General features: G+C 48.0%; 1 protein-coding gene across 2 annotated transcripts; it reads right to left on the bottom strand.

Moving 5' to 3' along the window:
• Positions 1-28,263: 28,263 nt before the first annotated feature.
• HS3ST1 (heparan sulfate-glucosamine 3-sulfotransferase 1) lies at positions 28,264-57,730 on the bottom strand. 2 transcript variants are annotated; one of them, XM_086705442.1, is made up of 2 exons: positions 57,182-57,730; positions 28,264-30,146 (listed from the first exon to the last, which is right to left on the bottom strand). In XM_086705442.1, exon 2 carries the CDS (start codon positions 30,047-30,049, stop codon positions 29,081-29,083), a length of 969 nt encoding a protein of 322 aa, XP_086561568.1. In that variant the 5' UTR covers positions 30,050-30,146; positions 57,182-57,730; the 3' UTR covers positions 28,264-29,080. The 2 variants fall into 2 exon arrangements, with proteins under 2 accessions (XP_086561568.1, XP_086561567.1); XM_086705441.1 differs by having other exon boundaries at positions 57,295-57,730.
• Positions 57,731-71,612: the final 13,882 nt, after the last annotated feature.

The raw sequence follows: 71,612 nt of genomic DNA, 5'->3' as shown, positions 1-71,612 counted from the left end.
TCAAAATAAATAATAAATAAACATTTAAAAAATCCCCTTTTATAAGGACACCAGTCCCATTGGATTAGGGCTGCCTAATGACCTCACCTTAACCTGATTACCTCTGTAAGGACCCTGTCTCCAAATAAGGTCACATCCTGAGGTCTTGGGCATTAAGACTTCAACACATGAATTTTAGGAGTCACGCTTCATCCCATAACAGCTTTGGTTTTAGCTTGAAACACTGTTGAAGCACTCCTTCTCCCAAGCTGCTCAAATTGGCCAATAAAAGAGACAGCTTCAGGGGCGCCTGGGTGGCGCAGTCGGTTGAGCGTCCGACTTCAGCCAGGTCACGATCTTGCGGTCCGTGAGTTCGAGCCCCGCGTCAGGCTCTGGGCTGATGGCTCAGAGCCTGGAGCCTGTTTCCGATTCTGTGTCTCCCTCTCTCTCTGCCTTTCCCCCGTTCATGCTCTGTCTCTCTCTGTCCCAAAAATAAATAAATGTTGAAAAAAAAAATTAAAAAAAAAAAAAGAGACAGCTTCAGTTTCCTCATTTATGAGTGGATGACGGGGGTGAACATGGGGTAGATATCAAGCTCTGAATTCCTATGACCCACAATCACCTTGACATTCCTCACATGCTTGCACTGTTTCTCTTCAAGAAGATGAATCCGATTGATTCTAGCTTGTGTTAAGGAAGAGGACCCCAGGGCTCCCCTTAACTTGAACCTAGAGAGGTTCCAGTGTAAGGAAGCCATGTTCAAATCAGCGCCCTGAGATGGGGGTAGCAACATCGCCAAGAACACCATCCCAAAACTACAGGTTTGGGCAGCAAGTCGTTGAACTTTGGCAAACACCTGCAGGACGGATTTGTCCTAAGAGTCTATCTAACATCCATCAGTTAGGGCTGTTCCTGGTTAAGACTGGGGCTTGGCAGGGTCTGAGGTAGAGGGAGCCCAGGCTTCGAGTCAGACAGCCCTTGGCCAAGTCCCTGCTCTGAGAGGACTCACGGCATGTGACCTTGTTTAGGCCAATCAAGATGGTTAATGATTTCTACCCCCACCAGGATTACTCTGAAAATGAAATACGTTCATTGATATTTAGTAAATGTCAAAAACAAACAAAAAAAAGCAAACCAAAAACATGCTGTGTCTTTTCCTGACTGTGAAGACATAAGGGTCTTGACTTAAGACCGAGTTTATCAGTAGACCAATGGAAAAGGAGAGGGGAAAAAAAATGCGAGCTGTACCTTCTTCCCTCCACATTCGACGTTCCTGTATGAATAGCCTTCAATGAGGAAAGATCAGTATAATAAGCCATTCCATTATGAATTCATTTTTAAAGTAGGGAAAGCCAATTAATTTGTTAATGGATGAGTGTACTCATTGGTTAATGAATTTTATAACTTGGTTAAATTCTGTACCTGTGCAATGAGGTCTTATTTTAAGCATGTTCACTTAGTACAGAATTTCATTTGGCAAATTGTGCTTTATGAACATTTACTTAGCAGAGTTTCACTTTTCCTCATTTTAATGTATTTAGTGCCCCTATGTGAACTGTGATGTTCTATGGAAAGCAGTAACGGCAGAGGTGATGATGCCTGCTCTGTGCCTCCAGCCTCCGAAAGACAAGTGAGAGCTCTGTTTCTCAGAACAGTAGCCAGGAAAAAGCAAAAACAAAACTGAAAACAAACACAGTGCTAGGGGCTGAATTAGTTACCTGATGATGCTGTCCGGAAAGCAAGAGTGATCCCTAGCATGTAGACACAAGGCAGGGATTCTTAAAAGACCAGACCCAATATACTGTTGGTTCAAAACTTACCAATACGTACTCAGTTTTGCATTTATTTTCTTTTTTTCACTTTATTTTTCTTTTTAATTCTTTTTAATGTTTGTTTTTGAGAAAGAGAGAGATAGAGTGCAAGAGGTGGAGGGCCAGACACAGAATCCGAAGCAGGCTCCAGGATCTGAGCTGTCAGCGCAGAGCCCAACGCGGGGCTTGAACTCACTAACTGTGAGATCATGACCTGAGCTGGAGTCAGACGCTGAACCGACTGAGCCACCCAGGCGCCCCTACACTTATTTTCATTAAAAAAAAAAAAAATAGTATTGAGTACCAATGCTGCCTGGAATTCTTATTGAACACTTCACATAAATTAGCTCATGTACTCTTTACCGCACCACTAATGGAGATATGACACCTCTTTCACGCATGAGAAAGTAAGTTGCCGATGAGATAAATTTCCAAAGTCACCAAGAAGTGAGGAGGTTCAGCCTGGCCCCGTGACCCTGTGTGTCAGTCATAATGCTTTATACAAGAATGGGGGCAGGCTTGGAACAGAGTAGATGGGTCTTGACTCAGTAACGTGGCCACCTGGAGGGAGAGGAAAAATAATGATGATGATAAGTTACATTCATTAAGGGCTTACCATGGGTCAGACACTTTACATGTAATGCCCCAGTTAGTCCTCAAAGTAAACCATCAAAAGAGGGAATATTCTTATTTTACAGATGGTGAGTTAACTTGCCCAAGTTCAAAGAGCTAACGAGTGACAGAGGCACAATTCTAGGATTACTACCACTCTACTAGACTCCCACTGGAGAAGGGGCTGAGGCTGCTGACACCTGTCCTGCCTTGAGCAGAAATACTGCAGACACAGGGATGTGTTGTGTTCTAGAAAGATGTCTCCAGTCCACTCAGGAGCTGGGGTGACAGAAGGGCAACGGCAGGGGTTGACGCTTACAAATTCTTCTCAAGGGCCTAAAATCAATATTTTATTTACCCTATAGTTTATTTTTCAGTGGATGAAACTTGTGGAAAAGAAGTCTTAACTGTCATACCACAATATGTAGAAAAGCCATTAGCGCCAACTTATGGTTCATGAAAGCCACTCATTATAACATGTCACAGAGTCCTCGCACCCCGGCCATGGGTGCATCTGACCATGATGTGGTCACCTTCTCAGGGGCCAAAACGCTCCAGAAGCTTGGTGTTAGGAAGGAGTCACAGTGTCTCACGAGCACAGACATACGCTTGTCAACATAAGAGCTTGTCGCTTGGAGACACACGTGAAGAAATGAGCTAGAGAACAAATATTAAAATGAAACTTTTTAGACATATGGACGTATTCAACAAGATCGCTTTTAAGAAATGATTGGATAGGGTGCATTGTTCTTCAGAGAATAGTGGCCTTCTTTTAGAACTTACAGTAACAGGAAACAGTACCTGCCACAGGTATTTGGCAATGCAGGTAATCACCAAGGGACAACCCAGTGGGACTTTCCAGGCATTCTCGTATATTCCAAAGGATCAGTATAAAGATCAGTTAAGCAAGGAAATAAACACAGCCAAAGGAGTATTACCTGACACCTAAACTTTGATTTCTCAACAAAACCCACATTGAATGGCAAGAATTAACAATTCGTTTTACTGAAAACAAACAAAAGAACAAAAAGCCTGTTCATGGTGTCTTCTAATGATAGTAATCACAAGTGGAACTTCCAAGTTCTAACAGGCCATCCTCGACTTTCTTGGGAATAAAACAGTGGAAATCCTCCCCTAGAAGTTCTCAGAAACCCTGAAGAGTTTTGAACACGTCACAATTTGGAATGAGAAGAATTGGTGTGGGTGTTGCGCAAATAGCAGGCTCGTGCACGCACAGTTCCGATGACCATTGTGGGGGCTTCTGCATGTTGACACAGAGGCCTTCGGGTGCCCAATCCCATTCCATCCCCACCGAAGGTCTCAGGAGGGGGAAGAGTTGCAGAAAATAAACACAGAGAAGTTAAGGAAATCGCCGAAGGTAACTCAGCTCATTAGCGTCAGACCAAGTTCTCACCTAGGGCTCTGGAGGTCATTCTATTCCCAGGACGGAACACTACATCTCATTTTCAATTTTAAGGATTGCTTAAACAATTTTTTTTATGTTTATTTAGTTTGAGAGAGAGAGAAATAGAGATCGAGTGGGGGAGGAGCAGAGAGAGAGGGAGACAGAGAATCCCAAGCAGGCCCCTCACAGCGAATGCAGAGCCCGATGTGGGGCTTGAACCCATGAAGAGTGAGATCATGACCTGAGCCAAAATCAAGAGTTGGACACTTAACCGACCTAGCCAGCCAGGTGCCCCAACAATTGTCTGTTTGTCTTTAACTTTTCAACATGGGTTCAGATAAAGAACGATTAGAGGTAGCTGAAAGCAGACTATGCTTCATTGAAGATCAGATCATAGCGACGAAGAATGGCTTCCGTAACTCTTCCCCACCCCGCCCCGGAAACAGCAACTTCTGACACAGGCTGGTGACAGCAACTCAGGTGCTAGTCAGGACCGAGTCCGTGAGACATTCTGGGAATGAGATAACCAGCTAGGAAACAAGAATGCTTCTTTTTGGTTCACAGGAACATATGGGAAAATGTCAATTCTAGGCAGAGCTTCTGAATGGACTGTCCTGAGTCTCTCTATTGGAAATCTCACCACAAGGGAGGAGTAGAAAAGGCCACCATCACAAGTGAAAATATTTTATGCATTTTGGGGCAAGAGATTTATGAGCCACTGGTTTGAATAAATCAAAAGATACATCCAAATCGGGGTAGGATATATTATTTATAAATGGCTGTATGTATTAGCTGACTCCCAGGTCCTTAAACGTTAACTCACTTAGCACTCCAAGTGACCCACAAGTTAGGAATGGATATTCTCATTTTCTTCCCCATATAATTAAACAAAGCTTCATGGCAGTCAGTGTGTCTGAGCTTTCACAGCTGGGAAATGTTGGAGCCCATTTACGCTCACGTCTGTCTAACTTGCCTCTGGAGAGCAGGAGGCAGACGGAGGGGGCATCTGAGCCCTGCGTCATCACAAACAATGAAAAGAAAGTACCAGAGGAGTTTGCTGGAGTGAAGAAGTCTCAGTAGGATACGACGGGGGTCTGACTTCAAGTCATCTATCTTCTACAAGATAGATAACAACAGAAATGCTTTGTTTAAGTGGGTATAGAAGTTGTTCCCTCAGAAGTGCCCTGAGGCAAGTCAAGTCACTTACTGACTCAAGGCAGGGTAGTTCAGTGAGTAGGCAGGTACAGCCTGAGTCCCACTGCCTTGAGCCCCAGCTTTGCCTAGCCCTGGTGTATGAACTTAGGCAAAGACCTGAAATTCTTGGCGGTACATGTGTTCCTTCAGGTCCCCTGAGCCCCCAATGCCAATATGGCATTAGACACATTAAGACATTTAATGAAGGAATGTATTAGCATCAGCCTGTGATGCTAAAATAAAATACCACAGACTGGATGGCTTAGGCAACAGAAATCTATTTTCTCATAGTTTCCAGAGATGGCCAAGTCCAAGATTGGATGTGCTAGGCATTCAGGTTTCTGGTGAGAACCCACTTCCTGGCTCTCAGTTGGCCACCTTCCTGCTGTGTGTTTACATGACAGAGAGAGACAGAGTGTGATCTCTCTCCTCCTCTTTTTACAAGGACACAGTTCTATTGGATTAGGGACCCACCCTTGTGACATCATTAAATCTTTATCACCTCCTAACGAGCCTTATTTCTAGACACAGTCACATTGGAGATGGTGGGGGGGCAGGTGGAGCTTCAACATCTGAATGGTGGAGGGGGTCCCGATTCAATCCATAGTGAGGAGGGAGCAGGAGGAAGTTGGGAGAACCTACAGAATTCTATGGGGTCTGATGTCTGTGAAAGATGAGAAGAGAAGAAGTCTTGATGAGGAAGAAGGATCTTTGTAGCACAGCTTCAAGGAAGATTTGGCTGAGCTAATAGGTGTAGTTGGGCCAGTCTCCTACTGAAGGAGTCTTGCAACTCACTGGAACAGATGTGGAGTCTTCTGCCCTACTTGGCCATTGGGTTGGAAGTCGCCCAGGGAAAGTGTGCTCTTTCGGACATGGTAGTACATTCGCGGGGACAGCAGCTGGGACTCTCAGCAAATTGTGCTTTCTACCGTGAGAGATCCAGACAGTACCTTTCTGTGGGTGCTCAAGGCATAGATGAGAAGGAGAAACCAATAATAGTGCCTAGCTCAAAAAGCTCTTCGCAGGACTAAATGAGTTAATACAAAGCTCATGGCTTGGTGCCTGGCACACGGTGAGCACTTAATATATATTAGCTCCTATTAAAATGTACTTATCATCACCCTGGTCTTTGGGTGAAACTTAAAGAGCTCCCATTACATATCCATCCCAGGTTGGGCTTGTTGACCATCAACGTCCCTTCGCACCTCAATTAAATATACCATTGATTTTATTGCTTTGTAAAAAGTCTTCAGAGGAACATGAACACGGATGCCAGAAAAGGTTATTGCTCTATAAAAGGGAAAAAGAACTCAATTTTCCTGGACTTGAGGCTAGTGACTGTAATATGCAATTGCACTTGTAATGGTTATTTGTGGGCTTCTAGTTTGGTTGAGGTACCCTAGCGTTACAAAGTCTCTGAATTAAATGGAACATTCTAAGCCATCTGGTCCAAACACCACCTCTGCTGAGGTTTCCCAAAGAAATGGTCCTTCGGCCTCTCTTCATAAGCAGCAGTGATGAAAAACAGAGTGCTTCGCAAGGTCGGCTCCTTCTTTCTTGGACTGTAGTCAGCCTACCCTCAGTCTGGCTCTAGATGGTCTCTTCACTCTTCTCCACCCCATGCTTCTCTCCATGAGGCTGGTCTCTGCGGAATGTACTCTTGCTTCTAGTTGGATTGAGCCAATAGATTTAGGCAACATCCAGCAGGATACTGGTGGGTGGGAGGAGAGAAGTCAGGCTACCGGCTTCCTTGGTTCCTGCCCTAAGGGTAGTATAGGACAGGCAGGTCCCTGACTGAAGTCACTGCTCCTCTCAAAACAGTGGATGCTTGTAACCGTCTTATCCTGTCCTTTTTATTAATCCAAATGATCACACTGTTCTTCATACTTTGCCCACAGGCCCCCGCACCTTTGTAGTTAATCTATTTCCTACTGGTATTCTGCCATAGACGGTCCCTAACTGATAGAAAGTTCTCCGTTATCCAGGTGATGGAACCCCCCCTTGTGCCATGCCTTGCAGTCAGACAGAAGGGGTCTCACGCATCTGCCCAAATCGTATCCCTTCAAGCCCACAAGGACTAAGACCCCAACAGAGTCCTAAAAATCTGGACATGGCCACTTTCAAGTTGAAGCTTTTGTGACAAATATTTTGAGAGGCATTTTGTGAAAAATCAAATTTGAATGGAGCGTTTTCCCTACGTATGCTGCGCTGAGCTCAACATCTCTTGTATACCTTCCATTCAAAAACTTATCTGAGGCTTTTAACAACCTACTTATATTTTTAGTCCTTGCCACTCCTTAAGAAAACACACTCCTGTGTGCATAGCTTTGTGAGGCTACATGCTCTCTGAGTGTGTCGTATGAAGCACGATAGGCTTTAATTTGTCCTCAACTGACTGTGCTCAAGCTTCCTCTGAAGATGAATTATACATCTTTAATGTTATTCAATTTTTCATCTTAAACAACCAGTAAAATGGTAGGGAGGGGGATGTGGGGAAAAGGAGAAAGCAGAGAAAAGGAAAAAAGGACAGAAGTGGATCTGATACTTGCAAAATATTAAATCAAAACCTAACCTACATCAGGGGCGCCTGAGTGGCTCTTGTCGGTTGAGCGTCCGACTTCCACTCAGCTCACGATCTCACGCGGTTCACGAGATGGAGTCCTGCGTTGGGCTCTGCGTTGTCAGTTCAGGGCATGCTTGAGATTCTCTCTCCCCCTCCCTCTGCCCCTCTCCTGACTTGCACTTTCTCTCTCTCTCTCTCTCTCTCTCTCTCTCTCAAAATAAATAAATAACCTGGGGCGCCTGGGTGGCGCAGTCGGTTAAGCGTCCGACTTCAGCCAGGTCACGATCTCGCGGTCCGTGAGTTCGAGCCCCGCGTCGGGCTCTGGGCTGATGGCTCAGAGCCTGGAGCCTGTTTCCGATTCTGTGTCTCCCTCTCTCTCTGCCCCTCCCCCGTTCATGCTCTGTCTCTCTCTGTCCCAAAAATAAATGAACGTTCAAAAAAAAAAAAAAAATTAAAAAAAAAAAATAACCTTAAAAAAAATCTAACTTACATCAGTAAGGTCCTCTCAAAGTGCCTCTGAAACGTTGGCTTGTGGTTTTTGAAAAGCATATGCATCTTGAGAATGTGAGATACAGAAAGAAGAGAGATTCTCCTCTTAACATCTCTCTTAAAAGCCACCTAATTAAGTTCCCTCACATAGTTTTCTTTTCTCTGACATCTATGATGCTTGAGGAACAACAGTCCATGTGAAGTGCTGTTCACACGGTCCAGTGTCTGATCGCTGCTTAAGGAAGGATAATGTATACGTTGACTCGAGCACTGCCCCTGTAGAGCTGTGTGACTTCAAGTAGGCAACTCAACCTCTCTGGGCTTTACTTGTTTTATCTACTGAATTAAGATGTTACGTGAGCTCATTTCAGAGAGCTCCATGATTGAATGGTGTCAAAATCTTTGAACCACAGTCCTAGATGTGACGGGGAGCTGTCGGACCCACACCCTTCGTTCATTTAGGCCTTATCATGGAGAGGAAGAGAATGATGCTTGAGCGGGGACAGGCTGAGCCCTCCATCTGGGCTCCTATGCCCGCTCTACCACCCACCACAACTTACCACGGAGAAATGGCGCGGAGACCGAACATATGTTATTTCTCCGCCGGGCTTTGCTCCGCGCCCAGATAGCAAGTCAGGAATGTGTGCGGGGCACAGCTGAGTTGAAGAGCTGAGCCGGAGTAGGGGGGATTCAAAGACAGCAGACACATCAAACCCATAGCAGGTGCTTCACTGGGTTGTCCTGCAGCACTTTTTCCCATCTCAAGGCTTCGCACTTCACGTGTCTGGCTCCTTCTCACCCCTCAGAGCTCAGCCCACATCTCACTCCACCCCAGATGCCATTGCTGGCACTGACGACCCTATACCCCTCCTCCACCATGACCACATCATCCCGGGATGCTGTCCGAGGAGCAGTGGTCACCCCTAAAATTGCATACGCGTGTATGCTCATCTTGTTTCCTGGGCCCCCAACTAGAATTCAAGCTCCACGAGATCTGGAATGCCTCTTTCCTGTTCATCATCATGTACCGAAACCTGCCGTGTACTATAGCTGCATGAATACGTGTCAAATGAATAAACGAATGGGCTTCAGGAGAAAGCCCGACAGAAACAGGGTGCAGGACGGAAGTAGTCTGCAGAAGGGAGGAGATCATGAGCGATCCAGACGGTGACCTATAAAGTGGAGGAGAGGGGCAAGAGTGGTCTGTATGGAAGAATATTTTATCACTCATGTGGGTTAGCATCACCAGTGCATGGGAGTAATAAAAAGCAGACCTACTTCTACTTCCTTTCACTATTGGTTTTAAACTCTGGATAGACGATGTGCCCATCAGTGCCCACATCCAAGGCAGACTGTTCCTCCTGCCCTGCCCTTGGTACCACAGGATTCAGAAGCATGTCTTCTTCTAGATGTAGAGAAAGAAATATCCTCCCCCTTGGAGGACACGAGTATTTGTCTACTCTCTATTGGCTCTTGAAATATTCTCGCAGCAAACATTTGTTGGTCACCCGCGATGAGGCCAGGGCTGCGTGAGGTAAAAGAGAGAGACAAGGCAACATAGGTTTTGTGCCTGGTTGGGGACTCCAGCCAACAATGACCGGGACACTGAATGATAAGGTCTGGACACACTTAAAAAGTGCTTCAGAGACGTTGTGAAGGTGTTTTCTACCTATGGGGTTAAATCCAAAAGGTGCATATCAGCTGGGCTCTGAAAGTCACACAGGACACTGTACCAAGAAGAGGAAAATGTTTCGAGCCAAAAAGGCCTAGAGGTGTGAAAAATTATGGTCTGTCTGGGAATCTCGGCTGGTGTATCTGCCACTCTCGTGGCTTGACATGCCACTAAGTACGTGGAGGAGTAGAGAAAGGGGACAGGAGGGTACAGTCAGGCCAAGCTTGCAAAAGGCCTTGAGTGCTGCATTCAAGAAGCAAAAAACAAAAAGCAAATTTGCCTTCCCTCCATGGTCAGCCAACAAGGTACGTAAGTGGGGAGGGATCTCCTGTGAAGCAGAACCCCGTGTAAATGGTGGCCAGCCACGGAAGCGGAGCCCCAACGCCATCCACCTGCCTTCTGCACCTGTGTTCCTATCCCTTATTGACTGCCGTGTATCTGCACCTCAAATACTCATTCGTGTTTATTAATGAGAGTCTAGAGTACATCACAGGAGTGTGGCGTCTAAAAACTGGAGGTTGTTTAAAGGATGAGATTTCCGGGCGCCTGGGTGGCTCAGTCGGTTAAGCGTCCGACTTTGGCTCAGGTCGTGATCTCGCGGTCCGTGAGTTCGAGCCCCGTGTCGGGCTCTGTGCTGACTGCTCAGAGCCTGGAGCCTGTTTCAGATCCTGTGTCTCCCTCTCTCTCTCTGACCCTCCCCCATTCATGCTCTGTCTCTCTCTGTCTCAAAAATAAATAAACGCTAAAAAAAAAATTAAAGGATGAGATTTCCAAGGAAAAACAAATGCCTCCACATTCGAACCCCTCTCAGTTCTACCAGCTCCCATGGCTTCACAGCAAGAGCATAAGGGTTTTTAAACTCCAAGTGCTCCTTACAGGTTGAGGACCCAAGCTTGAGGTGTTCCCAACATTGATTGTCGCCTCGTATGCCATGAATATGACAGGGTCTTGGGCAGGAAAGGTCCATTGTCTCTTGTGTAGTGCTAATAAAATATACAACGTGCTATGATTACGCATACATCAAATGCAAGTGTAAAACCTTGCTTTGCAAGCATAATTCGTCCTGGAAACACGCTTGTAATGCAAAGCACTCATATATCGAAGCGACTTCCAAGAACCATTGGCTCAGTTGTGACCACGTGACGTTCGGTGTCACGTGCTACTCGTACTGCAAGACATCGCTCATTTATCGAGTTAAAATTCACTAGGAATGTTTGCTCGTCCTGCAGAACACTCGCAGAAACCAGTTACAATCCAAGGTACAAACCAGTTACGATCCAAGGTTTTACTGTATTAAAATGACGCACGTGCAGGCAAAGGGAGCAGAGCAGAGAGAAACAGAGGACAGATTCAGTGTCCTGTGATGGGGAGAATCTGCCGGAGAGAGAGACCTTCCTGGGCTCAAACCCCAGCTTCAATTTCCTCTCCTCCAAGGAGGCAATCAATGTCAAGGTTCACGGAGACAGAATACACCGAAGACGTCCGCTCTGCGTCCAAGCAAGGCCACATACACATTTAGTTCAAAACCATAGTGCCGTTGATGCCCCTGGCTTGATGGCAGGGCCCCGGTTCCTCTCATCCATGTCTTCCAGTTCTTTCCTCCATTCCCAACAGGAGCATGTCACATGCTCACAGTGAACAGCTGTCATCACTGCCCAGTGAGTTGTCTGCTTAAGCTCAGGTTGTATCATACAACCCAAGGCATCTACAATGGCAACGTCGCTGAATCTCAAAGGCTTGGTATCCAACCTTTGTTTCTAGCTCCCACAAATCCGCAGAGCATCCAGGGACTTCGGCACAGTTGTCCCCTTGTAACTTGTCCCTGCTGCCTGTGCGGCTGGGGAGGAAAGGGGCTGGGATGTGTACACGGAGCTACCGTTTCGTTGGACCGCAAAGAAGCCCTGTTCCGCCCACAGCTCCACCAAAAGATCTCATGACACCAGATCCTTCTGCTACTCTCCATGCCTCCTCTCCTGCACGCAAGTCTGAAAAAGGACTTTCAAGGACCATCTCCATTTCCCCAGCGGTAAGGTACAGTTTAGAGCACATCCTACATCCATTGCCCTCTGCCGGTCCCTGCCAGGCCCCACTGGGGACCAGGACAGCACTGACTTAGCCTCTCCCACCGCAATGACTGACTGTTGTCCCGTGTGAAATAAAAATGGCTTGCCCTCCCAAACCATTGCTAACCGCCTCCACTGAAACCCTCTGCAGGGCAGGGGTGACTTTTCTAGAACAAGATTTGCAAGTAGATGTGTCTCAGGACAGAGGGAGCCACGGCTGCGAAGAGATCCTCCAGTTTCCTCATCGAAGAGCATCCCAAAATGGTCACAGCTCTTCAGAGATCATTTTTCTGGCTCCTATCCAGGATGATGTAAAACAAAAACAAAAACAAAAACAAAAAAACAAAACTAAGGTACTAATTTCAGCCAGAGCAGCCTGCGAGTTAAAATCTTGGCACGTGACAAAAAGAAAAAGAAGAAAGAAAGACAAAAGGGAAAAAGAGAGGAGCACGGAGGAAGGAAGGGAGGGAGAGAAGGGCAGATAGGAAGAAGAACAGACAAAGCTCCCCCCTTTTTCTCACCTAGGAGAAGTCGCAACATTCTGGAACTTGCCAGGCCCTTAAAGAGGTCTAGTTCTGTGACCTTTACCGGGGAAGGAAATCTGAGCCTTGCAGAGGTGAAGGTATTGGTCTCAAATCACAGAGCTGGTGAAGAGCTGGGCCAAGACTTGGTGCCCTGCTGTTGTCTAGAGAAGCACCAGCTCGGGTGAGTATCGCTTCCAGGCTGGAACCAAAGATTCCAGCCTCCCGTCTGTACAGAGGGACTTGGTTTCTGCGCTGAGAGAGAAGTGCTTGTCTGAGCCCCTGGCCACCAGCCAGAGAAGCAGGGCCCTGGAAAGGGTTCAAGGGGACCGCAGGAACGGGAGGGAGACTCCTGGCTGGGAGGAGTCTTGGCTCCCCACCGAGGAGTGCAGAGGAATCCTGCACAGGAAACTATTAAGAAACCCCTCCAAGAGAGTAAACAAGTCCAAGTGTATAGTTGCCGGCCAAGGATGCAATACTGACGTGAACACAAAGTGGGTTCAATGTCTTACTTTGTTATTTTCTTTTTTTCTTCCTCCTTCCCTCCTCTTCTTCACCCGTCCTTCCTCCCCTTCCTCCTCCCCTTGCCCCCTTGCCCCGCCCCACCCAGCTTCCTCTTCTTCCTCCTCTTCCTCTTTCTTTCCCACCCCCCAAAGTGATTTATCTCTTCAGGTGTTCAAGCCCTAGCTGTCTAGAGATGCCAGCATCTATCTGCTTTCCCTGGAGTGTCGCACACAGACAGGGGGTGTGTGACTGTGGTCTTTGCCAATCCTTCGCGATGCCCTCCGGTCACTCAGCAGTAAGTTCGTGCCATTCTGAGTTCCGACCCTGTCCGCATCTGGCTGTGTGTCCTCGAGGAAGCTACGTGCCGTCTCTGCACCTCACTTTCCAGAGCTGACCGCAGGGACAAAGCACAGACCGCAGGGAATCCTGAGGGTGATGTAGGAGATGCATCCAGTCACTCAAGTTCTTTGTCTCCTGGTGATCTTCAAAGTTGGCCTTCCTGTCGTCTCTGGTGTCAGTATCTATGTGCCTGATAAAAAAAGAAGAGCCATTTGTCCATTCATCAAGTATCGGCAGCATAAACCAGGCACTGTTGTAGGTCCCGAGGCTTCAGGAATGAACACAAAACACGAAATGCCGAACCCAGAGACTCGAACGCAGCAGCCAGACTCAGGCTGTGATTCAGCCACTAGGAGGCGCCCCCTCAATCCCATCAGGTAGGGGTACACTCTCCAGTTCCCCTCCTGAGATCCCAACTACAGAGCAAGTGTTTGATTACTCTGTGTGTTTCAGAAGAACCCGTGGCTCTTAAAGAAAAAAAAAGAAAAAATCAGATTCCCTAAGCCCAGCCCCATTCCTGTAACTCAGCATCTGTCGGAAGTGGAGTCTACTTAGTTAAGCACTTCTTTTTAATTCAAGTTAGTTAACCTACAGCGTAGTCTTGGCTTCAGAAGCAGAACCACTGATTCACCACTTACATATAACACCCAGCGCTCAACCCAACAAGTGCCCTTCTTAATGCCCGTCACCCATTTAACCTACCCCCACCCACCCACCTCCCCTCCAGCAACCCTCAGTTTGTTCTCTGTATTTAAATGAGTCTTTTACGGTTTGCCACCCTCTCTGTTTTTATCTTATTTTTTCCTTCCTTTCCCCTGTGTTCCTCTCTTGTGTTTCTCAAATTCTGCATATGTGTGAGATCATACGGTATTTGTCTTTCTCTGACCCACTGATTTCGCTTTGCATAATGCACTCTAGTTCCATCCATGTTGTTGCAGATGGCAAGATTTCATTCTTTTTGGTGGTCGAATAGTGTTCCATTGTGTGTGTGTGTGTGTGTGTGTGTGTGTGTGTGTGTGTATAGCACATCTTCACCCATTCGTCAGTCAATAGACATTTGGGCTCTTTCTGTATTTTGGCTATTGTTGTTAGTGCCGCTGTAAACATTGGAGTACACGTGCTCCTTGGTACCTTGTACGTATAAGGCATCATTAGAACACAGAAGGAGGAGGGGAGAGGGGATTTAAGAACACCTTCAGGAATCTACTGAAGAATGGGGGCTGTGGCCAGTGGTAGGAGGGAGGCAAACGCAAGACCATCCATCAAGTCTTGGGTCAGATGTCCCCTGTCCTGTGATACCTTCCCCAATCCAGGTGACCACCATGCCCCCTATGGACCCTCTGTCTCTGTCCACCACTCTATCAGGGCTTGAAGATCCAACTGCAGTCTTCCTCTCCTTTCTGTCGCCTCCTCTGGGCCATGGCCTCCTCCAGAGCAGGAACTGTCTGAGCCATTGGTCCCCATTTTGATGTATATCAGAAGCCTCACGCAATGTGTCAGAAGAATGCCCAGAAGGACATACAGTAGGGTTTCAGGGTACAGACGTAAAGACACAAACTGAAAAGGGGAGATGGGACAGGATGGCCTGGGAAAGGAAGAAAATGAGCGAAGACTGGCCTGACTTTACCTTTACCTGCTCCCATCTCTCAAACTGCCCCAGGGCTGAGACTCAGAAAGAAGCTCCAAGTAGAAGAACTCCTTAAACCAAGGATTCTCTCCCAGCCACCTCCATTTGCAAAACAACTGCACTCCCTTCCAGAGGTCCCCGGGTGGGGTGTGGCTGGGTGTGACCCTCCTTTTATCTTGTGTTCTAAACCTGAGGCCCTTCAAAGATCAAGAGTCTGCATCTTGGGGCACATCAGAGATAGGCCCAAGCCCTGTGGGAGGCCCCATAACGGTCCCAAGATGTCCACACCTTGATCCCCCCAATCCCTGTGAATATGTCACCTTACCTGGCAAAGGGACTTTGCTGATGTGCTAAAGGTAAGAGTTTTGAGACAGGGAGGTTACCTGGGTTACCAGGGTCACCCACTGTAATCACAAGGACCCTTTTATTTTTTTTAAAACATTTTTTTTTTATTTTTTTTTTCAACGTTTATTCATTTTTGGGACAGAGAGAGACAGAGCATGAACGGGGGAGGGGCAGAGAGAGAGGGAGACACAGAATCGGAAACAGGCTCCAGGCTCTGAGCCATCAGCCCAGAGACTGACGCGGGGCTCGAACCCACGGACCGCGAGATCGTGACCTGGCTGAAGTCGGACGCTTAACCGACTGTGCCACCCAGGCGCCCCACACAAGGACCCTTTTAAAAGGAACACAGAGGTCTGAAGAAGACTGAGGTGATGTGGGACCACTGGCCAAGGAATGAAAACAGCCTCTCTAGAAGCGAAAAAAAGACAGTTCACCCGGAACCTCCCCACACTTTGACGTTAGCTCACTGATTCTGACTTTGGACTTCCAAGATCACGAAATGTAAGATCGTAAACGTGCATTGTCTAATGCCATCAGTTCAGTTTATGGTCATTTGTTTGTGTCCATAGAAAATGAATACAAGTGCCCTGCTAGATCTTTCGGGTTAACAGAAGCCCACTTGTAGGAGAAGATCCCATTCCTATACAAGGCAGGCATTCTAGGACTTCATTGTTATAAAAAAAAAAAAAAAAAAGTAGAAAAAATGACCCAAAGCTGGCCTGTGTGCATTGGCACCTAGTTTGTTTACTTCTTCATGGCAGGCTGAGACCCCTGAGCTCAAAAGCCCACTGGCCCCTAACACAAATTTTTACATATCCAGTTATTTTTAACAGCCAAACAAGCAGATTTTCAGCCCTGGGGACACTGCCTGCTTTGTGTTCTCAGGGAAAACCTCACCCAGCAACTGTTAGCCCTTGATAAGAGACCGCCCTGTAGTTACAAGTCCCCAGGCAGCTCCCGCCCTCCAGAGTTCTCTGACTCAGAGACTGCTGGCCATGCTGCTGAGCGACATCCTCCAGATTTGTAAGCCCCATTGGCTGAGTGACATCCCCTAGATTTGTAAGCCCCATTGAGATACCCCTCTCCCTCAAGGCTGCCCTGCCCTACTCCCCCTCTGGATGGTGACCCCCTTGCCTACGCTGTGTGGACTCCCCTCCGGTGCTACCCTGTCCAAGTTCCACTCAGTAAATAATATTTTCCCTTGATCAGCCCCAAACCCCTCTCACCCTTTAAACCTAGAAGCATCTCTTAGGAGAAATGCCCCCCCCCCCCACCCGCCCACCCTCCCCCCCACCCAGGACTTCTTTTAAACTACTGAACTGTTATAGAAATCAAACTATAAACTCTCAGGTGTCAAATTCTCTCCTTACAAGACTGTGTGTATTTGCACAAGTAACTCTCTATGAAGTTAAACATAGAGCAGTCTCATTTCTAGTTCTACAGCTTTTTCGCACTCAATATCTAAGAAGTTGGTTTATGAGACATAATGATAGGTACTCAATCACTGCACCTATATGAATGATGGATAAAAAGCAAAAACAAACAAACAAAAACCTGGTATGTTAATGTGTCCCCCACTATTAATTTGTTCTTTTAGTTACTTTATTTTTTTTCAGTTCCTTTTAACAGGCATTAATTAAGCACATCATTTGTTTTTGCTTACTACTGACCTCATCTTTTTAGCGTCTATTTCAAATAGTGTGGTGAGCTAAGCTCAACCCGTGATGGTAAATTTTTGTCAAACAGAACTGACAAGACCAGGGGTTCATTTTCACCCTGGAAAGATCAGACGGATGATGCACATACCCTGCAGTTGTGACGCTGACCACTTCCCACATAGATTGGGAACAGCCTCATCTGGAGAGACAATAACGTCCTTTGCAGGATGGAGAGAATGTGAAAACTCTGTACAGTCGCCGAAATGATAAGGATGAATGATTTATTTGGTTTGAAGCTAAGCCAGCCACGAGTTAGGAACACAGAAAGTGGGTGTAATTAGGTCTGCTTCACGTCAAGTATCATGTTTATTTCCCATCTATAAACTGATAAATAATGTAGCAATTAGAAAGTGCAACTGTCAGTCAATGATTAGGCACGGAGTTAGCACTTTCCTGGAAGTCCTTCTGCATATATTGCAAATGAACCAAGAATGTGGTTGGGCTGGTTGCAATTAAATACAGGTAGTATAGAGCCTAAGGGTGCATTTTTGCCTTCTTATTTGGGTGTATGTATTTACGTGTGTGTGTATGTGTGTGCATGCGTGCGTGTGTGTGTATGATAAAAATACAGCATAAAATTTGACATGTTAACCTTTTTTAAGTGTACAATTTGAGATCATTAATTACATTCAAAATATATACCCGTCGCCCCTGTCTATTTCCAAAACTTTGTCATTACCTTGGCAGGGACTTGGCACTTATTAAGCAATAACTCTTCACTCCTTCTTCTCTCTCCAGCTCCTGAGAACCTCTACTTTACTTCTTGTTTCTATGAATTTGCCCATTCGAGATATTCCATGTAAGTGGAACCATACAGTATGTGTCGTTTTGGGTCTGGTTTATTCCAATTAGCATAATGTTTTCCAAGTTTGTCCACGTGGTAACACGGGTCAGAACTTCCTTCCTTTTCCTGGCTGAGTAGTGTTTCACTGTGTGGTGAGACCACGTTTCTTTATCCAGTCATCTTCTGATGAACACTTGAGTTGCTTCTGCCTTTTGGTGATTGTAAGATTGGAGTTTAATAAATAGATTGGCATGGCTAAACTATCCCCTGAACCTTAAAACTCTTCACGTTTCTTTTCCAAAGTTACCATAACCCCTCCTCCCCAGCAAGGTAAAAAAAATACTAATACTAAAAATAAATAGGACATTGTACATTGGGAAGTGGGAAAAAACAAAGTTTAAAGGAGAAATTTTGGTAAAAATGAGAGAAATGGAAACTCATTGAAAACTAGTCATTTTGGGTCCTTGGAAAACAGGAGCCTTCTCTACCAAAACAGGTACATTTCCAAACTATTTTATTTTTTAAATTCCCTTGAATCTGCATCTGTCATGTATAGAGAACAAAGAAACAAAGAGACCATTTTCTTCTTCATTATTTGAATATTTAAGGAAAATAAAAAGAGCTTTATGATCTGGGTAACTGTCTCAAAGATTGTGTTTGTTTGTCTATGGCTTGGATTTATATGTACATTTATGTTTAGAGGCACAGACAAACTCGCTGACTTTGGATGTGTTGGTTTTGAGGTTCATGATGAAAGGCAATGCTGAAGCTCTATTCTATTACCAAGAGTGGGTTCTTATTCACAGACCCTTTGGATGGGTCCACAAAGGGTGTATTAAAACAACATTGAGGGCGCCTGGGTGACTCTGTTGGTTAAGCCTCTGACTCTTTTCCACTCAGGTCATAATCTCACAGTTTTTGAGTTCTAGCCTCGTGTCAGGCTCTGTGCTGACATGTGGGGCCTGCTTGGGATTCTCTCTTCCCCTCTCTCTCTGCCCAGCCCCCACCTGTGGGCGTGCATGCATGTTTTCTCTCTCTCTCTCTCTCTCTCTCTCAAAATAAATAAACTCGAGGGAAAAAAAGGAGCAATGAATGTACATGTACTGAATGCTTACTCTGTCCCTGGATGGGATCACAGCTTTTGAGATGCACAATAATTCAGGAAACAAAATCTTATTCCCATTTAATACGTGAGCAAACTGACCCTCTGAGACGGTTAATCAAATTTGCCCAGAGTTGGCCACATTTTAAGTGATTATGTCAAGATTTAGAAACCCAGTGTTCTTACTGGGAAGCAGATAAGCAGATAAATAGAGGGGGAAAAAATGTAAATCACAGCTGAATTGGATACTTGAAGTGCAAATCAGACCTAGGTACAGTCTTTAATTGTGTGGAAAATGTAAATTGCTACTAAAGATAGAACTTCCAAATTAAGGCAAGTGGAAATGGAGTCTGCCATGCATTCTTTTTTAAATTCTGTATAAAGCTTTTTACATGCAGAGTTCAAGGTCCCAGCAGCATCCTCTCGCGCTGGACAAATGATCTAAGAGGTCTTGTAGGTTTGCCAGGGTTCTGACCTACATAGGACAAAGTTTTCCACGTTGATCCCAGTCCACAGTTTGCTCTAAGCATATTTTTTTTTTTTTCTCAGATGGTTTGGCTGGGCTTTATCAAAATACAGAGAAAGAAGCTCAGTGTGCATGCCCGCACCCTACTTCTGGAACAAATGATTCATGCACAATCACTTCATCACCATCACCCACGATCAAAAGATTGAACTGAAAATAGTCAAATGCTTTAGGTCAAAATAGTTGAAATTACATAGCAGGCCCAAGGACTTACAGTAATGATAGCTTACATTAGTATAATGGACTCTAAGGTTCATGAAAGCTTACACCTATATTAATCTCCCTTTTAAGTATGACCAAAGATCCATTAGGTGGGTGTTCTGTCCATTTTATTGTCAAGGAGCAACCAAGTATGGTAATGGGCTTCCAAAGAGGACCCACCCCCGAGGACCACACCCCTTATTATTTAGCTCCTTTTGTAGTCCTTTCCCACACCAAATCTGGGCTGGCCCTATTGAAACAATGGGATGTGGTAATAGTGTGGAACGTAACCCTTGCAACTTGGGCTTTGGGCTTCTGGAGCACGTACTCTTCGGGACAGCCAGCTGCCGTGTAAGAAGTCCCACCCATGACCCTAAGGCTGCCACCTTGCAAGGAAGCCCAAGCTGGCCACACGGAGCGAGGATGATGCCTCGGCAGCCCCAGGGGATGTAGTTATCCCAACTGAGACATCGAACGTGCAGCGAAAGAAATCCCTTGGACATCCAACCCAGTCCAGCCTTCAGACAGTGTCAGTCCTAGCCACCACCTGACCACAGGTGAGCGTCCAAGCGGGACCTGCACAGCTGTTCCAAGACCACCCACAGAGCTAGGGGAGAGAACAGATGGTGGCATTAAACCACTACATTTTGGGGTGGTTTCTTACATGGCCATGGGGAACTGGACCACTTGATCTGTTTAGCTTTGATTGCTTGTCCCACTGCACCAGAAACATGACTACGTGAGGTGGGTAACTTGCATGGACACTATCAACTAGATATCCGTGTTACGCAAATGACTGTGGGAGGCACTGTGGTCCGCCTGGGGAGCAAACTGTGTAGGTGAGGAGTTCGATGGGTGATTGGACAACAAGTATACAGTGTGGAAGGCACCAGGAAGTTGTTCTGAGTTCTCATCTGGTTTCTGCTACTAACTACGTGAGTGTGACCAGCGACTACCTCTCCGCACCCTCACCTTCTTCGTCCATAAAACAGGAAGATTGGCTTAAATGACCTCTAAGATCCCTTTGAACTGTATCGACAGATATCAACTGTTGTTTTTTTCTTTTTTTAACTCCAGTTTTGGGTAAGTTATCAAAAAGATGTAATTTAATTTTAATATATATGCACAGATGCAAACACATTCATGAGCTGGAAAAATCTGGAACCATGCAAACCAAAAATGTTGGCAAGGTTATCCCGGAATAGTCTCACTTGAAGGATCTGGTTGTCATACAACAGACACGTATCCCTTGGGTGACAAAAAAAAGCCCTGCATTGTGTTTGTTTTCGAGGGAGATTATAAAAAAGTGAGCGTGAGCCAAGATGAATGGCAAGAACATAGACTTGTCTTTGCCTTAGTTATCCACACGTAACAGATGACTACAAACTCAGCAGCTTAAACCAACCTACATGTAGCGCCTCGGTTTCCATGGGGCAGAGTTTGAACAAGCCCTAACGTCGCTTCGGTCTCACAGGCAACGCTCAATGCTTCAGCCAGGCTGCTTTGTCATGTGGAGCTTGGGGCCCTCCGCCAAGCTCACAGTCTGCTGGAAAACCCAGTTCTTTACAGAGGTGGAGCTGCGGGCTTTGTTTTCTTGCTGGATGTTGGCTGGCAGGGGTGGAGGGCATGGGCGGTGGGGTGGAGCCCTCTCAGGATTACTGGCCACCAGCATCCCTTGCTACGCTGCCCCCTCCTAGGCCTCTCACAACATGGTAGGTGACATTTCCAAAGCTAGTAGGAGACTCTCTCTCCAGTCCACTGAGTTAGTCTCATATACCATATATGGTCCAATGTCACCATCTTTGCCATCTAAAGTAACCCAATTAAGAGAGTAAATATCTCATCTTATCTCAAGTCCTACAGACTTTCAAAGGGAGAGGACTATACAGGGTGGGTCCAGCAAGGGCTGGGAGCATTGGGGAGCTATTTGTGAATTCTGCCCTTCGTGAATATAGTCTTATTGCTGAGATTTGTCTTAAGTTCCTGATCTCTGTTTTTGCCTTTTGGGTTCTAGCTGTTTCCATAGGCAGATAAGTTGGAGAAGAAAGTCTATTTTGCATTGAAAGAGAATGCAGCCTGGAGGGTAAGGATCGTAGCCCTGAAGACAGACTATCCAGGGGACAAATCTGGCTCTACCATTTACTAGCCATGCGACGTTCAACATTTCTGTGCCTTGGGTTCCCCATCAATAAAAGGCTAATAGTAGTACCCATCTCATAGGCTGATGTGAAGATTAAATGAGATAATACCTACCTAGCTTTTGAGTAAATACTCAGCTATTATCGCGTTAACCTCTACAGTGGATGACACCGATCATGAGAGTTGAGTTGCTTTTTAATATCGGAAGAGTGCTTACAGAATAATGATCTCTTTTATTTGCACATTGCCCGCTAACCAGGTAATACTCCAAGAATCTCTGTAAAGCAGGCATCGCTTATCCTGTTTTACAGACAGGCACCACACATGAAGAGAAGTTAAGGAAATCGCCCAGCATCACACACACACAGCTATGGAAAAGGCTGAGCCAAACCCGTAAGTTCAGGTCTTCAGCATCCAAGGCTGGCGTTCTTTCCAGTGTACCGATATGAGAAAGTGGGATGAGACTTGTTCTTCCTGACACCCGGTAGTAGAGTTCACATCCACGGGAAGAATCTAGGGAGTAGAGGTTTAGGTACAGGAAGCGTGCATTTTAAGAGCCAGGTTGGAGATGTCCTGGGTTGCCTTGGAGCACACTAGATTCTCCGTTAGTGCAACACAAGTACGGCATAGTGGAAAGAGCCTGGGCACTACAGTGAGCCATTCAGTGAGTGCCTTTCTGTAACTCCTGTGTCGAGCATGGGTCTTATTTGCTGGGGATACGATGGTCAGCAAAAAGCACGGAGCTTGGATTATTTGCCCAGAGGTTTGTAAGGGTTAAATGAGATGGTATCTTGTGAAATGGTGTTCCGGGGAGGCAAGTCAGACCCCAAATCTGGGACGTGGTGGAGGGGGTTTTCCCATCCAACTGACTCCTGGACTCGAGTTACAATTCAATCCACAAACAAGTCCTTCCTATCTACCCTGCGCCAGGCACTGTGCTTGGCAGGAGGGTGTCACAGTCAAGAGGAAGAGACATTCATGTGCCAGCTCCCAATGAAATATTTGACAAACAAGAGAAATACGATGCCCTATAAGTAAGACAGAGTGATGCCTTCATATTTGTGAGAACAAGGAGGTTTTCAGGAAGGTGCTGCTGAAGTTTGATATTGATGCATTAACACGATTTTCATAGTCGGAGAAGCCAAAAAAAAAATAAGAGACTATCACTTGGTAACAGTTATATCTACTATTAAATTCAGCATTTTTATGTATCAGCCAAGAAAATGGACTCATTCCCTCTTGTCTGTTGTTTAATTGGAAGAACTATAATAAGCCTGTGGGTTGGTCATATTATGCACACGAAGTACAGAGAGAATAAAACATTTCTGCAAACTGACTGTCTTAGGCCGGGCGCCGTAGAAGCAAAGCCTTAGGATGGGGATTCCTGTATCCTTGGGTGAGTCACCTATTGAGAAGAGGATTATGGAAGAAATGGGTAAGGCAATGAAGGGCACAGGACAAGGGAGGGAAAGAAGCTTCAGCAAAAGTGTGGTTTCAGGGGGCATCTGGGTGGCTCAGTTTGTTGAGTGTCCGACTTCGGCTCAGGTCATGATCTCACGGTTCATGAGTTCGAGCCCTGCATCTGGCTCACTGCTGTCGGCACAGAGCCTGCTTCGGATCCTCTGTCCCCCTCTCTCTGCCCTCCTCTGCTTGCGCTCTCCCAATAAAGAAATATTTAAGAAAACAAAGTGTGGAGTCAGGAGAAGCCTGGCCTGGGCCTGATACCACAAGGAGTTCTGGAACTTGCGTTGTACCACACGGGTTGTCCTGCCCTGAAAGTAGGAGGCTGGGCTGCCATCCCCCAACCCCACCCCCTCCCCACATCCATCAGTCATTAGTCATTAGCAACCACCAAGAAAGCAGGGAAGCTGGCTGAGCTCAACTCCCCAGGCACCTCCAGGTAAGGCAGCTCCTTCAACACAGGGGAAGCCTCCAGAAAGTGGTACGGGGTGAGCTCTGAGCATCCAATCCTTTTGGTAGGTGGAGGTGGGGATACTTCCCCCCCTAGTGGGATCTGAATGGGGTACGAGCAGCAGTGGAAACAGTCCCACAGCCAGAAGTGGACAGGGAGACAGAAGCAGTGGGTGTCTGTGGACCGGCTCAAAACCCGTTTTGATGTCTCTCCTAAAATCCTAAATGCTTTTCACCACTGAGCCACATCCCCACAGAGTTTATAGTTTTTACCTACTTTAGCCCACTGAATACTCCCCCCCACCCCAAAACAGAATCAAGGAAATATCAGCCCACTTATATCGAGAAGGAAGTTGAGGTTCTGAGAATTTGAACCCAAGGCCACATCACATGTCCGATACTCGGCGAGGTCGGGACACCCACGGGCACGGCGCTCCTGGCTCTAAATGCTTTTTCTCTCGGGTGACCTAACGGGGACTTGGAGAAAAAGGAGTGAAGATCTCGATATGAGCATGAATGGAAGGACCGAGGACATTTCCTACATCTAAATATTTCAGCCAAGCAACTCAAAGTTCCGGTGAGCGTTTGTACCTGTGGTTCTCACTCCTTGTTTGCCATTTGGAGAGCTCTGCTGGGGTTGCTCTGTGTTAGCGGGAAGGAGCCTGCTTTAGCATGGGCCCCTTGTATCAACTCCCCAGCCACTCTTTTTTTTTTTTTTTTTTTTTTAATTTTATTTATTTTGAGAGAGAGAGCCCCAGAGCGAGGGAGCTGGGGTGCGGCAGAGAGAGACGGGGAGCCTGATGCGCGAACTCACGAACCATGGGATCCTGACCTGAGCCGAAATCGAGTCAGACGCTTAACCGACAGAGACACCCAGGGGCCCCAGCCAGCCTCTCTTTTGTTTGAGGACCTCCCGGTACCACCCTATCTGTGCATCGTCACATCCTGAGGGCCCATGATTTCTCTTACATGTTCTGCTCTGCGTAATAGACGGACGTTTGTGCCTTACTTCTTCCTCCCTTCGCCCAAGATTTCACGGGCCACAAAGTAGTACAGCGAGGTCATCGGAGACTAAGTTCCAGTTGTAACAATCAGTTTCAGGCTCTGACATCCTGGGCAAGCCCTTCAAGGTCTGAATTTGAGTTTTCCTCCTCTGTAAAAATAGCACAATGGTATTTCCTACTTCTTGGAACTGTTCTGTGGATTAGAAGCAATGCATTTAAAATACCAAGCACAGGGGCGCCTGAGTGGCTCAGTCGGTTGAGCGTCCGACTTCGGCTCAGGTCATGATCTCATGGTTCGTGAGTTTGAGCCCCGCGTCGGGCTCTGTGCTGACAGTTTGGAGCCTGGAGCCTGCTTCGGATTCTGTGTCTCCCTCTCTCTCTGCCCCTCCCCTGCTTGCACTCTGTCTCTTGCATTGTCTCAAAAAGAAACATCTTTAAAAAATTTTAAAAATAAAGAAAATACCAAGCACAGAGTGGGTGTGCAATAAATGAGAGTTATTTTTTCTGGGACAGATACACCCGTGCAGGAGACTGAGCTACACGGGTGGCTGCAGAGAAAGCTTCTGCCGCTCGGAAAGCAGATGTCGAGGCCATAAGTGCGTGATGCATAGTGAGCCGTCAATGTGTTTAAAGTCTGTTGCTCACCTCCCCTTCCTCTTTTCCCCTCCCCATCACCGCTGCCTGGATTCCTCAAGCTGCCCTTGTCCAAAATGCCTTGCTTTGGTTACATCCGTTGCCTTCCATGAATCCTTCACAGAAGCTTTTCCTCGCAAAGACCAGGGGGCCTGTGGCCCAGGAGTTAAGTGATTATGCCCTTTGGGGATGCTCCTTTTTCTCTTCCTCCTCCCGAGTAGTGGCATTTGGAGACACGCCTCTGCCATCTGTCTCTCGCCTTCTGTTGAGGACCATCAACGCCACGCTTCCCATCCCCGGGACCACGATACCCCCAGAGAGAGCGAACGAGGGCAGGTCCGTTTCTTACACCTGTTTCCGTCTCTCCATAACGGGGCCTGCTGACTCCTCCCAGGGATGTTCCCGAATGATAGGAAAAAGGGCGGAACATACTGCACTGGCCAGTCCCCACACAGCTAGGTGTCCTTCTCCTTCCTTCCTAGCCCCTCCATGCTTTTCATTTAAACCCACAACAGTTAATGACAATTAGTTCCTGTTGCACTGTCTGTTACGCTCCTGAGGCTTAATCCCATGCGAAGCACACAGTAGGTCTCAAAAGAAAAGTCGAATTTTAGCGAACACCTGAATTCTTGGTGGTGATCTTGGATCCCACGCCTCTATACGGCAGTCACCCGGGGCTATGGACTCTGCGACATCTCCCTTTAGGTGAGTACTAGTCTCCCAGGATTCAAAGGGCAAGCCACCCTGTATTCAGAGGCACATCATCATTTTTGCTAGATTAGCGCATTTTTAGGCTGTGGGCTGGTAGCTAAATACTGTCCGTGGGATTCTGGCGCTATCTGATTCCTGGAGGAAGGGAGGGGGCAGGGGCTGTCCTGACTCAAGTGCAGCGAATTTTCCAAATACAATAGCTGGGGCCCTGCTCAGCTGTTCCCAACAGCCTCTGGATCGCCCCACCTAGAGGCTTCCCGGGAACAGGGGCTGTCCTGACTCAAGTGCAGCGAATTTTCCAAATACAATGGCTGGGGCCCTGCTCAGCTGTTCCCAGCTGCCTCTGGATGGCCCCACCTAGAGGCTTCCCAGGATCAGGGGCTCATCTGGCTCCTGGAGCATTGCATTTGTGCCCCTAGGAAGGTGGGCCCAGGTCCAGGGTGGGGCCTCCTCTGACTCTGGGAAGGCTCAGGTGAAATGGAAGGGCCCAGGCTACTGGAGTGATGGTTCCTTCCTCCTTGTACCTTCCAAACAACTGGCTGGGGTTCTGCCATAAGTGGCAGAAAACCACCAGGACCCCTGGCCCCTTGTCCATGGTAGACCTCCATGCTCAGTCAAGACCCCACACCCAAATCAACAATTACTGAATTTGTACCCACATATCCACCCCCTACCAGGAACTGCTGGCCTGAGCCCCTAGATCATGTCACCAACACTCAGTCCCTCCCTTGTACCCATCACCTCTGGTCCCAACACTGCATGGTTTCAAGCATACCATCCCCATTAGGGTACAGGCTTCCATAGCTATTTTGCAAGAAAAAAAAAACAAAACAAAACTCACACTGGAGTCTCCACATCAAATTCCTGGGCAATCTTGAAAACTCACGACCTCTCTGGATGTCTCTACTCTTTAGTTCTTTATTTAAAATAAAATTAAAAAAAAAAAAAAGTCTTTATTTATGTCTGAGAGAGAGAGAGAGAGAGAGAGAGAGAGAGAGTATAAGCCGGGGAGGGGCAGAGAGGGAGACACAGAATCTGAAGCAGACTCCAGGCCACCCGCACAGAGCCTGATGTGGGGCTTGAACTCACGAACCACAAGATCATGGCCTAAGCTGAAGTTGGATGCTCAGCCTCCGTACTCTTCAGTTTTTAATAGGTGTGAAAACAGCAAGATCCAGCAATGTGTTACAGAAAGAAGCCCTCTCTCCTTGCAAAATACCCTGTCAAAGTCAAGTCGGCTATGAATATTTTGGCCACCCCCTCTGGGAGTTGGTTGTTTAATGGCAATCTTAATGGGTTCTGAAGAGGAAGGCGGTCTCTCCACTGTCCCTGCAGGGCCAGGGGTGGGGCAAGGGCCACATCAAGGTCGGGCCAGGCTGCAGCTGCCACAGCTAATAAGGTGACTCACTTCCCTGATAACGCGGCTGAGGAAAGTGCAGGCTATCTCTTGTCCCTTTCCTTTGGCTCAGGCACACCTCTTGAGGCGGAAGACGTTTGGCACCAGGGAAGCAATGTGTCAGGTCAAGTCAGGAAGAGCTGTCTCTGAGTCTGGGCCTTTCCTTTGCAGTTCAGAAAGACTAGAGTAGGAAAAAACCAAAACACCCGAAATCTGTGCTTTGGCTCTCAGTGGACTCCAAGCCTTGGCTTGGCTTGGAGTCAACGTGACCTTGGCAAGTTCCTTATCTTCCCTGGGCCTATTTCTTCCGCCTTGAACTCCTCGCCATAATAATTCCTACTTCCTGGGGCTGTTTGGGGGAGAACTTTCAAGGAGCGCTGATATAGAACGTCCATTTCACTCTGCTGCCTTAAATATAAACTTTGTCAGGCAACGGGTGTATTTTGCTTCTTTGTAGTTTTTGTTTTACATAATGATTATGTTTTCTTTTCCTAGTAAGGAAAAACAACCCACGTATTTAATCCTGTAAAAGGCTGACCGAATAAAGAGCGCATGAGAAAACCGGGACTTGGGGGGGGGGGGGAGCTTGTGTGATCACATCCAACAGGCCAGCTGTTCAGAAGCAGAAGTGAAAGTGAAATCAGGCCTCTCTCCTGTAGGGACAGGTACAAGGACTTCTTCCTTACACATCGCCACCCGCATTGGGCGTTTCTTTTTGCAGTCGTGACCCTCGGGGTTTAAATCTCCCTTCCATTTAAGGATTACACACTCAGAGTTGAGTTTTAAAACACACACGTATTTCTGTCTCTGTGCGTAGGGAATAGGCATCTATAAATGGATATTGATCATTCAGGAAATAGACGAAGCTTTCAACCTAAGTAAACGTCTACACCATTAGGTGGCTTTTTCACAGCACCTACAAGATGGGAACACGCACACTTTGCAACTTCTCCTTTCTGAGTTTCCAGAGACCCCTTGGCATGTGGGGCCAAGCACACAGCCCCAAGACCATGCTGAAGGCCAACGGTTTAATCCCCTTTATTGTGTCGTTTTGCCCATTGCTGAGCTCAGAAACGGATGCAAGCACTCTTTTGAGGCAGAGATGTGTAACGGGGAGCCTCTTGCGGGTATTAACGACTCTTCCAGTCTTAATATTGCTTTGTCCACGCGGAGTCTACGGGGGTTAAAAAAAAAAAAAAAATCCACACTCCGGAACCTGCTGTCAAGAATGGGCGAACCTGAAACCTCCAGAAAATAACAGGGGATATCTCAGTGAAGACAGATCTCACAATGCAAGTAAAAAATAAATCTGATGGCCACAGCGAGACATTAAAAATTAAAAAGAACAATGAAGAAAAGAGAGGGCAAGAGAGAAGCATAATTGCCATGAAAAACATTTCTTTTTAAAGTAACAAAGGAATATATAGATCTTGCAACGAATATAACACAGACAGCTATTTTGAGTCGGGGCAAGTTAATCATATTCAAAAAAGACAGGGTCTCCAGATTTCTGTGTTGTTTTTTTTTTTTTTTTTTTTGTTGCCTTTTTTTTTTTTTGCAGTGAAATAGTTTAGTTCCTTCATATAGAGACATATTACACAATGTTAACAACCATGAAAAACAATACAAAATGCCCTCAATTTACCAAGTAGAAAAATATAACTAGTATATATGGCAATTGTGAATCTAATACTGTACAGAAGTAATTTATGGACTTTACAAATAAATTATAGCTTAAATGCCCTTTTAAAATTCTTCTTTTTCTCTCTCTCCCCCAGACGTACACCAGAACTTACAACGGGAAAGGTTCCGAGCCTCACTTTATTGCTAATCAGTGCCAGTCAAATGTCCGGCCGACAAGCTCGAAGAATTTCTTATTTGGCTCGTGAAAGTATTCGTGCAGTTTACTGAGGAGTCTGGGGTCCACTCGGGGGTGCGCCCGGCCTTTGGACTCGTGCAAGCAGCGGTCCCGGCCGCTGTCCCGCAGGCAGTAAAAGCCCTTGGTTTTGTTAAAGTAGAAGTTCGAGGCGTTGATCTGCGGCGACAGCTTCAGGAACCGCTCGACCTTCTGGATCTCGGGGAAGGGGTCCCTGATGAGGCGGTCGCCGTCGACGATGTGGATGCGGCGCAGCGGGAAGAAGCGCAGCCAGTTGTGCAGGTGCACGTGGTAGAGGCTGCGGTTGAGCGCCTTGTAGCCCACGTTGAGCCGGCCATCGCGCACCAGGAACTCCTCGATGGACGGGTAGGGCTTGCGCTTCTGCACGTGGTTGTAGAACACTTGGGTGTAGTCGGACAGCACGCGCTCGGACGGGTCGCGCAGGATGAGCAGCAGCCGGATGCCCGGGTTCATGCTGTGGACGCGCTCAGGCACTTTGGGCGACGTGAAGTACGCGGGGGTCTTCTCCACCGTGAGCTGCTGCGGGGAGGAGAAGGGCATCTGGCCCCGGTACCAGCCCAGGCCTTGGCTGTAGTGCTCCTCCCAGTCGAAGAAGTGGACCTCGTTCTCGGCGGCCGCCACGTCGGGGTGCAGGCTGAGCATCTCCAGCAGCGCGCGCGTGCCGCCCTTGCGCACGCCGATGATGATGGTCTGCGGCAGCTGCTGCGCCGAGCCGTTGGGGGGCGCGCCGTCCCGGCCGTCGCCCTGGACGGTGGCCGCTCTGCGCGACAGCTCCGGCTGGCCCGGCTCGGCCCCGGGCGCGGCGGCGGCGGCGGCGGCGGCGGCGGGGCGGGAAGGCACGGGCTGCAGCTGGGCCACCAGGAGCACGGCGCCCAGGAGCAGCGCCGCTGTGCTGGACACCATGGTGGCTTCACTGGGCCGGGCGCCGCTGGGTCATGAAGCGCTGCCGCGGGGAGGGCCTCCCGATCAGTGACACATGGGTGTCGCGGGCCGCCAGTTACTAGGAAACAAAGGGGGGAGATGTTAACCCCAAACGCACACAGGCCTTCGTGGAGCTGCCAATGCCGTGTGATCCCGGGCAAGGCGGTCACCTCCCTGGGGCTCACACCCCCCCCCCCCCCGTTTCTTTACCCCGTAAGGCAGGGCCGGTGGCAAACACTTCCTGTCTAAGGGGCCGGATGGGAAAGGTTTTCGGTTTTGCGGGACACAGGCTGGACGACGGCCCCAGGTATGCCCGTTTGGCTGCAGAGGCCACAGACAATTTGCAGAGGAATGGGTGTGGCTGTGCCCCAATGAAACTTCATTCACGGATGCTGGAATCTGAATGTCGTTATCATTTTCATGCATCACTTTTGAGTTTCTCAACAACTGTTTTCTACAATCTGTATGCTCAGCTCTCTGCACAGACACGGGGACAGATTTGGCCCTGCGGTCAGAGCTTGCCCAGCCTCTGCTGTAAAGGAAAGGGCCGGAAAGGTCTTTTGGACCTCAGCAAACATCAGTGAAATACCTCCTACCTGCCAGCCCTAGGCAGTGGAGCTGGTGATATAAAAGCAGACGCTGTTCCTGACCCTTGCCACCCCCCAGGGGCTCCTGATCTAATAGGGCAGGTGAACCTGTATGGAAGACTGAATGATTAGATCTATTTTTTTTTTAAGGTTTATTTCTGAGAAAGAGAGAGAGCAGGGCAAGGGCAGAACGAGAGAGGGAGAGAATCCCAACCAGGCTCTGTGCCGACAGCAGAGGCCTGGTACAGAGCTCGAACTCCCAAACGCCAATATCATGACCTGAGCCGGACGCTCAACCGACTGAGCCACCCGGGTGCCCCGACTAGTCCCGATTCTTTTATGCCTCCTCTCTCTGCATCCAGCCTTTCCATGTGGTGGGGTGTGCTCCCCGACGATTTGATTTGGGTTTGGCCAACGGCCCGTGAGCGGAAATGACAACGTGCCGGTGGCCAGCCTAGGCCTTGAGAAGCTTTGCATGTTGGCACTTGCCCTCTTGCTACTTCGGCCATGACCACGAGAAGAATGCGCCCCGGCCAGCCGCTGGGCCCCAGAGGATGATGGGAGACACATGTAGCAGGGCCCCCACACCAGTGCACCGTGCACAGCACAGCCATCCTGGCTCGAGTGACAATGCATCACCGTGGCCGTAAGCCACTGACTTGTGGGGTGGTTGGTACCGCAGCATAAATTTGGCAGAGGCTCATTGGCATGACCTGGCTGCAGGCGTCAGTGCTGGATGTGCTCCGATTATAGTTTGCGCAAGGCAGCGTGTGGACACAGGTCCGCTCATTTTGCCTGAAACGACCGGGGACAGCTTCCCGGGAGAGGAAGTGTTTGAAGCGAGCCCAGAGGGACAGACAGGCCGGCTGGAAAGAGCAGAACTCCTTCCTGTGTGCAAGGCCGTTCTGCTCATCAAGTGGTTTTACGGTCTGCTCAGTTGATTGGCACCTTGACCCGACAGTTACAAGGTGGGAAGGAACGGCAGGTACCGAGAGGAGTCTTAGCCAAGGACACAAGAATTTAGTCCGCTGCAAAATTCATAGCCCCCATTCAAAACTCTGAACGCAGGGCCCTCTTTGCACAAACTGCCTGCCTTCTCTTCACCTGAGATTTATGACACTGAGGCACTGAAGTCCCACAAGTACACAGCCACTGCTGGGCGAAATGGCAAGGGGTTCCCCAAAACAAGAGGACTCATGTCCATGTTTCAGGGAGCTGATAAACAACAATCATCAAGAGGCGTTTGGCCATCTTCCAGAAAGAGGGCATTGGAAGCTCTTGTCTGAACACAGTTAAGGAAGGGTTAGTGACAGGCCTGCCTGGGGGACTACGGGGATTATAGAGCCAGTAAAAGTGTTCTCCACCGAAAGGGTCCATCATCTTCTTTATGCCAGGTTTAAAATCCACTTTAATAGTTTAACACTGTGTCCAGAATGGATAAATGAAGAATTTTTATGGTCTTCTATTTTTATAATCAAACCTATTGAATTCCCTGCCGCAGAGATCAACTCTATTAACTGCTTTGAAAAATGTATATTAAAATGTATTAACTTAAAAAAGCAATTAAAAACTGGAAACGTTTAGGGGCGCCTGGTGGCTCAGTCGGTTAAGCATCTGACTTCGGCTCAGGTCAAGATCTCACGGTCTGTGAGTTCGAGCCCCGCATCAGGTTCTGTGTAACAGCTCAGAGCCAGAAGCCTGTTTCAGATTCTGTGTCTCCCTCTCTCTCTTCCCCTCTCATGGCTCTGTCGGCCTCTCTCTCTCTCAAAAATAAACATTAAAAACTGGAAATGTTTAGAGAATCACAGAGCACTTGAGAGGGAACCTTCAAGATCAGTTGACCTAATTATTTAGGGGGGAAAAAGCGAGAGACAAAAAAACGTTTAAGGAGAGATGACCAGGCAAGATGTTGGTGCAGAATGTTCTACTGATTGAATGATATCAAGCGAATGGAAATTTTGCTTACTCAGTAAATGCTTTAGTACGTTTCAGTCAAATTTCATTTCCTTCTCAATGTGGGACTGACCCATATATGGATGGGTCCCGCTGTGCTTGCCTTTTACGTGCCTGGGGTATACGTGTATGCCCACGCATATGCATACTTGTATATGTTTGTACGTATATGCACGCGCTCACATGCGTGTGAGCCCGTGTGAGCCCATGTGCAGGGGGTGAGGTAGGTGAAACGCAGGAGAGAGTAACTACTCCACACTAGATCGTTCCACTCTTGGTGATGAGTGCTGTTGACCCCATCCCATACCTCTGGATTCGGACTCAGGAAGCAACCACACACCCCAATCCTTCCACACCTAAGGGACAGAATCAGGGGCCAGATCTGAAATTCAGATTTTCTAAGTATTCACGCTTTTCTTTTGCTATTATGAGGCATCCTGCTTAGTACAGTGCACATCTGAGTTTTTTTTTTTTTTTCCTAAAGGGGGAATTACCAACAGCAGAGGAGAAGCTAAATATATGTGTGTGTGTGTATATATATATATATATATATATATATATATATATATATATGTATATATATATATAACCTGGGCAGTTAGTAGTCTAAAAACTCCTCACTTCTACTTTAATACTTTCTAAAAATGTATTTACTTATGTCTAAAGTCTTGTACATTCCAAAAATATTTGAGGTATATAGGAAAAAAAATTAGCTAAAGTCTCATACACGTATGCTATATATATAGAGGGAGAAAAGCATGTATATGTATGAGCTATATACATATGTATAGCATGTATATGTATGGAACTTTAGCTAAGTGTGTAGATACACACACACACACACACACACACATACATGACATCTAAATACATATATAATATATTACACACACACAGTGGCCACTGTGAGACAACTTTCTCGTGTAGTAGTTTGGTAATTTGAACTCAGTGGCACAGCCAGAATTTCTGGGCCTTTAAGTAACACTCTCGGAAAAGAGAAGACCTTCCAGGTCAGGTGAACCTGTTAAGCGAGGACATCGGAGCCACACTGATCCTGACAACGGGACTGTGCACATCAGAGCACACGAGGGCCACAGTGAGGAGGCCCAAGATGGCTTGTCTAAGGTCACAGAGAAAATCAGGCCTAGACCTCATGGTTCCAGCATTCCAGTCCTGTTCTCTTTCCGCTATTGTTGCTGTCTCCCTAGCATGTGGCCTTAACAGGTACTAATGGTAAAGTCTTGGGCATCCTAAAGAGGAAAGGCCCTCAAAAATCTAGTCAACGGTGACAAAATCCCAGGCCACCTCCTCCAGAATCAGCTGACACACAGGGTAGGAACAGGACAGCATTAGGTCAAACTCATTTGTTCCCTTCAGTAGAGGAGTCAAAAGGAATCAGCCAGACTGTAGGGTCAGGAACCCTGTCTCTAGGTTGGATTTGTTCAAAGTGACTTAACCTGTCTTAGCCTCAGTTTCCCCATATGTAAAATGGTAATAACTGTACCCACCTGAAATGATTTCCTTGAGACTGAAATGAGGTGATCTGTATTAACAAGCCCCGTCCATTAGAAATATGAACGTGAGCCATGTATGCCCTCGTTCATTTATCAAACAAGTATCTAAATCTATTGAACGTATGCTACCTATCTGATATTTTAGTGAAGTTACGAGATTAACTTTCCGTTTTTACCAATACCTTCTCCCCTCCGTAATGCCAAACAGCACCTTTCCCTAGTAGCTGTGCAGGATATAGATCATAGAAATAAACGTAGAACATACAGGTTTAACTACATTTCCAGAAAAATTCCATTATTTATAGGCAATCAAGCGGCGCTCATGAAGGTAACAGTCACCCCTCCTAAAGGTGGCAGGGACCATTTATTTAGACATCCCTGACAGTCCCATCTTGCCCTAGGACAAAGCATCTATTATTAGAGCTTTTATTGTAAGTGTTCAAATGACCCAGGAGCCACACTAAAATTTTAAACTTTCAGGAGCCACATTCAAAAACAGAAATATTTTTATGTTCTCCAAAACGCTATCACTTCAACACATAATTCCTATATAATATTAAGGGGATACTTTCCACCTCTTTTGTATGAAGTCTTCAGAATCTAGTGTGTGTCCATTTATTTACTCCTACAGCACGTCGCAAGGCCACACGTGACTGGTAGCAGCCGAGGTGGCCGCTCAGAGGTCCACAGCGCTGAGTAGGGCTGCAATTTAAGCGAAGAAAGCGCTCTCTGAAAGTCAGATCCCCCCCCCCCCAATGCCCCACTCACGAAGTAGGAGGAAGGCAAGGTGGAACATTTAGGCAGCACAGAGATGAACTGATCATCCTCCCTCCAGAAGCGAACTAACGAATATTGAGCAAATGGAACCTTCTAGAAATGTGGAGCCCTGAGCTGGCATGGGCAGGGACAAGAATGCTCCACGGCACCTGGAACCCAGGCCACCTGCCTCGCCGAAAGCAATGACGCAGCTCCCGTTTGCAGTACCTGCTACTGAACAGACCCTGGGCTGGCATCGTCCCACACTGGGCCCCCGCGATGTTCACTGCAAATGTTCGCCAGAACTGATGTCACTGTAAGAAAGAGGATCAGAGAAGTTCGGTGGTTTGTCCAGAACGGTCGAGGCTGAATGAGGATCCAAACTCAGTGTGAGCAGGCAAAGCCAGGGATGTCGCTGTCCCTGTCACTCCCCGGCGATGCCTGGAGTGAGGGTACAAGTAGTTCCTGGCCCTGACGGAATGCTTCCCTGGTCCTGTTGAACGTTCGTGCCAGGTAACGACCCTTTGATGAGGGACAGGATTTCATGGAAGGATGAACAAAACAAACCCTCTCTTTCCTTTTGTAGATGGGTTAGAAGTTCCCAAAGAGAGATCCAGCCCCCTCTCTGTTCACTCCCCTTTATCAAGGACACAGTGATCAATCAAGCCCTGAACTACGGAAATTCAAAAGACGAGTCCTTCCCATCAGCAACACGAAGCTTCCTTGGGCCCCCCCCTTGGGCCCCCCCCCCCCCCCCCCGTGAAGGTGCTGACCACCTGCCAGGGATGGGAAGCACAGGGAGAGCCCACGGGATTTCTCAGATGGAGGTCTCCTGGTACCTGAAATTAAATCCAAATTCCTTTCCAGGCCTGGGGATTCCCCCAGGATGGGAGCTGCCGGTCTGTCCCTCTGGCCTCAATCTGCTCCTTCAGGCCACACTCCCACCTCGCTGACCTTTCGGTTCCTGTGAACACTCTGAGCTCCCGCCAGCTCTGGGCGCTGGCATTTGCCGCTCCCTCTTTCCAGGATGCTGGGTCCCAAGGCTTTCTGGGGCTGGTTCTTTCCTGCCAATTAGCTTTTATTTCAAACACCGGCTTTCCCTGCAACACGGGCCCACCTGCTCTCTTGTAACCATATTCTCTCCCATCACCCGGTTTCGTATTCCTCATGTACTAGCCCAACCTGGACATGCTTGTTTGTGGTCTGGTCTGCCCCTCCACCCAAGAATACCAATTTCAGAGCCCCCCATCGGTGTCCTGATGCTTTCTCTCTGCTGCCATCCCCCCAGGGCCTGGCACGATTTCTGTGCACGGCAGGTGCTAGAGACCTTATTTGCTAAATGAACATATCGACGGCAGCGCAAGGTTAAGCGAATGGCCCAAGGTACTGAGAAAGGCTTTTAATTCACTAGAAAGACAGACTGAACAGTTTGTCCGTGAAAAAGACTGTGTCAGATGGTAGTGAGGTTTTCAACCTGAGAGAGTCAGGCAGGAGCCAGGTATTGAGAGGGGGACTCAAGATTTCTCATGGTGACTGGACGAGATCACCTGAGAATCTAGAAAATATTTTAATTAAAAAAGGGGGGGGATGCAGCGAAATAACCCTTCGAAATATTTTAATTTTCTCCATAAGTCTTCTTATTACATAATTCACATCATGACCTAGATTTCAAATGTAATTAACTACAGTATATTCCCCGACTCCCACCACTGCAACGTATGTGTGGATAAAGTGGAATAACGAGAATATTCCACGAGAGGTAAGTTTAACGCGTCGGAAATAGTGCTGCCCATAAGCCCTCTGTCTGCCCTGTATCTTCCCAACCCCTCAACAGAAACTAGTGGTGCAGCTGGCACAGACCAGAAGCTTCTCTAGGATAACAGGGATTCTCGAAACAGTTAACCACAAGTGTTTTCAGGGATGTAGCAAAAGGGTTGGAAAGGAAGACATTTCTTACTTGGTGCCCACTGGGTGCCAGGTGGTGAGCACCAGTGTATAAATCATCTCTTCCGATACTCGCAGCAAAACTGAGCAGTGGTTATGCTAATTTTATGTGACTTCTCTGAAGCAACGAAAAGGTAACGTGCGGTAGTGGGAAAGCAAAGGCGCTGTTGCAATGGGGCAGATCCGGGCTGGTTTGCCTACAGCTCTCTGAACTCAAGTGTCCTTACCTGTCCGGGGCTCAAAATGCCATTCTGCAAAGTGGGTGCCATCTACTTCCATATGATGAAATCAAATCACCCGGGCCAAATATACAGCACGGGGGAGGCGTTCAACAAATGGGAGTGGCCTGCCTTTCTCCCTAGGACACGTATGGAAACACGCTATTCAGGTTAGAAGACCTTCTCAAGGTCACAGACGCCGGGGGTGTGGGAACTAACACTCCGTGGGCCGTCTCTAAAGCCGGTTGTGCTTCTTTTCCTTTGACTTGGGAGGTCTCCCCATGGGCAGTGGGAAGTGCATTCGGGGCAGAGGGGAGAGCTTACATGAGAGCATAAGAAGAGTAGACAGGATGGGATCTATGCTACTACCAGACAAGAACAAGCATCCAAGAGTGCTGAGTGATTTAATCTTCTGGAATGTTGGGGCGCCTGGGTGGCTCAGTCGGTTAAGCGTCCGACTTCAGCTCGGGTCATGATCTCACAGTCTGTGAGTTCGAGCCCCGCGTCGGGCTCTGTGCTGACAGCTCAGAGCCTGGAGCCTGCTTCCCATTCTGTGTCTCCCTCTCTCTCTGCCCCTCCCCTGCTCATGCTCTGTCTCTCTGTCTCAAAAATAAATAAAAACATCAAAAATTTAAAAAAAAAATCTTCTGGAATGTACTGAAACCTCAGTAAGACAGTTTGAACAACAGAACTGTCATTTCTGCATTCAACCAAAGTTCCGGGCAATCAACAGTGAAGGTTTTTCGTTCATCTTTAGGAGTCAACAACGTCTTCACTTTCACCTTTAAGCAACTTCTTAAGGGCACGTCGCGATGGTGTCGAATTTCCATCCTTGGCAGATCATCTTGGAAAGCAAGAAAGAGGAAGGAGATTCGGCTTGCGCCTGTCAGTCTATGAAAGGACAGTGATATCTCAAGACTTACATAAATATTTATTTTCTTGAAATTGCCTGCACATGACACTCTTCAACAAATGTTGACACTCACTTTTGTTCGGATTTACTTATGGTAATTGCTGAGAAGCCTACCTCACGTGGGGTGGAAAGGGTTCAAGGCAGAAAAGACCCAAGGTCAGTCCACATAATGTAAATAAGTTTCCGTGGGTCACATTTACTGTCTGGGGAAAGGAAGGGTCACTGGCCCCATTCTCCCCCCCGAAACACAAGAGGACTTTTCGAACACTGCCTCCTCCGGCCTTTCTACGCCTCCTAGCATCCACAGCAGCGCTGGGAGTTTCCATATTTACAAAAGGCTACCAGGATAATGCACAAAATTCTGCAGGAGTCAAGAAAGAAGCTATCTGGGCGTTCTTCTCCAAACGAGACGAGGTATCAGGGTGGAAGGACCTTCGTGAGGAGCGGCCGGTGTGGGGTGAGTAGAGCATCCTTCCCAGGAGCCCTGGGTGCCCCACTGCAATCGCCTAGCACAGGGCTTTCCAAAGGCAGACGTGCCCACCGGTCCCCCGGAGATCTAGTTCGAAATGCAGACTCGAATGGAAGGGGTCTGAAGAGAGGCCCAAGAGTCTGTGTTTCTAACCAGCTCCCAGGGAAACCAGCCTGCCCACCCTCAGCCCTTTAGAATGGCAAGGACTCTGTGAGCTCCAAATGCTCATGCCCATTCAGGTTCAGATCCCGATTGCGCTGGCTTTGGGTGGGTGGGTGGGGGGGGGCAATTTTCCTCTGGTGTTTGTTTCTTACTATTGTTGGGGCAGTTTGTTTTTGATACCGGGATTTTAACAACTGCGGCAGACGAACTAGAGAGGGATGGGTCTGGCCACAGAGGTAGAATTATCTGTAGAGCAGAGTGGAGGGGCCACGCTGGAATTAACAGAGGATTCAGAGCCAAAAACCCCGGCTCACATCTCTGCTCTGTGATTCCAAACCCCCAAGACAGCCCTGAAGCCTGGGAGCCTCAGATAGAAGGCACTGGCTCCATATACTGATTGCAAGGATTAAATCAAACACCCTACATGGATGCCGAGGATGTTCCCATATTGCCTGGCCCATGGCAAGCCCTCAAATCATGGTAGCTATTCTGGTCCCTAAAAATAAAAAAAATAAAAAAAAAAAAAGGCGGCTGTGTGGTATAAATGGGATCTGGAGATGATAATTAGTCAAACACATTTGTTCATGATCCAAAGTACTGCGGTGACTCAACCAGGCAGGGGCTCAAGGAAGAAAGGACAATGGCAGGTAGGAAGGCTCCAGCTCTCTGTGACTGAAGGGGTGTGCGGTGCAAATGCCCCCCTTGGTGGATCCTGAGCAGCCAGGTGAGTGCAGCGGTGAGGCCCTGGGGAGGGAAGAGGGAGGAAGAGACACTCAACATGTTTAATCTGCGTGGCTGTGCACAGAAGGCAGCAGTGACCTAAATAAATCCTTCATTAGAGGCAGAAACACACTGGCACAGGCAGTGCTCGGCAGAGCTCTGTGACAGGAGGGCGGACGGGGCCTCTCTTATTACTCGGTGCAGCTGAGTGGAAAAGGGGCCGTGCTAGCAGACAGAAGATGGGAGACAGGCCTCCTCGGCGTACCTGGGTGTGTGCAGCGTCAGGCCAGGGGGGACCCAACCTCCCGACAGGGGCCACCTGATTGGGGGGGGGGGGGCATGGCTGGGCCCCATAGGTGGGGACAGCCATGAATCCCTAACATGTCCCCAGAAAAGACACACAGGGCGTCCTCACCCAAAGGGCCATCTGCCATCATCCTGTCCCACCCTTATCCCGGCAGAAGGGGTCGGCAGGGTAGGGGGAGCATGCGGACCCCAAGGTCAAGCACGCAGGGGGCTAAACTGAATTGGAAATCCAGGTCTCCCGACTCCTACCCCACTGGATCTCAGAGACATGGAAATCGAGGCTTGTCTCGTGCTGGGGCAGTGAATGTTAGAATAATTTGCTGCTGAAATACACACGAGCACAGCAAAGGACATCCTTCCCCTAGACGAGCAAGGCAGAGGGAGGATTTATCTCATTTCTTGAGCCAGCTTGTATGGACGGCGTCTCTGTCTCCCCTCAAAATCCCCACGTTGAAGCCTTCAGCCACGATGGGATGGCATTTGGAGGTGGGGATTCTGGGAGAGAATGAGGTTTCGATGAGGTCATAAGGAAAAGGACCGAAGATGGGGATAGTGACGGGGTAAGAAGGGAGACCGGAGCGATCTCTCTGCCAAGTGAGGACACAGCCTGCAAGCCAGGAAGAGAGCTCTCCGCAGGGGCTGAGCCTGGGGACATCCTGGTCTTGAACTTGGCAGATGCCAGAACTATGGAAACGTTTGTTGGTGTTTTAGCGGGTCGTGTATGGTACTTAGTTACAGCTGCCCAAGCCCACCGACACACAGCCCTTACCGGTAAAAGCAAAGACAAGTGGGCTTCCTGGGACCGCTGTGTATTTCCTGGGGTAACAGGTGACATCAAGGGACAAAGCTGGCTGGACAGTGGGGACCGCAGCCAGCACCCGTGGATGTGATCTGTCTTAAAGAGGCAGCAGCTGCCAAATCCCCGGATGCTGGAGAGGAAGGACCCATGTGACCTGATCTTTGAGGTTTCCAAGATTCAACTGTGAATATTTCCGTGAAGGCTCCTGATTTTCATGAACGTCACAAACAGATATTAGTTGTCAAGTGTGGTGAAGGTCGGGAGGTGGGGAGGCTGATGGGCGAGGCTGCGGAGACTGATGCCTGAGGTCCAGACTCTGCCCAGAGGTGATCACTTGGGCAAGGCACCCACAGTGTTTCTAAAATTGTCCTGAGTTACTGGGGATATAGAAAGAATCTAGCCGCTGTCCTCAAAGCACCCTGCAGAGGAGAAGACAAGCATGGAAGGGAAGTGATCACCACATTCAGTGTGAGCGTAGATGCAGCCACAGTTACACGACAGCCCAGAGGCAACGCTGAGCTGGAACGAGGGCAGGGACGGCCCGGTAGGAGCCCTCGGAAAAGGCAGCCAATGTCCAGGCACCATCTGGGAGGAGACCTGGGGTCCGTTTCTGCACTGGGGCTGCTTCGGAGGTGCAGCCTGTGGGACACGGTGGTAAGGCTGCCCCAGCCGGCAGGCGTGGGGTCCGGAGAGGCGGCAGGCTCAGGGATTTAGAAAGATGGGGAGGGGGAAAAGAGCCTTGGCAATGGAAGGCAGCATCAGGTCCTGAGCCTGAATCCCAGCAGCACCATTCACACGCTCCAAGTGGGGGCGGGTTAACGGAAAATCTTGGAAACCACCGTGCACGTTTGGCCCAAGAGTCCGTCTTTCCTTTTGAACGTGCCTGTTCTTGGTTTCACACGATCGTTTAAAACCAGACATTGAAGTGAGCACTTGGCATTGACAGGCACCGTGAAACTCACCAGCGGGTCAATGAGGAAGCCGGTCCTGCCTCAGAGGAGCTGAGGGGAAGCAGGCATGTGGACCATTAGAGCGGGGGGGTCGTGGCTGGTTTGGATTTTATATCGGCCGTATTTCCTCCTGTCCTGAATTAAAGTGTTGCTCTTCACGTGATGGCACCGACTAAAGCAACAGCTTGTAGTGTTTTCCCCCACCACACACATTCCCACACGTGACTGTGATTTCCTTCTACCCCTCGCTTGAAACAACTTGAAAAACACTACTCAAGTTGACTAATCCTCTACTCTGAAGCTTTGGGTTCTACGAAACGAGCCAGTATTTCATCTGCCTCTGACGGAAGCATTACGTTCTGTATAAGTTTACTTAAACTGGGAGTTCCTCTCTTATTTTCTCTCTCCCGGAGTGCCCCTGAATGTAGCCAGAACACCTAGACCCTGCCCTTGACCCAACCGTCTCTGTGATCTCTTGTTATCTCTTGTTTCAGTACCTCCAGATGAAACATCCTACTACACGTTAAGTTAAATCTATCAGCACCCTGATGATTCTCTCTGAACGTTGATGCCAAAATGATTTCTATTTTATACTCTTAACACAGTATTTACTTGTTAGGTCTTAAAGTATTTGAAACAAGCGGGCATCAACAAGGGGAGGACATTCAGAGATCATCGCGATGGGGGATTCTGGTGGTTCAGAGAGCGGGTTTGAGTCCTGGCTCATCCCTGACTCCCACCGGGTGACCGACAGCGAGTGATGTGGCTGTGTGTGCCTCATGCCCTCCCCTGAAATGTTGGGGTGGTGAGAGCGCCCACTCTGCAGATTGCCATGAGGACGAAAGGGCACGTTACTACATGAAGTGTAGCTTGTGTGTTCGTGTGTGTGCGCACCTGTGTGACAGCTCCAACGAGGAACTGAATTTTCAAGACGTCCTGCTACTCTCACACACCTTCAAGGCCATCAACGCATTGATGAAGGCAACCCACACCTTGAGGCCCTGCAACCTGCCAGCCCATAGGATGCTTCCGTGACAGGAGTTTCGACAGGCATCGAAACAACAAAACTGACGGACCCCACGCTGCCTTTCGACTTTGACAACCACCTTCACTTCCCCCACCAACTGGTCTGAACATGCAGACCGGGCTTTGGACTCCAGACTGGCACCCAACTTAAACCAGCAGGCTCATTAGCATCCAATGTACCCCGGAGAAGGAATAGGTTTGACAAGGAACAATAGTTCAAATTAAATGAGGCTTGAAGATCGTGCTGAGATTTCTGGTTTGGCTTTCCATCATTTGTCTTCAAATGCTGACAGTCATAAAGACTAAGACACTGAATAATGTTGAGTCACTAAACCAGATTCCAAGAGGATTGCCTCTCACCATTACTATCTTCCTTCTTCCCTCAGACACAACCCAGGAGCCTAGGTCGTCCACTCAGGACACAGATGCCAGGCCTCCTGCGTGCTGGTCCTCTCGCCGGCATTGCCCAGGGACACGGGAAGATGTGTCCTCTCAGCCCCAAGGGGGCTCACTGTGTAGGGGGCAAGACAGGGAGACAAGCACTTCCAGCCCGATGAGATGTAGGAGGCTATGGGAGGGACACTATTTTAGCAACTTAAAAACCATCCAAGAAGAGGGTAGTTTGGGACATGCTTCATGGAAAACACCCCTGAGAAATATTCCGAGGTCTGGTGAGGACAAAAAACCAAGTTCAATGCTTTTTTTTTCTTTTTTCTTTTGTTGAGAGGGAGAGAGAGTGCAAACGGGAGGGGCAGAGGGTGAGGGAGAGAGAATCTCAAGCAGGTTTCATGCTGAGTACGGAGTGTGAGACAGCTCTTGATCGCTTATCTCACCACCCTGGGACCAAGACCCGAGCCAGACTCAAGAGTCAGATGCTTAACCGACTGAGCCACCCAGACACCCTCAAGTTCAATGCTTTTAACTGAAGTTCAGTGTAAAGCAATAACAAGAAAATAGAGAAATGAATGCAGGGGTGAGGGAAGATCAAAGGGAAGATCAAAGCAAGGGAGTTCAGATCTAACAGGATTTAGACCCTGCCTTAGGTATTTGCCCGTGGAAAAGTCACTTTCCTCTCTGGGCCTCAGTTTCCCCACCCAAAGACAGAAATCTTTTCTTATCATCTTGAGTGGCTACAAGAATTAAATGAGAGGGGCGCCTGGATGGCTCAGGCGGTTAAGGGTCCGACTCTGGATCAGGTCATGATCTCGTGGTTCGTGGGTTCCAGCCCCGCGTCGGGCTCTGTGCTGACAGCCCGGAGCCTGGAGCCTACTTCCGATTCTGTGTCTCCTTCTCTCTCTGCCCCTCCCCTGCTTGCACTCTGTCTCTCTCACTCTCTCGAAAACCAATAAACATTAACAACAAAAAAAAATTTTTTTTGAAGAATTAAATGAGGTATTGCAGGGGACAACAACAACAACAACAGCAACCCTGGCCCACCTGTACAGGACAGGTGGATCCTTCCTACACAGTAATATTTGCTCAGTCAACGGTGCTTGATGACATCGGCCTGAAGAGAAGCACGAAGGAACAATAATCACAACAATTTAGGTTTTATAACAACGGGTCTGCTTACATAACTGTCACTAGTAATGAGAGAACCACACCCTTCCCAAAGTTGGCAATAAGAAAAAAGCACTCTTGGGTGCAAACAGGAAATTCTGCTGTGTTGATAGCCAGGCAGAGAGATACAGATGACAAGAAAAAAAGCAGAATTAAAAGCATAAAGTGGCTCTTAATCTAATGTTTTTAAAGGACAGCCATTATGAGATAATTAGCCTTTGTGCCATCTTTAGCGAAGGACCATAAAGCACCATTCAAGTAAGAAAAGGCAGCAGGTGAAGCCAATTCTCAACACATGGGGTCGTGGAAATCAGCGGGGCCCGGTGGCCTGTGTCACCAGGATCCTCACGAATGGCTCCCTGCCAACCCACAGCCCTTCTGCCACTTTTGCTGAAATTGACCGTGAAGGAGGGGTAGCTGGGGATCAGCAGCCAGCAAGGCAGGCCCCACCCCTCAAGACTGAAAAGTGTAAAGAGGTCCCCGGACCAAGGCTGGGCGAGGCTGGGGAGGCTCGTGTGCACACAGCTGTTACCGGAGCTCTACAAAGGACAGGCCACTGGGTGGAGGTGACTCTACCCGGGGAACATCTTCTTGGGACAAAGGAGAGCTGCCCATCTAAGCTCGAGACATCTGAACGCCAACATCAGCCTCCTCTCCAAGAAACAGAAATATCTCTATTTATAATAATGGCACTTTCGGGGCACCTGGGTGGCTCTGTCGCTTAAGCGTCCGACTGCAGCTCAGGTCATGATTTCACGGTTCGTGAGCTGGAGCCCCGCGTGGGGCTCTGTGCTGTCATCGCAGAGCCCGCTTCCGATCCTCTGGCCGCCTTTCTCTCTGCCCCCTCCCGCTCACGCTCTCTCTCAAAAATAAGTGAGCTTAAAAAAAATATATGTTTATAATAATGACACTTTCACTTCTCAACTCCACCGGAAACCCTCCCACACCCCTTCTCACCATGCAGGTCCCCACATTCTTCAGCAATCCTGCATCGATCTCCTGGACCAGGCGCGGGGGGGTGCACAGCTCTAGAAGCGGTGGTTTGCCCCGCTCTCCAGGGAAGCTGTTTCCTGAGGGATGCGGCCAAACCAGCAAGTGGTGACACTAATGTCACCTGTGTGGGAAGGCACACTCCAGGACAACTGCAAAGGCAGGGCCACGCTAGGGTAAGGGAGATGAACACCCCCTCCCCAGGCAGCCCCTCCTCCCTTGGCTGCTCATCCCAAGTGGGCTGGTGGCAGGTCTCGGTTCACGAAAGTCTCCCAGAGACCTAGAACGACAGAACACCTGCTGTCTCAAAGCAGTGCACATCACAAGCGAGAGGGGAAGAGAAAATGCACAGTGCATGGGAGGTTCTCAAAGCTCTGGGCCAGATGTGACACGCGTCACTTGGCCTCACTGTCCTTGTGCACAGCAAGTCACACGGCCACGCCCACCTTCCAATAGGAAAAGTGCGACCCTCGTGTGTGTCCACGGGGCTACCACACGCACATTTATTCATCACGCGGGGGGGCAGCGGATGGCGAGGGCATCCAGGACAAGCCTGTGACACGGCCCATAACTGGGGAGGATGGGGAGAGGGCAGCCGGGCACAAGACTGCACAGGGCAGAATTCTTGTCCACATTCCTGATTTATCTGGGGGAACGCGGGGTGGTGGTGCTATGGTCTGAATACGAGGCACTGGACGGAACAGCAAACAGCGAGTGTGAGGCTTGAAAGACGGGAACGTGGACGCCATGCTGCGGGGACTTGAATTTCACTCCTTTTACTATATAAAAAAAACAAAACGGTCAAAGGAAAGCTAGCCTCTGATCACCCACCACGCACGTGAAACATCCTGTACGAATCACCACATTTAATCCCGACAACCCTGAAACAGAGGGTACTGGGGTCCTGCATTATTTCTTAGGTGCCACCTGCCTGCCAGGCACTGGTTCAGGCTGGTTCCCGGTTTGGGGGCTCTAGACAACACCTCCGTCCTCCTACAGTTTCACCTACTGAAACAGATGAAACATTAAGTAAATACGTGTATAAACACGCATAATTAAAAATCACGAACAATATGTGACTTCTGGAGAGACTACCTTGCCCAAGGGGATGCCGCCGTGAAGCGAGGAGGCCGGGCACGGACCTCTCCCTGTGTTTCAGAGTCCTGCACTTAAACGCTGATACTGTAAATAATGGGGCTCCTTGGGATGTTCTGCATCAGGGGACAGGGCAGGGACCCGATTATGTTTTTGCGAAGTCTGCTTGGGTCAGGGGGAGAGCTTAACATAGAGAAATACTGCAGACTGCAAATAGCTGTAAAAGTGACAGAGCTGGGGAGGCAAATAAAAGTGAAACCAGAAGAACACAAGATGTGTGTTTCAGCTGAAGACAGCAATAAAAGAGACAGGACGCGGAACAGGGTCAATTCCCGGACTACGATGTACAAACATGAGCGTAATAGTTGCTCAAAGGCAACAGGGACCAATTCAGGGTTACGTAGTTGATTAATTGTCCCCTCCCACTGTTTCAAATGTCTGTGTGCCTCCGTTTCCTCTTCTGTGATTCTGGCCCATGGCATGTGACCAAGTTTTTGGCTAATGGGACCAATAGGGGAATCCTGCACAGGCTTTTGAGAAAGATTCCCTTCTCCAATGAAAAGAAGAGAGTCCCCCCACCTTGTTCTTTTTGTAAGAGCAGAACACTGAGAGAGGCCACCCCGGGGAAAACATCATGGCCCTCTCACCAGCTTGGCGGGGGGGGGGGGGGGGGGGGGAGCCGGAAGGAGGAGGCAGACTGGAAGGTGAAATACTGTCCTTACGGACATTCCTGATCTGCTTTTCAAACAAAATCAGCCTTACCAGCAAGAAAAGCTAACCGGGGCCACTCAGTACTGCATTATAGATATTTGGTCTGTACCAGGCTCTCAAATAGGTGTTTTACATGCATCATATAACACGACTCTTACCTCAAAAGTCCATGAGAAGCATAAACCCAGTGAATAGGTAAGGCGACTATATATAAGGTTTGGAAAAACAAAATCATTTCCCCCAAGTCAAATAATATACTCCTTTCTGGGGCAAAGGGTATCCTTTTGTGCCCAGAGTCACTATGAACTCTAGACTGGCCTAGCCCCAAGGATGCTCTCCCCTTGAGAAAGACTGAGGAGGATGGGTCCATCCCCCATGGAAATGGTGGGTTTCTGTGATGTGTGTAGACGGGGCTTAGAGACCAGGGAGGTGTAACCATTTCATAGGGAATAATCAGGCAGAAGAGATGCCCCCTGAAACCCTCTTTACTAAGGGCTGATGTTTAATGAAAGGAGATTTAAAGCCAACTCAAGAGCAAAAAACTCCCTTGCAGCCAGAGGAAGACGACGAGGGGCACCGTGGCCGGTCCCTCCCCCAGACAGCACTGGGTGCCCCCGTCTTCAGTCTGTACCTGTGATTTTGTGCTGTCACTGAACTGGAGAGAGGCCCCAGCTTCACCTTTTATATCCCATTCTCCGTTCTTTCCAGGACCACCATTACAGCTGTGTGTCTTTCCCTCAAGGCCATGGACATTCAGTTGGGGTCCTGAGAAGCTTTGGGGAAGGGAGTGGAGGTGGCATTGACTGAAATGACAGCACTGGGATTTAGTCCGGGGCTTCCGAAGACTGCCCCGTTACAACAGGTCACAGCCTTCCACATTCTTCAAACTCTGCTGTCTGCTTTTAAAGGTTTCTCCGTCCAGGCTGCTTCTCTAGTTCCTTTCTCTCCCCCTCCCTCTTACCCAGGTTCCCCTCCTCTACTCGGTTCCTGCCCTCACATCTCCTTCCCTACCTTCTCTGCATTGCTGCGTCCAATCCCTTGGCCCGGAAAACGAAATAATAAGGTTGGTTTAAATTCTATAAATGAACACTCGAGAAACAAAGAGCAAGAGACTCAGACAGTCTCCCCTGAAAACGACGCATGAGATCAGTCCTGGTCCCTGACATTCTAGATAGAGCCTGTATCGCTTCCTTCTGTCGCCTTAATAATGGTATCTTTTTTGGTAACGTTAACTGTGAGTCAGGCACTGTGGGATGCTTGCCTTGCTTGTTTGGTTTAATGTGCACTAAGCGATCCTGTGCTGCAATTGTAATTACGCCCATTTTGCAGATGCGGAGACGGAGGCTTAGCGATGAGAAGGAACTGGCCTCTCCTGCTGTTCTGCGGCGAAGAAGCACCCGTTGCTTTGTGGCTGAGAAGCAGCAAAGTGGATTCTAACTGGATCCCTGGCTGGGTAAGCCTGGGCGCTAACTGTTGTGCTGTTTCGCCTATTTTCTGGCGCGCGCTGCAGGTAAATAAACACTGCTAGTGAGCAGCTCAGGTTAAATGAAGACTTAGTAACGTTCTATGAAACAGAAACTAATGACCTGGCCATGGGCAGTATCTCACTACTGAGGAAACCATAAAACTGCTTTGGAAAGTCCACCTGCAACCGAAGCCTTGTTAATTTCGCTCCCAACCAGGTTATTACCTAAAATGGAAACACAGCATTTTCACTGCCATCCTCAGAGCAACTTACTCCAGCAGTCTTCAGGGAGCTTTCTGACTCAATTTATCACCTGAGGTCATCTGCTGGGAGGAGCGAGTCTGGAAGACCCTGTAACAGTTCTATTAGCTGTGGATTCCGCGGAAGGGGGAGCAGTGGCAGGTGCGGGTTTTCAAAGCCCAAAGTTTCCTTCAGTGGCCTCAGCGGAGCCCTTGTCTGGGCCTTGTCTTTGCAACCCCAGCCCTACGGGAATGTGCTCGGTGCAATATTTGACTGTATCCTGGTGGCCTCACGGGGTTGAAACCCCGTCTTCCAGAAGTTGTTGGGAATAATCTGGTGCACGCTGTCACCACTTGGGAGAGAATCTGTCTCACTTATTAAATGCACTGAGAGATCTGGTTAGAGCCACAATTCTTTTGCTTCTGTGAGCAAACAAACAAGCTTGTCTTGGATTGATCCGCTGCTTAGCTCCAGAGAAAACAACCCCTCCTTTTCTCCTTGGACCACACCCCGGTCCAAGGTCAAGATTACATCACCTTCAATATTACTGTTCTCCCCTCTCTAATTTCTTAGGATTCTAGGACTTTCACCAAAATAATCTCTCAGAACAGTCCCCACGAGTATAGGAACGTTTAATAAGATACAGTTCTCCCAGTCAAATTTGTATTTCATAAAACAATGGATAATTTTTTAATACTTAGTATCTGGGATACACCTGTGCCAAAACATGACAGGCTGTTCAAACTGAAATTTTACTGGATGTCCTATATTTTTACTTGTAAGATCTGGCAACTCTACACAAGAAGAATATAGGTTTTCTGGAGATTTTGCTAGGCATTTTCTAATGGCAATCTCCTGTAATTCTCATTAGAACGTTAACAAAACAGAGGCCCAGAAAACTGTATTTCTCAGGATGACGGTCGGTGAGGGGGACATCAGCCATTCAAACAGATGTGACTTCAAAAGCCACGTGCTCTCCACCACAACAGTAACTCCAAAATCTAATCCCAGAAATCTGTCACTGTCACCTTCTCCCTCCTTCCGATCCTGGACGCTGGGGAAAAAAATACCTGGTGTAAGACATAATTTAAATAAAGTGCCAGCAAATTTTCCGAAGGAGACGCCCAGTCCGTGCTCACTCCTCGCCACTCAAGTATTTATTTTTCTGAGCACAGCAAGGCAAGCATGCTTTTCATTTCAGCTGCATCCGCAATCACCTTTCTCCCGCTGTATTTAACTGCTGATACAGGACTCTGATTGACTCTCCTAAACTAAGGAGTGGAGACATTTACATGAAACAGCTTACTGCGCGTGTACCTAATCGGCAGGAATTCTAGGGGAAATTCAACAAGACACAAAATGCATCTCGGAAAGTGCTGAAATGGAAGTTCTTGACAAATAAAAGGAGATGCGAATGTTTTAAATCTAAATATATTTCTTCCTTTAAAGAAAATGCGGGCTCCTCGGTCCTCCAGGGATTTAAGGAGTCTCCACCTTGGGCCATCTGCTCACTGCAGGTGGGGAATCATGGCTGCAAATCTGGGATCTGCCTCCCTCGTTCTGGGGATCTAAGAAAAGTTGCCTCAATTCCAGACCTCAGTTTCCTTAAATATAAAAAAAAAAAAAAAAAAAAAAAAATGAAGATGCTAAGAGCTCTCCGGCTCCCTTGAAGGGGTGGGTGCAGGAAAAACAACAACCAAAAAACAAAAAACAAAGGAGAATATGGGTATTATCACTCTACATAGAAGTAAGGAATTATCAGTGTCATGATTTTCTTTTTTTTTTTCCCCATTTTTTTATTCTTTTTAAATCTTTTTTTCATTCTTTGTATGCCAGAATGCTTTGGAACAGCCCAGATCTGTTCAGCAAAGGGTTCCTGTTAACCCGCTATTCACCTGGGCTGACCACATTAGGAATCCCTAACTTGGACAAATGACTCAACGAGGGCTTGGGGGTCTATACAAAGGGTGACTCTGTTTTATCATCCTTCTTTGGCTTTTCTCTCCATGCCTCTCTCTCTTTCCTTAAATATTTCTTCCCCAAGAAGCCTTCCCTAGTTCCCCCCAGAAAGAAATGTTGCCTCTTGTTTCTTTTCTGAGCAACCACTTGGAACCAGTAACACTGTTCTAGGAGCTGGTGGGAGAAACATGCCTGCATGCCAGATGTCTGCCCTCCTGGGGCACATGTTCTGATGGGGAGTCACAGAATAAAGCAAGAGAGCCTGAGAAGTTAACACGGTGACTCCAGATAAACATTATTGCTACAAAGTCATGCTATGAGAGAAAAGGACTGCAAGAAATCAACACATTGATTGGAGGGAGGTATTCTCCAGGAAAGCTGTGTCAAGTACCCAGGCAAAGCCCCAAGCACTATGCATTTACCCCTCCTGTGTTAAAAACATGCTAATTGATCTGACTGCCATACTCACTCTAAGTTCCTTAAGAGTAACATCTATTTTCTAATCTTCTACACTACAGTCAACATCAAAGCCCAGGGTAAATTTGGCAGAGTACGTATCAGAGTTTCAAAGGGCACAAGTACCTTTCACACATAGAAACAATTTTTAAAATACCTCATTTTGCAGGCACCTGAGTGGCTCAGTTCAGCGCGCAGAGCCTGCCTCTTTTCTTCTGTTCCCTTCTCTCTCTCCCTTCCCGGCTCATGCTCTCTCTCTGCATCCTCTGTTCCCTTCTCTCTCTGCCCCTCCCTTGCCCATGCTCTCTCGCTCAAAAAGAAACATTAAACAAAATTAAAATACTTCGTTTTTGTGATACAAAATGAACTTTTAGAAGGATACAAAATGTCATTGCCAGGTAAAGAAATTAAAGGTTCAAAAAAATCTTCACTGATGGTGGGGTCCTGGCTTCAACCAGGCAGAGAAGCAGAGACAGAAAGGGTTCCTAGCACAGATCAGATGCTTGATTACAAAGGTACTGAATGCCAGAGTTCCAAGTGCCAAACCTCAATAGTTAAGGCGGACGTCCCACAATGCTTGCTCACTTTAGTTACCTACTCTTCTGTGATCATTTATTAATGTCTTCCACGCTGGTCTCCAATTTCCTTGAGGACTAGTCCTTGATGGGTTTTGTTCATTAATGGATTCCAGCACTTATTCCAGTGTCTGGCACCCGACAGACACTCAACAAATGGACTCAATAGTCGATTTCATTAAAATTAACAGTATAGTCTGGGGCGCCTGGGTGGCTCAGTTGGTTAAGCATCTGACTTCTGCTCAGGTCACGATCTTAAGTTCCGGCCCCAAGTCAGGCTCTGTGCTGACAGCTCAGACCCTGGAGCCTGCTTCGGATTCTGTGTCTCCCAATCTCTATCTGCCCCTCCCCTGCTCTCTCTCTCTCTCTCTCTCTCTGTCTGTCTCAAAAATAAACATTATTATTATTATTTAAAGAGTACAGTCTGTTATCAGGGGTTTACCTACAACAGCAACTCCTAGAATACAATCAAGGGTCTAAACTCCCACACCAACAATCTTTTATGTCAGATTATGACATTTCACCTTGATTACATTGAGTCAGAGACTGAACTTTGAGATCCCTGGCTACTGGCCTAAGGTATTAGCCTAGCACTCTGGCTTTTCATATGGCCTTCTCCTGATTTCTCCTTAGCATATCACTCTCCAAAGGAGGACAGAATATCATCCATCTTGCTTTAATCTGTCCTGTCCCCTGGAAGGTAAGTACAAGGTCAAGGATTTCCACCTGAGTTATTCCCTCCTGTGCCACCAGTGAGTAGTGCAATCCTCGGTCCATGGCTGGAAGTCAGTACACGTGTGTTAAAGGTCTAAATGTAATCGTTGTAACTGCCTCTTAGGACAGGGAACAGGAATCGCCAAGCAAACGCTCCATGAACATGAAGGGTAACTCACTGGAATGCTGTCTACACAGCACGCCCGATAACACCTTTGCTTCAACATTCTGGGTAACTGATTTTACATAGTCTCAAATTCCAACCGATTTCTTCTCTCTCCCCAGAAACCAGAGGCCATACACTGGAGGCCTGTGCGACAGATATAAAGTCTACTTACAGAAGTGCTCTGTTTGGCCCACATGGTATTATTTTTTTAAAAAATCGACTCAACTGCGGGTACTTAAAACTCAGTAGATTCCTTGCAAAATGGTGAGCTTACAGCTCTTGGAAAAAAAAAAAATCAGATGTGGCTGGACAGGGACAGAGGTCCTGGCCACCCCGATGTTGGGGCTGAGCTCCAGTGCCCAAACCCCACACTTCTCAACCAGGCACCGGCTAAGGCCTGTTTCACTCAGGCTGGTACTGGCCTGGCCTCGGAAGGCATTTGAATGTACGACCCCTGCTGGAAAGCTACCAAAAAGCAGGCAACATGGAGGAAAAAAAAAAAAAAAAAAAAAAAAAAAGTAAAGAAAAGATGCCAACTGGGATCTATTTCCATTATGTTCAAGCTATTCCTCGGAAGAATAATGTATTCATTTTTCTAGAACTCTGGTGGTACCACATAACCATTGACAAACTATGGCCCAGTAAATATTATTCTAACGGCCTGAAAAAGCTATGAGCTTAATTCCCTGTGGGGAGAGGAAGCTGAGAAAGCTTCATGCCGGAGGCAGGCCTGAAGGGATCGGGAGAGGCTGCACAAGAGCTGGTTACGATTGCGGCTAACTCAGAAAAAGGAGCTTCCTTGAAGACTAAGGGTTACTTCCAGGAATTGATGAGAAGCTGAGAAGCTAAAAAGCCAGGCTTGGAAAAAGAGAAGGAAGGCACCTGGGTGCCAGGGAACATGTCAGGGTCATGCAATGGGAACAGCACCTCTGGGAAATCCTGAAATCTCCCGCTGCTGCTGACGCCACTTGATTCATGACTCACGGTGGTAAATGAACACTTAGCTGTCCTGACGTCCCTTAGCAAGTCCCTCAAGATGCCAGGTCCCAGGTGGGATCCTCCAATCGAGCCTCCGTTCAGGGCCCAGAGAGATGGACAAGGAGAAAGAGCGCCCCACCTCCCACTGAAAAGTCCCTCCAGGGGCATCTTCCAAAATGCAAAAGTCCACTGTGGGGTAGGAGGATCTTAGGTGGTGATGGGAGGGATGGGGCAATACGATCAGTGCAGCGGCACAGAATGAGAACAGACAGACCCGAACTCCAATCTGGAATCTTCTGTACCTTCAAGAAAACCAGTTAACTTTTCTTCTGATCTACACATTCCAAATCTCTAAAATAGAAATCATGCCATCTGTCTGTGCACAACACAGGGTTGCTGTGGAGATTCCGTCCAATCGTTCATTCAAAACTACTTGTCGAGCCATTTATTAAGTGACCAGGCACTTAGCTAGGTCCCGGGGACAAATCTGGAACACCCACAATGCAACAGAGACCCAGTGCTTTATGCTGATGACAGATTTAGACAAGGGAGACCCAACTCCGGTCCTGAAATTGATCATGTATTACTCTGCCCCAACTGATGCACTCATCTGCAACTCTTCTCCTTTTCTGATTAATCAATTTCATCTCCCTTCCTCGAAATATACATACATACATACATACATAGGTTAAGATACAAAATCCATTAAGTTAACTCTTAAAAAATACTCTAAAAAATTTAACTCTGACCCTGAAAACAAGAGACTAACGGTTCTGAGGAGCAGGGAGGCCTGGTGCTGACGAATTTTAGGTGATCACAAGGAGATACCAGCCCATTCATTATATGAAATCCTCTCCCCCACTTAACCTTTAGCATATGTAATTGACGAAGACATTAGCAATCTGTAATTAACATTAAAACAGACCAAATGAAATTTGCAGGAAATACATGGTAAGTAGCCCTGAACATTTTTCACCCTTGTTTCACAATTGCCAAATGCTCTGCACATACGTTTTCTCACTTTCTCATAAAAAATCTTTCAGCCTCTTATTTTTCAGAGGAAGAATTCAAGGCTCCGAGGGAAAGCTAATTTGCTTAGGGCCTGGGGCAAGAGGCGGCCTGCAAATCCCACTAGCACACTCACCACTCTCCCCACTTAGAAAAGGGCAGCTTCAGTAGGAAGCACTGGTTCATTGGTGGAGTCCAAAGAAGATACACCAAAATCACAGAGGACAACTTGGTCTATTCCAACACCCACTGAAAAGTTACTGCATTTGCTACATAGCAGCTAGAGCATTACAACTCTCCAGCTTTGTCTTCACCCCTCCAAGACTGTCTCTCAGAACAGGGATCCTGGCTTAGAGACATGCCCCGGAGCCTGCTGTCTGAGCCCTGACCCTGGGACAGGCTCACCTACAGGATATCAATACGTTGTAGTGTTCTTCTCTCCAGTCTCTAGGCTCAACAGAGAGAACACGACTCACGACTCAGTACTCAAGGTGGGTGTGTGTTACCCTGGGTAGATGCCCTGGCAGGGGAAAGGCAGTGTGCACGGATCAAGCAATTCTACATCAGCCCGTCCATACTTCCAGCCCCTTCCGGTCACTATCAGATGGTAATTCAAGGTAAGAAAAGCTTCCACATTGCTTTTCCCTTCAAAGAGCTCTCTCGGGGCATTTCCAGTAAGGAACTTTCTTCTTTTGACAACGAAAGCACAAGCCTCAACTGTATTGGGGAGTCCAAGCAAAGGGTTCCTAAGCATCTACACAGTGCAAAGCACTGCTTTGGACTGGAGGACTTGTGGCTTCATACTAGGGGTACCAACAACAGAGCTTCGAGCCCTGGGATTTTCCCAATCCCATTTGCAAGTTCAAGGTACCACTTTCTCATCAGCTTCCCAAGCAAACAAAACAAAACAAAACAAAACAAAAAACCAAACCTCCCATTTTAAAGCTACAGTGCACCATACACCAGGCAGCTTGGGCCAATCCTCACTCAATGCTGCTGTCCTAATTAACTGCGAGGACTTAGGAATGCTTAGTCACGAAGTTGTGAATCCCAGATCCCCATCAACACGGGCTGAGAGTTAGAGGGACCCACTGGAGCCCAGAAAGGCTCCTTGAGAAGCTGATCTTTCTCTTCTAGTTCTGGGGAAAACCTTATGTAACACAGTGGTCCATTTGACCACGTTACTTCTGCAATCTTATGGAAGTAAAAGAATGCAAGCCCTGGAAATGCAACGAATAACGCGAGGATTTGCAGTTGAAGCGTCCATCTCCCGGAATTTCACGAGGCCAGGCTTTTCTAGTTGCACCCAATCTTGCTGAAAACAAGAGTATTTCCAAACGCCAAAGGATGGGCTTTCTAAACACAGGGAGACAGAAGTTAGGTTATGTCCCTTCCTCCCCCACCCCTTTTTAAGACGGAATTCCTGGAATTAACCCTTGAGTGGAAGTTGGTAATTGCCTTTCAATGAAATTGGGTGAGATGTGGCTGCAAAGCGAGAACGCAAGAGTTAGGACCCAAAGGATCCTGCGTGCGCCCGGGCGGTAGCCACGAAAGCCAGCCAAACGACGGCGCCCGGACGCAGGGACTCCTCCCGGGACCGGCTCCCGTGGCGGGCGGCGGGCGGCGCAGCCGAGCCGGTGGTGCCCGGGTTCCGAGAGCTCTGGCTGCGGGAGGAGGAGCGGATACTCTCCATCCTCACTTGGCTGTTCCTCGCGGCTGCTCCCTGCCAGCAGGGTACCGCTTCTGGGCGCGCAGTGCGAAAAGAATGGATTTGGAGTCGCCTCCCCAGAATCCCCCCAAAAGCACCTTCCTGCAAGTAGTGGCTAAAAATAGCCGGCGGATAACGCTGGGGGAGGAGCGAGACGCGCGCAAGGCAAGGCGAAGCGAGGCAAGGCTACGTCTTGTCCTGCACAGTGGAGGGCGGAGGAGAGATGCAACCCAGCTCCCGAGAGAGGGGCCTGGGTGCACGAAGAAGCGGGGACGCCCGCCAGCGAAGGGGGTGAAATGGAAGATGCACAGCGCCGGCAAACAACCGCGCAGCCAAGCGCACCCCCCACCCCGAGCCTTGCAACCCCGCTCCAGCTCCCGCCCGCTTCTCCATCCTATGCCCGGCTCTGGAAGCCGGCCCTCCGGCTCCCGGGACAGGCTGGGGCCAGAAGGGGGAGCAGCGCGCAGTCCGCCGGCTGGCTCAGAGAGCGCACCTGGAGATGTCAGGCTCGCCTAGTTGTGGCCCCGGTTCCGAGAGGGGGTCTTGTGCGCTCCCATCGCGGGTGGGCGCCCCGCCTCCCCCCACCCTCATCTGCCGCCACCACCCAAGGTGGTGCTCGAAATAGAAACAGAAGCAGAAAAAAATCGGTGAAAAGTACTATGAAAAAGCAGGACGGTGTAGAACTGGCATTCGGGAAAGAGATTACCTATGGTCCATCGCCTTAATCTCTCTCCGCCGGAACATCTCCGCCCCTTGGGACATGTCCCGTGTCTCCTCCACTCCATCCAAATGCAAAGGCAAGGCAGACCTAGGTTTCCCCACCCGGGGTGCTCTCTCCACCGACTGACTTTTGCTGACTGTATCCCTGCCCCAGTTCCCGGCCAGAGTGGTACCCGGGCTTTGCTGCGCGCTGCGCTCCGGCCGCCCCGAGCAGTCCCAGGGAGATGCGCTGGGCAGGAACTAGCCCCCTGGCTCTGCTGGGGGAGGATCCAATCCACAAAGTCAAAAACCCGAAAACCTGCCCATAAGGAAAAAAAAAAAAAAAAAAAAAAAGTCCCTCGGGATTTGCAGAGCTGAGAGGGCAAGGCAGGAGGTGAGAAGGATGAGAAAACCCCGGATCTCTCCTTCCCTGTTCCCCCAAATCCACTCCACTTGCTCCAGCCTCGACTCACCTTGGGCTCTGCGCTCGCCCTTAATCCGGGACGCCGGTGAGGGCACCCCGACGGCCCCAAGTCTTGCCACTCCCCAGCCTGGGAGGCCCCCGCCACAGGCGCGCGGCACTCACCTGAGCTGCGCCGCGGTCCAGCCGGTCCGGCGCCCGAAGTCGGCTCTCGGGCTGGGCCATGGGCAGCGCCGCGGAGCACCGGCGGCCGGCGGAGCGAGCCGGGAGGGAGGGGGGCGCCTCGGGGCAGGCGAACGAGGCTGGGGCGCAGGCACCCACGGAGATCCAGCAGAGACGGCGGCTGGTAGCTGCCGGCGCGCCGGGGACTTTGCAGGCGGGAGGCTCGGCGATCAGTCCCGCGGAGGGGAGGAGCGGGAGGAGGAGCAGGAGCAGGAGGAGGGGACGGAGGAGGCCGGGCCCTGAGGGAGAGCGCGTTGGGCAGAGGAGGATCGCGAGCGCCCACTGCTGCCCGGCCCGCTCCGGTGCTGCCCCGAGTCGGGCCCGCTCCGAGCGGCCGCGCCGGGTTCTCGCCTCGCGCCGACCGAGAGCGGACAAGTGCATCAGGCCCCGCGGCGTGGCGGCTCCTCGGATTTCAGTCCAGAGGGAGGAGACCCGCGCGGCCCGGAGGGTGGGGTCGGCTGTGGATTGGGTGACGCTGCCTGCGCCGCAAACCTGGGACGTCCCGTCCACGCCCTCTCCCCCCGCTGGGAAAGGCTAGGTCCGAACTCCAGCCTCCCTCCCCCCTTTTTCTGCACCCTCCAGCTCCGCACGGCCCCGGGGTCAGCGCCCCTCCCACGTGCGTCTGCACCCCCAGTTTCCTGCCTGGCAGGTGACCCACCTTAGGCCCCGCTTGCGCCGCCCTGGAGACGGAGGGGGCCCTCCCCGGGAGCTCGCACCGCCTCCCGGCCGGGGCGCCAGCGACCCGGGAGCCCCAGCCGGCGCGGGAATCCGCGCCCGGAGCCGGCTCGGTTGCGCGTCCGGGAGTGGATGCGGATTTCCCGGGAGAGCGCGGAGAATTCACCTCTGCTTTTGCTGGCACCCCAGGGTTGCAAACGTCTGCTCGGAAATCAAGCAGGGATTCTCTGTCCCCTCCCCAGATCCAGTAGCTGGAGGTTTGGGGTGAGAATTCCACCAGCATCTCAGTAGTTCAACTTCGGAGTTAACGGTTTCGAGGGGTGTGGGGCTGGGGTCCCCTTGCGGAGGCTGGATTGCCTCCCTGCCCCGCTTACCTGAGCCAAAGTAAGTTGCCCTCAGAGACAGGTCAGCAGACAAACGTGCTGATAAGCAGGAAGGGAGGCGCAAAGAAACACGCCAAATGCACCTCCAGGTAATTAATTCTCAGTGAGATTTCAGCACATCTTCCGTCTCGTAAATATTGGAAGATAAATATGTGGAAGAATTCAACTTTGTCATTCAAGTTTGAAAAAACAATCTTTCCTTAATTTTACTTAGTTTAGAAATACTTGCCCATTGAAGGAACGGTTGCCGGGGGAAATGGACCCCTTTACTCGAGGAAGGTTACCTATTTGCCCCCTTAGAAAGCGAGGCGATGACCATCAGCATTTTCTATCTGATAAAGCCAGTAGCATCTGGGAGCCAAGACCCGAGACTTGTTTTGGAAAACAAGCTTTTAGGGGTTTTTGTGACCCTGGCTATTAATCTGAGCCAGACTAATGCTGATATAGGTATTTTGGGTAATATATGCATGTATAGATGCATTTTTAAGTCATTTTAAAGCCCTACGTTGAAAAGCCTCAGCATTTAAATTTACATTAGCTTTAAAAGAACTGCTTCCGCCCCCCCCCACCCCCCCATTCTATGAAGCTGTGTGAAATAGTATATGAGGTAGTACAGGTCAAACGGTCATCTGAGATAAACCCTTGCCAACATCCTTTAGCTCCTACCAGCAGCTAAAGCCAAGTGCAGATCAGGGGTTCTTTCAAAACGGGGCAGCTTTGATGTTCTGTGTTGGTATGATTACTTTTTTTCCTTGAGAGTTCAAATTGCTTGCATGTGTAGTTTGGGCATCTCACCTCTCATTTGCAAGATGCCCAGGGAGGCTGCCAGTCATTCCATTTAGCACCCTGGGAGCCAGAGGGCAGGTTCACTGATCCCTTTAGTTCCCCACTACAAGTCCTGAAAAGGAACAAGAACCTTAGGCCCCAGCCCCAAGTCTCTTCTAGAAGCTTCACTTCTTGGAGGAAGCAACTCCAAGTAGATCTGGCAAGTGACAAGAATTTGAGGACTGAGGATTAAGTGTCTCTGACTTCGGCTCAAGTCATGATCTCGTGGTAAGTGGGCTCGAGTCCCGCGTCGGGCTCTGGGCTGACAGCTCGGAGCCTGGAGCCCGCTTCCGATTCTGTGTCTCCCTCTCTCTCTGTCCCTCCCCCACTTGCACTCTGTCTCTCTCTCTCGTAAATAAATAAAACATTAAAAAAAAAAAAAAAGAATTTGAGGACTGAATTTTCAGCTTCTCTCATTTAAACAAAAAATCAGTCAATGTGAATTAAAAATGATCCATGTTCTTATGTTTAGATAAATAAGAAAGTGTTATTGGCCTTTTTGTTCTTTGTTAGCTTTAGGTCTCTGCCAAGACATTTGTCATTTCTCTTAAACAGCCTCGTCTGACCTCTTCTGGGCATGAGTTAGGTTTCCTATTCAGGCATTTATGTATCACCAGGACTCAGCTCAGCTTTAAGAACACAAATATTGTATTGAAAATATCTGCTTAGAGATTTGTCTTCCCCACTAGACTAGAAATGCTTTGAGTTGCGGGGGACCATTATGGGAACCACAGAGAACTCTGTGTTCTGTCCCCAGAACCTTGCCTGAGCCAGGCAGAGAGAGAGGGAGAGAGAGAGAATCCCAAGCAGGTTCCATGCTGTCCGCCTGGAGCCTGAGGCTGAGCACGATCTCCCCAACCCGGAGATCATGACCTGAGCCGAAATCAAGAGTGGGATGCTTAACCGACTGAGCCACCCAGGCGCCCCGTGAAATTTAACTTTTAATTGTTCGTTAATTAATTTAGAAGGCTAGGTCCCACAAAGGTCAAAGTTGTCATTCAACCCTGTAACCACACATGCCAAGAATACATTTGGTGTCAGAAGGGGATAAAAGTCTGGCTTTCAGAAAAGCATAAAATAATCCGTTAATCATGGACGCGTCGATTGTTTGTAGGGACGCACGTCAAGTTGGGAGTTGGACACTGTGGTTGGGGGAGGTACACGATGGGTGGGGTGAGTTGGGAGGAATTGCCATCCTACATGTTTTCTGGATATGACCCTCATTTTCTCTCTCTAGAGCCAACTGCACCAGCTAATTAGCAAATCAAAAGAAATGGAAACCATCCTAGACCTGAGCACAATCAAATTAGCGGAGTTATTTGAGGATACCATTTTCACACAGTGTAATCATGTTCTCTTTGTTTCGGTCAAATGAGCGAAAATCATCTTTCACACCCAATGCCCTCCCCTCTGCCCAGCTTTCTGGATGGTGCATTTGCCTATCTGTTCTCATTAGTTTTACACACAATCTTTTCTATAAAGGCAAGAACGCACAAGGTACAATTAGACAGTATCCATCAAGCTTCCCATACAACAAGGACCTTTTAAAAATACATCTGACTTTTCGGGTGATTCAGCAGTAAGAGCCATTAGTGCACCATCTAAATCAGGACTTGGAAAGTTTATTAAAATTGGATTTTTAACCTGATCCCAATTTCCTCTGCTTATAAAGAATCCCATTGGACTCCTTAATATTCATGCTATTAACCTGAAAGATTCAAGCTGTCATTATGGGAGGAAAGACTATACAGGGTACGTAGCCCCACAGGCTGGAGTTATAGATAAAATCACGTTGAGCCCAGGCAGGTGGAGGGACTATGGATCCTGAACGTCCTCAGGAGAAGCAAGCTCTCTCTTTTTCTCTCTCCTCTTCTCCCCTTCTCCCAACCGCCCTTTTCCATGACACATGAAAACAAACAGAATTAACAAAAGCAAACATAACCAAACCATTTAATTACAGAGAGCACTGGGCGAGGAGTCTAGTCCTTACTGGAAGGGTAGCTGCCTCAGAGAAATCACCTCTACCTCTGGGACCCTAATGACTCCCACTCATGTCATGGCTGTAAGTCCGTGTCCCTGTGCCTTTGCCATAGGAGGAAATCACAGTTTTTAAGACGGTTGGTTCAAGGACAAAATGTACACGTCCTGTCATTCGTGTTGCACGGTACCTGGCCCCAAAGCCTTGAAAAAAATCCCAGCCGGTGTTATTACTGAGTGTTGGTTGAACCCGTGGCGCGTTTGCTTTTGTCCCCATTGTCCTCCCTTTGTCTTCTGCAGAACGTGATTTATCTTCCTTCGCTTCTGCAGAACATAGTTTACAACTTAACTGATGCCAGTGAGTTTCGGTGAAGTCGGGGGTCAGTGCTGTGTCTCCTGGAGATAAGATTTTCTGCTCCCTTAGGACAGAGGTGGGGTCTTGACTCTCTACTTCTTGCTGAGCACCTGGCATGGTGTTGCACACATACTAGGTGCTCAACAAAGCCTCTTGTATCTTAGGATATTGGCAGCTTACAGATCACCTATCAAGACCCTCTCGTTTTGCAGCTGACGACACCGAAGCTGACGGCTCGGAGCCTGGAGGCTGCTTCGGATTCTTTGTCTCCCTCTCTCTCTGCCCCTCCCCGGCTCACGCTGTGTCTCCTCTGGCTCAAAAATAAATAAACATTAAAAATAAATTTTAAAAACACAACACTTTGAGAGGCCCTGAAAGTACCTGGGGCTCCTATGACTCCCGTTGGATAAACAACTCCAGACAACAGATTGCGTTTATTTCTGATCCTGTGTCCAACTTTGCCCCAAATCACACACATCAGTGCTGCAGAAATTACAATATTGCAGGCCTGAAGGGGTCCCCTTGTTCAGATTATCAGACCCTGCTGAGCGCTGGGATGCCTTCGGGGCAGTGGGAAATTGTGGCGCTCCCTTGGATTTTAGGTTTGCTGGGACCAAAGCTGACCGATGCTTTGAGGAGCAGGTCTTTGCTGGTTTCCCCTTTTAAAGGCCTTGTTCGAGGATACTGGAGAGTTCAACTCTTGGAAAAAAATAAATAAATAAAGCTCTTTCCCTTTCTCTCCAGCCCCATCGGTTGAGTTGAAACAACTGCTGAGTACTGGGTACGTCCCATATCGCAGCCCTGGGGTAGGGATGTTTGTGGAGAAGAATAAAATCACAATCCCTTACCTGAAGGTGCACACAGACACGCATGAGCAGAAAAATAACAATTCGGTCGGATCATTCTCATGAGCTCCTGGTGCTCTGAACACCGGAAAGCTCCAAGGAGAGTATGGACTGTGACTATCATCCTCTCACATCCTAACGGCGTCCGCTTGAAGCAGCCCGTATTTCTAGCAGCTCTGTCCTCTGGGAACACCCTCTGACGCTCTCCAGTGTGGCCCCCATTGTCCCTGAAAATGACCCTGTTGCCTTCTCTTCCCTAAGCCTTGTTGCGATTCCAGATTTAAAACAGAGGCAAAGATAAGCGTCACTTGAAAGATCCTAGAGTTCCCTTCCCCCAGATTTCTGGCACACTGTTCTTACAAAAAGGTTGACCACAGACTCACAAGACCTAGCCATATATATGTGTATATATACATATGTATAATATATAATACACAAGACCTAGCCATATATATGTGTATGTATATATATAATAAAAATATTATATATTATATATATTAATATTATATATAATAATAAATATATATATAATAATAAAATATATAATAAATATTTTTTTCTCCTTGATGCTAGTGGTAAGTATTTCACTGCGTGCTTTGAAGCTCAGACAACGTAACTCTTAAGTAAACAAAACAAAACAGCCCTTCACATTATCAATGATCAAGGCAGCATATCTCCCTATATTTGTAATAACACATTCATGTAAAATTGGCTAACTTGTGCGAAATGAGGAAAATCCATCAAACAGGATAATTGAGGAAGAGCTACGTAGAGGTGAATAAAACTCACGGCATTCGTTCACTAGCTTTGGGCTAAGGGATTTGAGCGCATTCTTTCTATCCCTGTTTTTCATATGAATGTAGGGATGTTATATAACTTCCCAAGGGTCACACAAGTAGCAATGCTAGATTTAGAACTGGTTCACAGTCAAGTCCTTCTATGCTCTCTCTCCGTCTCATGGTATAATTCTCTCCTTCCTCTTTTCACTGCATGTGTGCACTTCATAAAACTAGGAACAGGACTCCCGTGTATTTCATATTTTATCTCCCAGTGAAGGAGCAGAGACCAGGGTTCCTCTTCATGCCTTCCGAATGTGCTTACATTCTAGGAATTTAACCAGCCATAAGGTATTTAAATCCAGTATTCATGATATTGTTATAATTGCATTTAGTAAACTAATTGACAAAATAAAATGCCAAGCTTTAAGCTCAGTTCTCAGCATAATTGGTTTTCTCCTCCCACGTAAGATCAGCCCTTAAAAATAAGAGCTGGTGTGGAGTTGCAGCTCCTCACCTTGGGGCCCTCGATTCCTTGTGGTGCTTCAGACCTCGGCTCTCCTGTCCACGGGCGATCATTCCAGCACCACCAAGTTCTATAGCTCTGACTCTCTGCCAGCACAGGACATGAGAAGGGGGCAGGACACGGTCTTCGTGCAGCGGAAAATCAGAAAGGCGTCGGGCTATCCCGTGGTAGATGTAAGAATGCCCTTCCCAGCTCTGGTGCCTTGGGTACACTCGGCCTGCCTTTATGGATTCACCTCTTTCTGGAAGCGGCTCTGTTTGGCAGGAACACTGCCTGCCTCCGGAGACAGATGGACCCATTTACTGGCAAACTTGGGAAGGATAAGGGTAGATGCTTCGTGGGCTCCGCCCTTCCTCGTCTCGGAAGCAAGCTGTTTGGAGGGAGCACCCAACCTCTGAGGCTCCGCTGCTGTTCTGGGGTCCTCCCTGTGGGGGAGAGGCCTGCTCTGGTCTGGGGTTGTCTCTTCTGCCCTGGGTAAGTGTGCCCAGGTCTGGTGGCGAGTGTATCTCAATATATTTGTAACAGGGTGTATTGTAAAGTAATGTAGCATTGACTAACTGGTACGAAAGGAGGAAAATCGATCAAACAGGGTAATGGAGGAAGAGATACGTAGAGGTAAATAAAAATCATGGCGTTTGTTCATTAGCTTTGGGCTAAGCGATTTGAATGCAGTCTTTCTATCCCTGTTTTTCCCATGAATATAGGGATGGTGAATAACTTCCTGAGGGTCACACAAGTAGTGGGTGTATTAATTATATATCGCTACGTTACAAATTACCCCCAACGTTAATGCCTTAAAACAACACACGCGTATTATCTCATGGTGTCTGTGGATCAGGGATCCAGGCATGGCTCAGCTGGGTCTTGTCCCTCACTCAGAGTAGCTCAGGCTCTAGTCGAGGTGTATGTCAGGGCTCGAGTCCATGTGGAGGCTTCCCGAGGGAGGACTGCTCACTTACTCAGCTGTCGGCGGGACTCGGTTCCTTGTAGGTGGGGGTGGACTGAGGGCCAGCCCTCACTGGCTATTCCAGAGACCTCCCTCAGCTCCTGGCCACGTGACCTCTCCATCACGATGCTTGCAACATGACAGTCGGTCTCCTCATTCTGAAAAAGCGAGAGCACAAGAAGGCCCTCGGAACGGAGGGCATTATCTTTCTGTCACCTAACCTCAGAAGCGACATCCTGCCATGTGTGTCACATTCTGTTTGCCGATGCAGGTCAGTAGGTCCAGCCCACACTCCAGGGGTCAAGGTCGTGGGAAAGCATGGACTCCAGGAGGCAGAGGTCATGGAGGCCAGTTTGGAAGCATGGAGGCCGGTCCATCAACGAGCAGGCAGGGACATCAAGGTCATGACCACAGCACAACCAACAATAACAGGAAGATGCCATCAATCACGAGATAATCCCAATTTCATAAATATAAAATGTAAAAGGAAAAAAAAATCTTAAAGTCAATGCAATGCAATGTGTTACATCTTAAGGTCTTGGAAACATCACCTTTAACTGGTTTTTTTATAACATTTCTTTTCCCCCTAGAACTTTCACATGACCTTTCGAATCACATGTTATAATAGAGAATCATGAAAGTACAAAATACAGAACCGAGTGTCGAGGCACTTATCGATTAGTAAGTCAATCCGTCAGTCAAGGAGCGGACACCGCTGGGTCCTAGGGATGCATCCCAACCATCAAAATGTATGATGGACTCAGAGGAAGAAAATCATTGTAACTCGACCGTTAAGGGTCTGTCTGCTTCCAACTGGCTGATCAGGGAAGGAAACCCCCACAAAGAGGTGGGATCTGGGCCGGAGTTCCAGGATCATGAGGTTGGTTTCAAGAGAGGAGTTTGAAATGGCAACGTTCTCTACTGGATTTACTGCAAAAGGGAGGTGAGAGAAGCAGCTGCAGGGACAGAGTGATACATGACAGAAGACTGTGTCACTTTAAACCTCCACCTCTCAGGACCCAGGAGTTAAGTCAGCTACATCGTATTGATTTTAAGTTTGTTTGTTTGTTTGTTTGTTTGTTTGTTTGTTTATTTTAGGAAAGCGAGAGAGAGAGAGAGAGAGAGAGAGAGAGAGAGAGAGAGGGAATTCCAAGCAGGTTCTGCACTGTCAGCGTGGTGCCCAACACAGGGCTCAAACCCATGAACCAATCGTGATATCACGACAGGGGCCAAAATCACGAGTGAGACGCTTAATCGACTGAGCCACCCAAGTGCCCCAAGTAAGCTACATTTTAAAGGACACTTTTGTAGTTATTTTATGAAAAGTCGTACTTGTTCATGAAAGCTAATTTGGAAAATCGCAGAAAACTAAAAAGAAGGGAAAAAAAACAAAAACAAAGAAATAATTCCACCAGCCACCCAAAGGCAATTCCTGCATTAACACTGAGTAAATAATGAGAAATAAAACATGAAGTTGAAATGGCCTGTTTGTCCTACTTAGAGTTTCTATGCTTAACTACATTAAGCATAGCATTTCTCGGACATTGGGATTTCCAGTTCCTTCGAAACAGGTGCATGGAATTATGAAGACGGGCAAGTGACACTTTAAGCCAATTCTTGAACCAGAAGTAAAGATGTGGTTCTTTAAAACATATGGATGGGTCTTCCTTTGCCACTCAGGTCAAGGCAAGGAACACTGAGGTCACTCCAAAAGACCCCCGTGCCTCTCCCTCATCATCCCTCCCTCTGTCCTTCCCCAAGGCCACCACTCTCTTGACTTTTAAAACTAGAGATTAATTTTGCAGTCTTTGGAACTTTATTTAAATGCAATCACCCAACGTTCCTCTGTGCTTCAGTCCTTTGGTCAGTGTTGTTTATGAGATTCACCCATGCCGTTTCATGGAGCTGAAGTTCATTGTTACCGCTGAATAGTATTATGTTGTATGTGTATACTGAATGTTCGTAGTCATCCTACTATTGATGGTATTTGGATTGTTTTGAATTTAGAACTTTCCCAGATCATGCTTCCATGAAGACTCTGGTGGGTGTGTTTTGGCACACAGGTGCAAATATTTACATTTGCTCCGCTTGGGCAAAGAATTGCTGTATCACAGGGCTTGCAAATGTCCGACTTGAGTGGTGAAGGTCAAACTGTTTTCCAAAGAGGCTGAGTGGGCTCCTTCTCCACCAGGAAGGAGTAAGTGAGTTTCCATTGCTCTGCTTCTTCTCCAGGATTTTGTACCATCAGTCTATTTAATTTTAGGCACTCAATCGAGTATGTAGTAATGTGTCATTCTGGTTTTAATCTGGATTTTTCTGAGGATAAATGAGGTCAATCACATTTTCCTGTGTTTAATGACTGTTTGGATATCCCCTTTTATGAAGTGCCCGTTCATGCGTTTTGCCCATTTTTCTGTTGGGTTGTTTGTCTTTATGTTATCGACTTACAAAAGAGCTTTATATATTTGGGGCAAGTTATTGGACCTCAGTTTTCTTATCTATAAAATGGGAAGGATAATCATACCTACCTCCCATGATAGCGTTATAAGGATTATATGAGTTAAGACATATGAAAGTTTTTAGAGCCATAAGTGGCACACGACAAGTGAATCCATGTTTACTGTTGTTATTAGCCAAGCTCCCTACTAGAAGGTTGTGAACACAGAACTCCAAAGAGGCCTTCCTCCTTCTGTGAAAGTTGAAATAAAATAGAGCTACGTATGTCAAGGGGTTTCGAATGGAGCCGGGAAGTCATTCAGAGTGTGGGCCTTATACATGTTCTCACTGGGTAGAACCATGAACTTTTGAACTGGGCCTAAATGCAATTCCAAGAACTGTTCACAAAACCCTGCGAGTTGCCACAGTAATAGCCTTTTACTTAGTGAGTGAGAGCCTTAACGGCCAATTACATGGAGCCAAGATTAGTTTTCTGCCACCAACATCAACCAAAATTCTTTGTCAACCATGTATACGAGCGTTCCTCTTTGCCTTTAAAAACCCTTGACTTTTGTTCCCTGGCGGGACACAAACTGGGTTGCTACCCAAATCCCTGCTCCCCAAATTACAATTCTGAGACCCCAGCTAAATGCTTTTGTTTTGTTTCAGATCTGCCTCTTTCCAAGGTGGACACGTTTATTTATCGTCGTTGTCTCGTGTGTCCCGAAAGACTGGAACTCACCACCTTCACCCTTCGCTGTGCCCACCCAGGGCCCCAAGAGTAGCTTTAGAGGGAGATTCTGCTGTCATTATATTACCATCACCACACTTAAAAAAAAAAACAGGGGCGCCTGGGTGGCGCAGTCGGTTAAGCGTCCAACTTCAGCCAGGTCACGATCTCGCGGTCGTAAGTTCGAGCCCCGCGTCAGGCTCTGGGCTGATGGCTCAGAGTCTGGAGCCTGTTTCCGATTCTGTGTCTCCCTCTCTCTCTGCCCCTCCCCCGTTCATGCTCTGTCTCTCTCTGTCCCAAAAATAAATAAAAACGTTGAAAAAAAAAAAAACAAAACCAAAAAAACCAAAAACAAACAAACCCCAAAACATTAAAATTGTGCGTTTCCTCTGAGGAGAACAAGGTAGTTCTCAAACTGAAAATTACCGAAGAAGCATCTCACAGCCCCTGCACGTTGCAGTCGGTATTTGACATGTTAATTCCCAAAGTTTTAACGGAATGATTTTGCACCAGAAGTTTAAAAAAAAAAAAAACCAAAACGTCTCCGAACACAGAAATACAATGTATTAAAAATTAAAGGATGTGCAGTGTGAGCACTGAAGTATTTTAGGCCAAGTGCCCAGGCCCCGCCTCATCCACCTTCCCTCGGTTCGCCAACCACACTTCGGAAAAAAGGGACAATTTTTCTCTTCCACCCCACTGGGAATTGTTTGCTTCCAGTGGCCAAGGCGGCAGGGGTTTCTTACACACAAACAAATACACACACGGTAACCGGCCCACTTTGCTCCCTCCATCTGTGAAATTTTCACAGATTAAATAAATTCTTTTTTTCAGGAGGCAAGTGGGAGGAGGACCATAATTTAGGCCTTTACAACCCCAAAAGACATGCAATCTTTCATTTATTATTATTATTCCTCATGGAGAATGGCTACTAATATCTCCCTTCTAGGTCCCTTAATTAAATTCAGCTTCTTATATATTTTTTTTCTCGATTCACTCCCTTTCGTCCCTGGATTAACCTAGTTCTCCATTGTTGTAATTTCTCAACTGTTAAATTTCATTTAGCTCATTTAAATTTCTGTAGATGTTGCTCCCCGAGTGGAAAGTTTGTTTATTTTTTCACTTCTCTCCCCGGGCAAGAAAGCCATCTCACTCAGACCAGAGCTGAGTAATTTATGAACATTCACACCAAGGTGGATTTTGCCATATAGAAGTGTGAGCATAGGAGAGATTTTAGAAAGACAGAGGGGTTGGTCCCACGCGGCCAACAGTGATCCCCCTCTTCCTTGAAGCCCCCTTCTAAAGAGTTGCGTCTTGGGGCGCCTGGGTGGCGCAGTCGGTTCAGCGTCCGACTTCAGCCAGGTCACGATCTCGCGGTCCGTGAGTTCGAGCCCCGCGTCGGGCTCTGGGCTGATGGCTCGGAGCCTGGAGCCTGTTTCCGATTCTGTGTCTCCCTCTCTCTCTGCCCCTCCCCCGTTCATGCTCTGTCTCTCTCTGTCCCAAAAATAAATAAAGGTTAAAAAAAAAATTAAAAAAAAAAAAAAAAGAGTTGCGTCTTCCACAACATCTTGTCCTCGCAACGCCCACAGGGTGACCCGGGGGACACTGCAAGAGACTAGGCTGTTTTTGCTGATTATTCGCTCCCCTTTTCTTCTAGGACCTGATACACACCTGCCTGTTGCTGTGACTCACAGCGCCCCTTGTGGCAAGACTTAGCAATGACATGCTGCCGCCGGTGCAATGCGCGCTGATGAGTCTCGCTTGAGGGGGAGCTTCCAAGGCCATCGCAAGTTTCCACTAGCACTTTTGTTCTTCTGTCCCAAGTCCCCGAATGAGAAGGCACATGGAGCCACGGGAAGTGAGCTGTGGTCTCCTACGTATGACGGGACCAAGAAATAAATGTCTGAGACTCGGGGGTTGTTGGTTACTTTCAGTCTTGCACTGAAATTACTTCACTGAAATTATCATTTGTTTACTGGTCTTCAAGGTATAGTCCTTGAAGACAGAGGATGCATTTTCTTTGTGGGGCATCTGCATAGTTTGGTCCTTGGCAGTCAGTAGGAAGTAATAAGTGACTGTGGAATAACTGGATGACCCAATGGAGACCTCCAATGATAAGCATCCGTCCAATGATATATCAGCTGTGCCCTATTGGGTGATGTTTCTAATTCCGAGCAGACGTCCGATCCTCCAGGATGTCCACCGTGGATGTTGGTTCTATCCCTTGGGCTCATAGAAAACTCCCTAATACCTTGTCATGTCTTTTGAAACAACGCTCCTATCCCCTTCAGGGGTGGCCTTTGCAGATGAAATATCCCCAGTCCTCAGCCCTGTTGTTATCTTCGGTGGTTTCAACCTCCTTAACGTTCTGGGGACTCTCCTTTGCAGGGACACTAGTTTACCCAGGTCCCTCCTAGAATGTGGGATCTGGAATTAGCACCAGACTCCGTGTGTGGCTACAGGAGCGCAAAGTGAGGAAGGGTCATCTCCTCTGGACTAATCCTTCATCTGGACTAATTACAGCGAGTCTAACACAGCCTTTGCTGTCCTTGGCAGCCGCATCACAATGCTGACTCACACTGAGTCGACCAAATCCCTGAAGATTTATTCACACGTCTTTATTGCCAAACTTGGCCTCAACTTGTGCAGTAGGTTTTGGGGACCCCAGTATAGATCCTAACACCTTTCTTTGTTTGGTTCTCTGCCTCATTTCATTTGGTCCATGGTTCCTGTCTGTTTGGGGAATGGAAGGCTTTATTCCTAGGGATAGAAATTCAGCTACTGGCTGACAGGAAGGAGAAACCACGTTGGGGCATCACCTCTGGCATGCTTAGTGAGCCCTGCTGTCTGGTTCAGGAGCCTGTCCTTAACTACCACAGCATACACTATGGTGTCTTTGTTTAGTTTTTCAAGGAGAACAGTAGAGTAGCATTGAGATCCAGCACAAACCAGCAGCTTATTTATGCGAGACAGATGCCAAGATGGCTCCCATAATCTCCACTTCCTTGTACGCATGCCTTTGCATAATTCCTTCTGCCTGAGGGTGATGTGTCCTCTAACTTGCTTCAAGCCAGCAGAATACGGCAAAGCTGATGGAATATATGTGATTGCATCCACACAATTCCATTACATGAGAAGATAACGTTGTCTTGCTAGGAGACCCTTGCTGGCTATGAAGAAGCCATGCTGATTGTGAACTGTCCTGCGGGGAAAGACATGGCAAGGAGGCTTCTAACTGATAGCGAGAAACTGAGCCTCTCTCTCTTATAGCCTACAAGAAACAGTATGCCTCCAATGATCGCGTGGGCCTAGAAGAGGATTTGTCTCCAGTTGAACCTTGGGGTGAGGCTGCAACCCTGGCCAATACCCTGATAACAGCTTTCAGATAAGATTCTGAAGCAGAGAACCAAGAAAAGCTGAGACTGGATTCCCGATCCACAGAAACTGAGATATAATAAATGTGTGTGGTTTAAGTGTTTTGTAGTTGTAACTCAGGAACATGTAACTAGTATATCATGCAATTAGGTAGTAGAAACCAAAATCAGTTGGGAGCCCATGCATCAGAGAACACATGCCCATTGTCTCTTTTTGGTGAGTTGGATAGACTTACAGAGACTTTCATGATTCCCGTGTCCTATTCCACTGGGATATTAAAAGCCACCTAACATCCAAACTCAGAAATAGAGATTAGTTTTTTAATAGTATTTGCCCAGAATGACCTTCGGCTCATCCATCTCATTCAATGGTCCCAACACCCCTCTTCTACTTTTCATATCCTTTGATCCTA

The sequence above is a fragment of the Puma concolor genome, chromosome B1 (genome assembly GCF_028749965.1).
Source record: "Puma concolor isolate L17-30 chromosome B1, mPumCon1.1.hap2, whole genome shotgun sequence".
Taxonomy (NCBI): domain Eukaryota; kingdom Metazoa; phylum Chordata; class Mammalia; order Carnivora; family Felidae; genus Puma; species Puma concolor.
Note: the sequence above shows the minus strand (reverse complement) of the source record. Positions and strands in the feature narration are given on the sequence as shown.

Excerpts from the sequence above, each read along its gene's own strand:
- HS3ST1 (XM_086705442.1), bottom strand. The coding sequence starts at position 30,049 with ATGGTGTCCAGCACAGCGGCGCTGCTCCTGGGCGCCGTGCTCCTGGTG.